This window comes from Mercenaria mercenaria, chromosome 1 (genome assembly GCF_021730395.1).
Source record: "Mercenaria mercenaria strain notata chromosome 1, MADL_Memer_1, whole genome shotgun sequence".
NCBI lineage: Eukaryota > Metazoa > Mollusca > Bivalvia > Venerida > Veneridae > Mercenaria > Mercenaria mercenaria.
Window position 1 is genome coordinate 119,258,877 of NC_069361.1, and position 72,089 is coordinate 119,330,965.

Sequence of the window (72,089 nt, forward strand, 5' to 3'; positions counted from 1 at the left end):
TAAAAAATGGCTCAATGGTGGGCGCCAAGATCACTGTGATCTCTTGTTTAAAAACTGTTACGTTTGAAACGTAAATATTTTTCCATATTGATGTTTAAATTTCATATCAGGTGTGGGACGTCATTTGTGACGTTAGTTTCATGTATGTCGTCGCTTTTAAAAATTCTTTAACGACAAATTTCCATTTTCACTCTGGCTCAGTAACAATTTTGCATCATTTATATGATGATCTGAAGTGTAGGTGCGCATTTAATAAAAATACTATTACGAATAATATTGTCCTCCAAAAGTCGCGCAATATTTCTGCTGCAGAACTCGTGCATATTTCTCGATACAAATCTAATAAGCTGTAATTGCTGCACAATGTTATGAATTTTTGATGAAAATGTTTCCTGATTGTTCATTTGAAAAATATAATTTTTGCAGCAAAGCTAACTCTCAAGGTACTGGAATTTTGATGTAAAGTTCAAGGCCCCCTTTTGCTGAAAAATGTATTTTCATTCTTTTTCAGGAAACATCGCCTTTATGACTTGTGATTTAGGGAAGCGGCAGAGAAAAATCCTAATGAAATTACAATAGGTAAATATTGAAGCTATATCGATTTTGGGCTTGGTGGTTTCATTTAGTCACCGTATTGTCAGTGTGTCCATTGAGGAATTGCAGTAGATAAGAACCATATCTGGAGCTGGCCACAGTTTTAGTTATCTCCCATTGTGTTGAACAATTTGTCCAGAGCATATCTCCTTAAATGTAATAGATACTTTAATCATACTTTAATCAACTTTAATTTTTCATAGAAAATACCTAATGCGAGTTCAGTGTTTATAAACCATAACTCTATTTCACTCTAGTTTTAGCACCTAAATGTTACTCTTGATAAGATCTGGGACAAGTTCAATATTGGGTCATCTAGGGGTAAAAATCTAGGTCACCAGGTCAAATCAAAGGCAAAGCTTGTTAACACTTTAGAGGTCACAATTTTGTTCCAATCTTGATTAAACTTGGTCAGGAACTTACTCTCAAAGAAAACATTTGATGAGTTTGATACTGGCTCATCTAGGATCAAAAACTAGGTCACCAGATCAAATCTAAGGAAAGCTTTTAGAGGCAACATTTATGACTGTATCTTCATGAAACTTTGGCAGAATGTTAATCTTGATGGTATTTAGGTCCAGTTTGAAAAAAGGTCATGTGAGGTCCAAACAATAGCTACTTAGGTCAATTTAAAGGAAAAGCTAGTTAGCACCAGAGATTACATTTATACTAATGAAACTTTGTCAGCATGTTAATCTTCATGATTTTAATGTTGAGTTCCAGTCTTGGTTAGGTAAGGTCCAAAACTAGGTAACTTTGTTATTGTGCGTAAGGCAAAACATCATGACGTCGCTTCTGGTTACGGACGCTAATTTCCTGCCTCTACTATATGAAAGAGTGCTACAAAGAAAGTATTTCTACCTGTTTTTTTGTAAAATACGGTATGCAAGAAAAATAATCTGCCAGGATAAAATGCTAATATGTAAACGATATGCAGGAAAAAATATCAGTCATGTGTTTACGAATCGGATGGAAATATCCGTTCCTTGGCCATCTGCGCATGGGCGGTAATTCTGCAAGCTTCATTACCGCCCAATGCGCAGGTGCCCTCGGGACGGATATTTCTATCCGATTTGTAAACACATGACAGATATTATTATTCTGCATAATTTTCATAATATTTTTATTTTTCTTTCAAGTTGCAATGTCTACAAATTATCCTCCTCATACTGCTCAACCATTTCTCTAATGGATTTGGGTAGGAAACCACTTGGTGTTAAATTGAAACCATAGTGCCAGATAACATTTTTCTGGACAGTGAACGTGATTTTCTGTCCTTTTGGTCGTCGTACTGCCGATTTCCATGTTGTGGTTTTCTTACCCCAGAAGGGCTGAATTACCACCCTGTCATCGTCCAGCAATTCGACCACTTGCCAAATCTGAGGCCAGTCTTCTGGCGACATAGACGTGTCTGTAAGTACAAGGTTTTGTACCTTCATGTCTTCCTTTTGAGAGATAACTCTCCTAGCCCTTCTTATAGTTACCTGTTGAAAGTAAATTGTATAAATCAGTTGAAGATGTATTATTATATCATTTTGGATCACTTCTTCGCATCTGAACTCCAAACGATGATTTATTCACCAACAAATCAAAATCAATAGCTTTATTGAAAAAAGCAACTTTCTATGTTATTAATTATGTTAATGTTTGAATAAAGATTTGATATGTTACACATTTTGCATATTGATCTTAGTACTAAGTATTAAATGTCAATTTATTCACAGGAACAATACACACCTCCGGGATTGGTTCATCAAGTTCCGGAATGTTGATTATGTTCTCTGTTGTTGTGGTCAACTCCAATGCCTCTTCAAGTTTTAACTTCTTCAGTTTGCCAATCAAATCAACTGAATCCAAGTCTCTGTCCTCTGAGTAAGCGAAATTGAAACTTGTATATATTATTCTATACTTGTGTTGTATAATGCATAGCAGGGTCGCCACTTATTTAGAAAAGTGGAAAATGATTTTTTCTAGAAAGTCTAGAGAAAAAATGAACAAATGAAATTCTGGACCTATTATTTAAGTGTTCAGTGTTTGTTAATGATGAGCCAACAATCTGATAAGCATGGAATGCACACTGGTGAAATTTAGATGAGTACCCGGTTTTAATTTTACCATAATCTTCACAAATATTGTACTTCTTATGCTGTTAACTGACATGTGTTCATGAATGATCTTTGCATACAAGACACAATATAAATAGGATATATAATCTTTGTGGTTCATTTCTTAAGTAATGATATAAAACAGATTGTGAACGTTTATAAACAAGTTAATGATGCAAGTAATATAATAGAGTGTCAAAATTTGTCTGAATAATCACAGTTGTGGGTGTGTCTAATTATGCCCATTAATTGGTAGATCTAATTTGACCATCATTAGTGTCTTTTCCCGTCTTTAAGCAGTCTTTATTAATCCCACGCCACAAGTGGTGGGGGTTATAAGAATGGTCTCCGTACATCCGTCAAAAACTAGGTCACCAGGTCAAATAAAAGGAGAAGCTTGTTAACACTCTAGAGGTTGCAATTTTGACCAAAATTGACCTAATCTTAATGAAACTTGGTCAGAATGCTACTCTCAATAAAATCTTAGACGAGTTCGATTTTGGGTCATCTGGTTCAAAAACTAAGTCTCCAGGTCAAATCAAAGGGAAAGATTGTTAACACTCTAGAGGTCACAATTTTGACCCAGACTTAATGAAACTTGGTCAATAGTGTTTCAATAAAATTTTGGAAGAGTTCGATATTGGATCATCTAGGGTCTAAAGCTAGGTCACCAGGTCAGATCAAAGGAAAAACTTGTTAACACTCCAGAGGTCACAGTTTTGACCCAATCTTAATGAAACTTTATCAGAATTTTACCCATTAATAATATCTTGGACGAATTTGATATCGAGTCATCTGGGTCAACAACTAGATCACCAGGTCAAATCAAAGGAAAAGCTTGTTAACACTGTAGAGGCCACATTTATGACTGTATGTTCATGAAACTTGCGCAGAATGTTAATCTTGATGATCTCAATTTCCAGTTTGAATCTGGGTAATGTGGGGTCAAAAACTAGGTCACCAGGTTAAATCAAAGGAAAAGCTAGTTAACACTGTAGAGGCCACATTTATGACTATATCTTAATGAAACTTGATCAGAATGTTAATCTTTATGATCTTAAGGTCAAGGTCAAATATGGGTCAGGTGGGGTTAGAAACTAGGTCACTAGGTCAAATCAAGGGAAATTTTGTTAACACATTCTAGAGGCCACATTTATGACCGTATCTTCATGAAGCATAGTCAGAAGGTTAATCTTGATGATCTTCAGGTCAATTACGAACCTGGGTCATGTGGGGTCAAAAACTAGGTCACTGGGTCAAATCAAAGGAAAAGCTAGTTAACACTTTATAGTCCACATTTATGACCATATCTTAATGAAACTTGGTCAGAATGTTAATCTTGATGATCTTTAGGTCAATAGGTCAGGTGAGCGATACAGAGCCTTCATGGCCCTCTAGTTCACTATAACGGTGTTCATTCTGGCCTGTATCTGAAATGATTTCTCTCTATCTGTTCTGGGGGCTTGATCTCACTCTGTCCCTCAGGTCAGATCGCTCTGTCTCCTAGTAGAGGATGAATTTCGCGCCCTGTGTGGCTGCGTTTGGTATATATACAGCGCCTTTGAATGTGTTTATCATGAAAACTGCGCTATATAAATCTGGTATTATAAATGTAAGAAACTTGTGTGAAGAATTTATGATAATTTGTAAGAAATCTTATGATATTGCATTGAAATTTGTAAATCTTGTCCACTGTTATTAGCCATCATTTTAAATTTTCCTGTTTTTATTTCAGATGTTATGGAATATACCAAGTTTGTCTTCCACTTGATGCTGTTACATGAAGTTGAAAGGAGAAAAATAATGATAATAGACTAACAACATAGAACGGGTTACCTTCTTCTTCCATTTCGTTAACTCCCTGAGGCCGATGTCGTAACATACCTGCTGCGGCGAGATAAGAATTACCACTTGACGTCGAAGAAGATTATCTGATCTTATCATAATCGCACTCGCTTGCAGTCAATTGAAATCATGCAGGGAAACATTAATAACGTGGGAATAAATTAAAATAAACTTAAAAAACTTAACAAATATTTTATTCTCAAATTTTGTCCGTAACTTATATCCAAATAGATTGATATTTTCACTTCGAAACGTTCACAATTTTAACACACCTAATACGTTCAATAAATACTTGAACATTTCTGATTTTCTTACCGTTTTCACATTTAAACACATTAATTTCAAAAAAATGAAAATACACTATTTAACACAGAAACTTTAAATCAGCATTACTTGAAATTTATGTTCGTTTTTAATGAATATAGACGGTTTAATTTTATGTATAATTGATTTATAAAATATTGTGTGATACAAGCTTAGAGCTTGTGTAAAGTACAGAGAAGTTGTGATATTTACATCAATTTTTTGAAGAATTATTAAATTTACAAACTTTACACAAATTGTTTTCTTTTGTGTATAGTATGAAACATGTTTTGTTAATGTTAATTTTAACCATTTGTATAGTTTGCGATGTACGTGTGCGAATATTTCAACCTTTTAAAACTTAACATTTCCACGGAACTTTTAAGTCAGAATTAGAATGGTAATGATCATTTTCTTCATTTTCAGAAAGATCACTTGCAGACGACATTATTGTATTCTATTGAAAAGTCAAACACCATGAACAAAGTATAAATGAAACACAGCGCAGTTCATCTTTTCTATTTCCTTTACATGACCGCGTAATTACAAACATTTATTTAATCAAGGGAACTAACAATTAACATAATTAATAATTAGAACATCTAACAAATAATAGCCGGTATGGAAATTAATTTTGCTTTTGTAAGGATCATCAAAAAGTACATGACGCAATCAGCATGATCTCGGTTCAGCGACTATACTCGTCAATCGCCGTCCTGGGGAGTCCTGATAATGCGCGTATAGTCGGATATCGACGCTACAGGGGTAGAAAATATAACGCCTTTAGTCGTATTTCGGCCCCAAGGAGTTAAAGAAAGAGTCCCACCAGGAAATTAATTCTCCTTCTCGTAGAACCTGCAATTAAAAATGTATGATATATTTGAGGGACCTATTAATTTTGGCTGCAATATGCCTTCAGTGTGTTATTCTGATTTCACTGTGTCTGGATGTATGCTCTTCTAGTCATTTTACAGTTATCAAATGTAGCACAGTACTTTAGTGATCTACATACAGGGCTCCTGGTAATTTGTTCTGTCTGCGAGTATTTACTCAACATAATTTTTATGAATGAGTAAAATGGTAAAATTTGAAATTGACTAGGAGTAATTATACTTCTGAAAGGTATTTATCCAATAAGTTGAGTGAAAAAAAAAATTGAATATTGAAGTAATAAGCAGTTATAAAGCATCTATGTTGCATCCTTTCAATTTATATATTTTTAAAAAAAGAAAAGGAACATACTTTGCCACCTGTTGGATGTCATGTTTGGTTTTCTCTATATCTGTTTTCTCTGTTGTTGGTGGTATCTTGTTTATGTATGTGGAAGGACTGCCCTGAATTAAATATTCCTCTGATCCACAGCAGGATAACCATTCCTGATATTTTGACATAAGAAGGTATATATGAGTTTCTTTTCAACTGTGTGTTAAGTGCATATGCTATCATGTAGCTTGCAATTCAAATACTTACCTTCAGCACTACTTGCATATATTCACAATGTTCTGAATTAAGCTTTTCCTATGAACCTGGTCTTGTGTTTCCCTTCCCTGAAGAACCTTTAAATGCTAAGTTCCAGACTGAAAATGCAAGACTTAAAATATGAACCTCATTGGTACATTGAATCGAGAAGGCATGTAATCCAAGAAAAAATGGTTTATTCTAAGACATCTGTTTTTCAAACTCTGAAAATCTTGAATACATGCAGAAAACATCAAAATTTGTTCACTTTAAAATCAAAATTATGTTTGGTCATACAGAAAACTTGTTTCTCTTCACTGGACTTTGGTTTTATGTTTGTTTGTACCAGCCAACCTTTCGGCCACAGTCATTGCTTGATGCGATATGTGACCTGGCCCCGTCTTCACAAAACATTTTTCGGACTCTGCTGAGTTTGATACTGAAATTTTAATATCAGTTTTATTAAAACTCCTACTGAGACTGAACATCAGCATTTAATAGCCACCTGAAAATAGATATTAACTTTAAATTTATGTGTTGTGCGCTGTATAACCCAAATAAATAAATTTACTAAATTTAGTTTTCAACATGCTATTTAGATGTAAATGAGGAAGTTGCATTATCAGACTCGGCTGAGACTGAAAATTGTATTTGAACACGGAAAAAGTTGTCCTTTTTGTTTGTTTTGGTTTGTTCGTTTTTGTTGTCTTTTCTTTTCTGTGTGAATATATATATAGCTATACCTTTACAGCTACTTTCTTTTCTGGTTGATAAATGAATAAACATAAAATGTAACTTTTTTTGTACAAATGATGGAACTACACTGGAAGTTTGTTCTCTTATTTTATCATAGGCATCATGAAAGGTGATTATGTCAATTTGAAAAGAAACGATACAGACATTTGGAAATTTAATGACATTGAGGGATAATATATTCATTTATTTATTTTTGCTTGGAATTGCACTAACCATGTTTAAAAACATCAGAAATAATTTGTTCCCATATGCATTATAATCTGATGGACTAATGGCGAACAACTGGCATACCCCTTAATGTTGTTGTACAGTACATATTTGCCTAAAGTTTATTACATACCTTGTCCGTTGTCCACTTCTTGTATTTTATTACTGCTTTAACATTTTCATTTCTTGTCAATTTGAATACATGTTGGTATGAGTGGTTTTTTATATTGTTTAACTTCAGCCAGTCTTGAAAATCATACACCTCACTTGTCTTTATACCTGTAATAGCATGAATTACCAAGTGATACAATTTAATTTTTTTTCTTATCAGATAATTGTATTTTTACCAAATGATATAGGAGCTTTTTAATTGAGATGTCATGGGAGTTATTGTTTTTTCAGAGGATAGTCTTATTCGGATTTTGTTATTTTGCAAATTAAGAAAGTACAAAATTAATGTTGCGGATTTGTTATTTCTCCCATCAAGGTCTAACATTTAATACATTGAGTATTTCTTCGAATTGACAAGCCAAAAAGATAATATTAACTAAAGACAAATGTTTTCAGTCATGTTGTAGTCAATTTATAAAATATTGGAGTTTGTGGGTTTAATTTTTGACATAATTCAATGCTTTATAAAATGGCTTATTTGTAACCACAGCGCTGGTTTAAATCTTGGTAAAACTAGTTCTGGAGAAAATCTATTCATTCAGAGAAATAGTCAGAGAACACAACTGCAATACTTCCTATGATGGGTTAATTATAATTAAGTCGTGCTTGTATCAAATTGTGTTTCCCCCAAAGTTGTAAACCAATGTAAAGTGACAGGTAGTGGCTGCATTAACTACTTTTTTTATGTAATTTGAATGTTTAGACATGTTGACACATCACAGTATTAAGTTTAATTTAAAGAAATTCATCTTGACAATTGAAATAACAATTTACTAGTTATTGGTCCCTTCTTTGAACATCTTTCAAACCCACCTATTAGCTCATCTAGTGTGAAAATGTTTGCACGTGCACACCATACTGAGAAGCTGTGAAAGTGAAAATAAAAGTTGGTGTAATTACAATTTTTTTTTTTTTTTTGTTGGGGGGGGGGGGGGGGGGGGGAAGGGTAAAGTTCAAAATCTGACATGTGTACCATGCCTTTCTATGTGTATAAATTGTTTAAAATAGCATAAATGACAACGTTATCATTACATGTTTGAAAAAAAGTGGTTTATTTGGCAAGAACATTAAGTTGGCCATACAGTAGCCATATGTATTAAGTTTTGATCCCACATCTTGTATTTTGTTTTTGTTGAAATTTATTTACAGTTAAAAACTAGTCATTTTCGTGCGGTATATCTTACGTTCTTATGACATAATCGTTGTATTTGTTTTTATCTTGCCTCCTACAAGTTTCTTGCATTTCTATTGGTCAATAGACGTCACGTGGAGACAGGATATATTCCATACCCTGCTAGTATATTTCAGATATGAATTTTGATTAAAACAAAATGGCTGCCACACTGCTGGCTTAATTGAATCAAGCCAGATTATTTGTTAGCTCCAGTGATAGTATCGTTTCCGAGAGTAAATTTAGTGTTTTCTTGCCGATTTCATTCTACTTAAGTTGAGGCTCATGAAGTTTGACAAAAGTTAGGCGTAAAAGCGGAATAACTATGTATGGAATAGACGGACGTTGAAATCTTGTTTTGGAAGTTAAATAGTTAAATCATCGTGAAATAAAGGAATTGACATATTTGTTGCTCAGCAGTTTGTTGTAGGATCATTTAATCTACGTGCAAGAAGAAACTTTGCCTTTGATATGTGTTTATAATATTTCTGCCTCTCTGCGCTGAAATAAAAGGTTATACTATAAATTAACGGGATGAAAGCCGTGTATCAAGACATCTGTGACATCGTGATATCCGGTAACTTTCGAAGGGATGGAACAAGAAGATTTTTAGTGTTTCTAATCTAAACCAGTTCATAACCTGTGTAAATGAGCTTTTGTGTTTTGTGATTTAACCAAAACACGGGTCATTGTGCATTTTATGACTGGTGTAAATCAACTAGTGATGACCAAACAAATAATTTGTAGGATTCCAGTCTGCACTGCAAGTAGCTTTGTTAATTTACAAAATGTGTTGATTACTGTATAGCATGTAAGTAAAGGGTAGTCGGCAAGATAAAATCGTTACACTGCTTGTTGGTGACAGAATAGATACGGGATATACGCTGTCGAGGAAATCCATATCAGGCGAGAGCGAAGCAGTGTAACTAATAATATCCTCAAGTTTGAACCTCTATAAATAAGATCATCATACCGACTAAATAGCTGATCGATGTCTTCATGCGTATGGCCCACCATCAGGAAAGATAGTTTTACTTTTTTAAATATGTTTTCTTCTACAAGTTTAGCCAGAAACCCAAGAACGTACCTGAAACAGTAAACATTGTATTTTCCTGAAATAATGTGGGGAGATATTTGATTTTTTTATATATAGATGAGGTGTTAGAAAGGGCAGTTAAATATCGGTTACTCACAAGTAGTTTTCCGGACCTTTTGTTTTTAAACTTGTAGCTTTTCAGTAAATGCTATCATTGGCAATCTTGCTTTCAAAATAAATCATGAGACTGATAATAATTTGAAAATATATATATCAAGATTTTATGAATTACTACATTTATGAAAATTGTAAATATCTCAATACAGTTTTGTCAAATTAAGTTCAAATGATGTTTGTGTCACACGAAGAAAGAAATTAAAAACTTTATATAGAAGTGACAACTTTCCAAAAAAAAAAAAAAAAAAAAAAAAAAAAAAAAAAAAATGAAACCTATTTGAACCTGGACCACAAAAGTAATTACTCTGTCTCAAAGTATTATTGTATGAAAAATTAGTCACCTGTTCTTCTTCTGACCAGGGCAGTTGTCTAGCTGTATGTACAGCGTGTCTGGAATGTTGTCCAACAACAAAAGTACTTGTACCAGGATTGAAATGGTATAAGCTGCACCATGACTCCACTGGAAACTGTCGAAGAAGCCATACAGTCCATATCCATGTACTATTGCCCCCATCAGGTTACTTTTCACTTTCCAAATGTTTCCTAATGATTTGGGTGTTTCGTACATCTTTGGAATGGATGTTTTTTCTTGATCGATTGCATCCAGTATAATACTGACGTATTTGGATGGTGTAGACTTTGCCTTCGATATGTGTTTATAATATTTCTGCCTCTCTGCGCTGAAATAAAAGGTTATACTATAAATTATGCTAAATTTAGAAGTTATTTATAAAGATGTGCCCTATTTTTTATTGAAAAAAATATTAAAAAGGAATGAAAAAAAAAATTTGGGAGGGGGTGTGACCAAGGCAAAGTGGTGACCAGGTTTGGGTACACAACTTCACATGTTTATAATAAATGTGCCTGGAAATAAATGAAAAAAGTTTAATGAAATTCTACCAATTGGCTGGTTTGTTATGTACAAATATGTGGATTCTTAAACATTAAAAGGGCAATAACTCTAAGGAAAATTTACCAATTAACGAAAAAAAAATGATGGGCGTCCTCAAAGTACGTTGGTTCATATTTATTTCAAGTTTCATGAAATTGTACCAGCTTGTTGCTGAGAAATGGCTGCAGACGTGGATTTTTCATTCAATCAAGGGCAATAACTGTAAGGAAATTTGACCAATTAAAAAAAAACTGAATGGGCATCATCGCAGTATGTTGGTTCATGTTTAGTTCAAGTTTTACGAGTTACTGGCTGCGGACGTACATTTTTAGGCAGTTTTTATTAAATCAAGGGCAATAACTCTAAGAGAAATTGACCAATCAAAAAAAAAAACTTGACGGGCATCATCGCAGTATGTTTGTTCATGTTTATTTCAAGACTCATGAAATTCTACCAGCTTGTTGCTGAGAAATGGCTGCGGAAGAACGGACACTGCCATTTAAATACCCCCCTCCCGATTTCATCGGCGGGGGATAACTAGGTGGCTATATCTCCATGAAACTTAATATTGCATGGACATACTCCGTTTTTTTTTGTTTTTTCCCCCATTTGAATTAGAAAGTAGCTGTAAGGCATAAATTGTGTTGCTGCTGCATTATTTATTGTTGAATTGAATGAGTTACTTGTAATTATTTACATGTTTTCGTATCGTTGTATACATTTAATGATTTTGAGTTTACCTTTATCAAGTTTTTTCTCATGGGTAGCCATTGGTCATAAAATAACTGACCCAACCTATGTTTGGCCTAAAAAATTTACTTGTTTCCGATATCCCTACCTGCTCAAAATTTTTGGCCTGACCTTAATTGTTTTTAAGGCTCTCGAGGTTTTGTTTAACTTTTTAGACAGAAAGTAGCAAAATTTCTGTAGACGTGGATACAGTTTAAACTTAACAAACTAAATAATTCCTTGAAAAATCCAGTCTTAACAGAAGAATGCCCTCAATCTAGAAATGTGATCGGAAACATTTTTTTTGTTAAGCTTTATTAGTTCTGTTCTTCTTGTCTACCGTTTTGTTACAGATTACAATGTTTAATATTATTTTACCCTTTTGTTCTTACTCTTGTTTATAAAGTTTATTTTTTTCTGGAACACTGTAATGTTCATGATATGACCAAAATTTAATTTTCAAGTGAGGTTTAGTTTCTAATCGGTTTCTTGCCTGTTTATAAGAATTAAAAGTTTTTCCACTGTTTTCTTGTTGCTTGTTTATAAAGTTTGTTCTTGCTTGTTTTATGAAGTTTAATAGGTTTTCTGATGTTCTCTTCTTGCTTGTTTATAAAGTTTAATAGTTTTTCTACCATTTTGTTCTTCTTTCTTTATAAAGTTTAATGGTTTTTGTACTGCTATTGTTGTTGCTTGGTTGTAAAATTTATTATCTAGATCATGGCTGATATGTTGGTGCAGTAGTATTCTTTTGAACTCCACCTTTATTGTTCTTGACTGTTTATTAATTTTAAGTTTCAGTACTGTTTTCTTCTTGCTTGTTTATGAAGTTTAATAGTTTTTCTGCCGTTTTGTTCATATTTTTTTCTGCCGTTTTGTTCTTACTTGTTTAAAAAGTTTAATAGTTTTTGCGCCCTGTGTGGCTGCATTTGAACTATGTAAAGCGCCTTTGAACGTGAAATTGATCATGAAAAGGGCGCTATATAAATCTGGTATAATAATAATAATAATAATAATTTTTCTGCCGTGTAGTTCTTGCTTGTTTAAAAAGTTTAATAGTTTTTCTACCGTGTAGTTCTTACTTGTTGAAAAAGTTTAATAGTTTTTCTACCGTGTAGTTCTTGCTTATTTAAAAAGTTTAATAGTTTTTCTACCGTGTAGTTCTTGCTTGTTGAAAAAGTTTAATAGTTTTTCAACCTTTGTGTTCTTGCTTGTTTATAAAGTTTTAATAATTTTTCTACTGTATAGTTCTTGCTTGTTTATTAAGTTTAATAGTTTTTCTACCATTTGTTCTGGAATGTTGAAAAAGTTTAATAGTTTTTCCACCATTTTGTTCATGCCTGGTTGTAAAGTTTTATATCCAGATCATGGCTTAAAAGTTTTTTGAATTTATAAAATTGAATTTTGCGGTGGAGTATTACATGGCATTTTGGTTGAGTGTATAAGTTATGTCAAAGGTTCTTACTTCTGGTGCTCTAAATGCTTCTTTCTCTTCTGTATGAGTTCCTCTCTCTGTGTTTTGTCTTGACAGGTGGCAAGTTTGTCTTTTAATTTCATGCAGACATCACACTGACTGAATCTTGATTTCTATGCAATAGGGAACAAACTTGTTCTAAGATTGTAAGTAAGTATTCCTTAGTACAAAATCACAATTGATTTCCGATAAGAGTTCTAATATTAAAAACAATTTTATTTTGGCAAATAGTTAATGAAAACATCCCCTATTTTGTCCTTTTTCTTTTACTAAAGCTAGTTTGTATTTTATATTTCATTACTCTTAAGTGTCACCAACCTTGGGGATTTTAATTTGTGTTAACTGTTTTCTCCATATTAACATCATGTGGCTGTAACTAATTGTTGTTACTTTCTCATTTTGTGCATCCAAACACAGCATTTCATAAACTGCTCTCTTTGTTAAACAACATGGAAGATGAAACCTGGAATGAAAGTTCTTTTTGTATCCAATTTGTAATGGCCCATAAGTACATGTATTTTCCTTTCATAATTTCCATATTTATTATTTTTCTTGAATTTGTAAATAAGCTGTAGATATATATACATATATGGGTCGTTCCAGGTGAAATCCATGAAAAACCTTGTGTATGCAACATGGGCTGCATTTTATACCACTCTTCATGAAATTAGATCAGAGGTTTTGTCTCTGGATGAAAATTAGGTAGAGTTTTAATGAGTCGTGTAGTGTCAAAAACTAGGTAAAACAGTCAAAGAAAACCCTTGTGTACATAATAGGGGCTGCATTTTACACTGGAAGGGGCTGCATTTTACACCAGATATTCATAAGATTTAGGCGGAAAGATTGCCTTGATGAAATCTAGGTCAAGTTAGAATATGGGGCATCTGAGTTAAAAAAAAAGACGCTTTATCATCTTTTGTTAAGAAACTAGGCCACCATCAAAGAAAAACCTCATGTATGCAATACAGACTGTTTTTAATTGATCTTCATGAAATTTGGTAAGAATGATAATTATCCTTGATGAAATTAAGGTCAAGTTTGAATATGGGTCATCTGAGGTTAAAAAAAGCTTGGTTGCTAGGACAAATCAAAACAACAATGTTAAGTATGTAATAGAGGCGGTATTTTTCAATTGAGGTTCATGAAATTTGGTCAGAATGATTGCCTTGATCAAATCTATGTCAAGTTGGAATTTTGGTAATCTTGGCTCAAAAGCTAGGTCACTAGGTTAAATGGAAATAAGTACTTGTTGACTCTTTAAGAGACCACATTTTTGGTCAAATATAGATGAAAATTGGTCAAAACAATTGTTTCCGTGAAATCACTAGGTCAAACATGTTTACACTGTAATGGTGTTTCTCATGTGAGCGACCTAGGGCCATCTTGGCCCTCTGGTTTTACATAGACTTCTTTGCATCAGTGGCATAGAATTTTGGACCACAAATGTAATGTTTGATACAGATTTAAATGGCTTAATCATGACCTACTTTCTTGCTTTTCAAGGTGCTCCATGTGGTTCTGTATCTGTATATGAAAAGAATTGGAACCACTGCCGTACCCTTGCTGATCGCAAGAGGCGACTAATAGGGTCTTGACACTTGGTTTTGCTGTAACTCTGTGATTCCAGCAGGTTTGCAAATTTTGATTCCATACCTCATGTTTTTATTTCGATGTAAATGAGATGTGAAACCAAAATTTATAGTCCTGTTTCTGCGCCATATAACCTATACTGTGTTGGTGTGCCGTAAAACCCAGATAAATAAATAAATAGTTTTTCAAGGTACAACATGACCTTCTTTCTTGTATTTCTCGCAAAATTAATTATTCATTTTTTACTTTTTGCCAAATGTGTGGAAAACAACGCGACATTTCCCAATTCAAAGGGTAGAGCTGTAAAAAAATCCCTGTTTAAAATAAGATCATATTAATACAATCTGTAGGTTGTAGCCTATACTGAACACTTTGTTAATTACTTTGAAGTTAATATTCTAATTTCTTGGTACCTGTTGCATGAGAGTTGACTGCATTAAAATTATTGAAACTGAATAGGGCTAGGAACCTTTCTGCCTGATTCAGTCAAGACAGGAAATCATTTCAACATGGTGCATATTTGAGTGGTCCAACACATATGTTGCAGTATGATAAACTAATACTGAACAAAATAAATTGTGCATGCACAGAATCCGGCTATTAAATAGTTTACGCCTTTTATTAATCAGACTTCCATATAATCATTATAATTAGGAACTATAGATCAATGCTGCAAAAGTGAAATAAAACAGCAATTTAAATTTGTCTAGTAATTGTGCCACCTTTTTATGTTTGTCTATTCCAATGTTATGAATTCATGAGAAGAATTGAGCCATTTTTGTAGACATCAGTAAAATTTTGCTTACTTTACACTGTCTGGCAGTTTGTCAGTATGTTTAGCGCAGAACCAATTTATCCACATTATAAAGTAATTTGCTGATGCCCCCATTGTTCCGGTCATTCGACCTGGTGCTTGCAGTGTGGTTTTTTCCTCTGCAACAAAAATTTTCAAGATGTAAAATTAATGCTGTTTTAAGCCTTTCGGTGGAAATGAAAAATTTCTTTTCTTGCAAATATACCTTCACAGAAGTTAGATACAAAACTGTGGTTTGCTTATAACAAAGTATCATTCGGCCTAACAGTGTTTTATTAACATATGAACAGAACCCAAAATCTGCTAAATTAACATAACCTTAGAGATTATCACAAAATAATCCTGCATGTTTTACCTCTACAATGTGCTCTGCACAGTTCGATTAAAAAAAAAAATATGCTGTTTATAATTTGCTTAAAAGTTCATGCAGTACTACCCAGACATTCATATGAATGACCTATTTAAGTTGTAAGGGTGTAACAATGTATCGTGATACAATATTCTGGCAATATGCATATAATATCGTATCATTGCAGTTTTTACAAGATGCAGTGTAAAGTAGAAACGTTGAATGAAAAATTTTATAATCATTTTTAAAGATAGTAACTTAAACAAACGTATCATTTAAATCAGTTTCTTGAATTTTAAAGCAAAATTTCAATTACTACCTAAGTCCAGGAATGCACCCCTATTAATTTGTATGTAGGGTAAACTTCACTTTGATTTCTATTTAACAATGGTACCTACCTATGTACATTTTCCGGATTGCATAAAATGAACTTCTTGGATAGTTCAATATGCTTACAAAGGCATTTAAGCAAACTTTTTGTCCCCCTATCATAAACGCAGTAACATATTTCGATTCTTGCATGCTGAAATGTTGATTTAGAGGGATTGAAATGTCTGTAATCTTGTCATAAATGTTATAAATAGAAAATCTTTTAAGGTGCAATATATAAATATCTCTATTTTTTTTTATTATTTAGTTTATATGCCAAGGAATGTTAGTGCTGAAGGTTGGTTTAGTGATCCTAGTAATAAATGGTGTACATGAAAAATGTGTAAAGAAATATGAGAACAGGCACTAATCAATAGAAACAAGTCTTATGTCTTCTTACATAAAGTACTGTTTTTGCATACCTAAAATTATTTTCCATTGAGTTCAATGGACAGCGATCGTGCAATAATTTTCCATATCTTATGCGGCACGCTTTCTTAAAGTTGTTATGGAAAGAATCGCTTGACTCATTCTTTCGCAGATAATATTGTGCTCCTAAAGTCGCGCAATATTACCGCTGCATAACTCGTGTATATATCCACATACAAAGTTAAAAACCTATAATTATGTACTTTATTTAAGAAGACATACATTTCATCTGCTAGTTTTTGTATGTACAATGTGTTTGCATTGTGTTATACTGTATTATCTTCACCCTTCCAAAAACAATCAAATGAATCCATTTTGTTACTTATTTTGAATATGTATAGCAGTTTCTTTTGTGATGATGAATGTATTTGTTGTTTTTACATGGAAATGCTTGTAAAAATGAATAGGTTTATGTTTTTTTTTTTCAACAGAGATCATTTATTTTAATAAATCTGGTTGGAATACTAAATTACTAATGTTCAAATAATTACAGCACTACATGCTGGTTTTATGAGCACAATCCTCCAAGTGGAATGTATAATAAATCAATGTCATGAAATTGCCATGTTTATTGTAAACTTGTTACAAACAACCAAGAATACAGATATATAGGTTTTCAATAAAGTCCGAAATTAATGAAAACGCAAAATATTAAAATTGTTGTTATATAACTTATATTGTAACTTTTTGCAATCTTTTTTTATTTGGCATAAATGTTTGCCTCAATGAGACAGAGTGTCGTGTGCAATTCCCAGTCCATTTGACAGCTGACGGGCTCGACATGTTGCCCGTGGGCATCTAGTTTTATTAATACCTTGAATGATCTCGTATCCAGTCAAGGATGTACTGTGACCTTTCTGTAATTCTAAGTGAGTGGAATGTTTTCCTTGCCTTCTCCACAACAAGTAGGGACAGTGACAATGCACACAGTTTGATGCAGCACATGTAAGTGGACACGTCTTCCACACTTAAGTAACTTCTTTTTGCTGCAAGTATATTAAAGTGAGTTGAAATATGTATTTAGGGCCAAATTGTTTTTTTTAGGCCTAGAGCAAAACAGAGTGCGACAGGTTTTGTGTTTAGGTCAGCTTTTCTCTTTAACAGTCAAACCTATTGCTTTAAAACTTAGATGTTCACAGTTAAAAGCTGACTCTGCACAGCGAATGCCATAACTCGTGTTTTTGCAGGAATTATGGCCCTGTTTGAACTTGGAAAATCTTGTTTTGTCTTTGGTGAAAATATTATTAGTCCCCTACTGCTTGAAAAACAATTTCGTGTCTGGTCCATAACTCATCCATGAAAGGATTTTAATATTACTTTGGACAAATGTTCCCCAAGACGACACGGCATGTCATGCGCAAACCCCGGACCCTTAGCTTAAAGGCCAATGTCACAATTGGAGGTAAAAGGTCAACAGGGCTTTTTTTCCTGTCCGGTCTATAACTCTATAAGCCATCCATGAAGGGATTTTAATATTATTGGCACAAATGTACTTCATAATAATGTGGACATACAGATATTTATAGATATACCTCTTTTCCTAGGGATGTAGCTTTCATCTTCATTCCTCTCTTTACGCCACCCAACAGGTCTTCCTCGTTTTGCTAGAGTTGATAATGCAAATGAGTAAGTGTGTTGTTTTTAGAGGTATTGCATCCCCAACTGTTGGCAAGGTATTAATCTATGTTGATATCTTAAATTATTTGAAATTCTTATATGCAGGTCTCTGTAAAGCATGCTTACGCCAGAATGATGTCATGTAAATGTGCTTTAAAACTGATGTTTTTGTTGCGACCAAGACAGAGCGCTGCAATATTTTTTCTACGGTTGTAGATTAAGGGCTGTTTATAATCGAAATAATTTATAGCAAAAAAAAACAAAGACAAATATCAAACAGGGAATGCCACGCACCAAAAACGCAGCCTCCTCAAAACGAAACCCACAGCACGCAGACGCGTGCACCACACACACACACACACACACACACACACACACACACAACACATTAGGACAAAACGAACAAACAAAGGAACACACACACACACACAAAGCCAACACATGAGGACAAAACGAACAAACAAAGGAACAGCCGTGTTTAACACTATACGCTCCAGCGGTTATATGTAGTACAAATAATATATTTTTTACCTTTTGATAGAACATCTTGATTTTCATTGCTGTCACTTTCATAATCTGTAATATATATATATATATATATATATATATATAATATATATATATATATATATATATATATCAATTTAAAGACTTTAGTTACGCAAAAACAAAATAAGAATATATAAGTAAACTAAACAAATGGGCTGCAAAGCAACAATTCTGTGACAGTCCTGTCTTGTCAAATTTGAGAATATTACAGGAGTGCCTTTTCATACTGAATTTATTAAATAAGGTAAAAAAATATTCTAATATGACTAATCATCACAACAGTATGATGTTGACGTAACGTCGACATGATATTCATCACCATGTATATATCTGGAATTATGCATTCAAATTTGATAATGTTTTACTTAATAGCATGTTTAAAACAAAATTGAAACTGTTGCTGTTGATTAAAAGTTAAAAGCAGTTTTAGAATGTAAGAAAATCATGAAATACAATCGTTACCAGTCTCCTCTTCTGACATTTCTGGTGTTTCTGAGTTCTGCTCTGCAATGAGAAAATTTTGAAATTGTCATCAATTTTTAATTCTTTTGTTGTTCAGAAAAAGTGTGCAACAATTACTGTTTTAATTAATGTATGATTAAGATCCCATATGTTGATAAGGTTAAAGCAGTTAATTGTTTCTGTAGTAATTAAGAAATAATTTTTAGCTTACCTGAGCACGAAGTGCTCAAGGTGAGCTTTTGTGATCGCCCTGTGTCTGTCGTCCGTCGGCGTCAACAATTTGACTGTTAACACTCTAGAGGTCACAATTTTGGCGCAATGTTAATGAAACTTGGTCAGAATGTTACCCTCAATAAAATCTTGGACGAATTGGATATTGGGTCATCTGGGGTCAAAAACTAGGTCATCAGGTCAAATGAAAGGAAAAGCTAGTTAACATTCTAGAGGTCACATTTATGACCATATCTTAATAAAACTTGGTCAGAATGTTAATCTTGATGATCTTTAGGTCAAGATCAAATCTGGGTAAGGTGGGGTCAAAAACTAGGTAACTTGGTCAAATCAAAGGAAAAGCTTGTTAACACTCTAGAGGCCACATTTATGACTTTATTTTCATGAAACTTAGAATGTTAATCTTGATGATCTTTAGGTCAGGTTTGAATCTGGGTCTTGTGGGGTCAAAAACTAGGTCACCGGGTCAAATCGAAGAAAAAGTGAGTTAGCACTTTAGAGGCCATATTTTTGACTGATTCTTGGGGTCAATCAGATGGGGTCAAAAACTAGGTCATGAGTCAGCCATGTCAAATCAAAGGTCAAAAGTTTGAGCTCTGTATCTCCTAAATCCCCTTAAAGGATTTTCATGAAACTTGGGTCAAATGATCACCTCATGAAGACATTGTGCAGAGTCATTGAGTCAGCCATGTCAGTTCAAGGTCAAGGTCACAGTTTAAGGTCAAAGGCTTATCCTTTCACTATCTTTCAGACTGCCTTGTTCAAAATAAGGTCAAAGGTTTACCCTTTCACTATCCATAGCAGTGGCGTGGGATTTAGCTGTCTTTCAGACTGCCTTGTTCAAAAAGTGTTTTAACAATATTTATGAACAATTGGCAATGATACGTCGGGCGTTATAATTTCATAATCTGGCAGCCCGAAGGAAATTATTTGTAAGACTTGTTTGTGCCCGAGTGTATAGTGTTAAAACACGGTTTTACTATTAATTATTTTGATTCTAATATTTAATCTGAAACAGTAGGTAAAACACAGCAGTGCTCTTTCTTGGTTGCAACAAAAACTTTGACGTCACTACACGTAGTCATGTCATTCTAGCAGAAGCATCTCTGAATAATATATATAGTTTACATTACCTTTCTGTTCTTCCCTTGACACACTTGTGGTTGCTTCTTGATCATCTGTAAAGAAGAGGGAAAGAAAATCTCTACAGTATGTCTATGTCAATGTATGGAATTTATCTAGTTCTGTATTAAAAGGTATTATGAACAAGCATCAATAACAAAGTGTATTTAAACACAGTGTTAAATGAGGAGGATGACCTTAATCTGTTTGTGAACCTATTGTAGTTTTTATTTCATTTATTGACATTAATATTTTAGATGTAGTGACAGTGTGTAACTTTAAATCTTGGTTAACATAATTGCTTAATTATGGGAAAGGAAGCAATTAATTACTCTGCTGATTGCTATTATAAAGGATACCTGTAAAAATGTTGTGGTCCTGTTCTTCATCTAGCTCATCTAGTTCCATGTAATAGTCTGTAAAAGAAAGATAATTGACATCGGTCCTAAAATCAATACTGGTTCTTCTTATCTAGATACATGTAAAATTAGCAAAACTATCTTAAAACTTAATAATCATTTGGGAACTCAAAATTCAAATTTTCAGTAATTGCTTAAAGGAAATCCACATAGAATGACAATTGTTTTTGAAAGCTGATGATATTTCCTGAAACAGAAAAAAAAAACACTTACCAAGTATATCTGAGAAATCCTCGTCCATCTTGCTGAATTACCACTGAAATGAAATATTGTAGTAATTGAAAAGTGTGTTATACCTAATGCTTCTGTCTTATCAGAAACAATAGTAAAACTTGAAAATGCACGAGATATACCTATTTAGTATAGCACAAAAGCTGTCCATTATATTGCATTGCCGTAATTGTTTAAAGTGAATTCTAACAAGACCATTTGATTTCCAGTTAGACAAAGGAGGAAATCAAGCTCTTTATTATGCCCCCCTTTGAAGTAGGGGTGGTGTATTGTTTTGCACATGTCGGTAGGTTGGTCGGTATGCAGACCAATCCATTTCCGGATGATAACTCAAGAACGCTTGGGCCTAGGATTATGAAATATGATGGGAAGACTGGTAATCACCAGCAGATGACCCATATTGGTTTTAAAATCAGTATGTCAAAGGTCAAAGCCTAGGACCATAAAAGTTGATAGGGAGGTTGATCATGACCAGCAAATGATCCCTATTGATTTTGAGGTCAGTAGGTTAAAGATCAAGGTCACAGTAACCCAGAACAGTCACTGTTCTAGGATATTTTTAGAATGCTTGGGCCTAGGATCAGGAAAATTGATAGGGAGATTGGTCTTGACGAGCAGATGACCCCTTTTGATTTTGAGGTCATTGGGTCAAAGTTCAAAGTCAAATTGGCCAGGAACAGTTGAACATTTTCCGGACAGTAACTCAAAAACGCTTGGGTCAAGGATCATGAAAGTTGATAGAGAGATTAATCATAACCAGCAGATGACCCCTATTGATTTTGAGGTCAGTAAGTCAAAGGTACAGTGACCTGGAACAGTTTAACCGTTTTGCAGACGATTACTTGAAAACGCTTTGGCCTAGAAACTTGATAGGGAGATTGGTCTTGACCAGTAGATGACCCCATTAGATTTTGAGGTCAGTAGGCCGAAGGGCAAGGTCACATTTACCCAGAACAGTTAAACCCTTTCCGAACAATAACTTGAGAACGCTTGGGCCTAGGATCATGAAACTTAATAGGGAGGTTGATCATGACCCGCAGATGACCACTGTTGATTTTAAGGTCAAAGGTCAAGATTACATTGAACCAGAACAGTAGAACAGTAGAAATTTTGTTTACAGTGAGGAGATAACTTTTGTTTCTTGTGCAATTACTGAATGCATCGAGGGGGCATTTCGTAGGCGGGTAGGAATGTTTTTTTTCCAAGGTCTGAATTATCTGGGAAATCTTGATAATGGTCAATGAAAAATGGACTTTTAGAATAGTCAGGGGAAAAATAAAACTCTGAGTAGATGTTTAAAATGTTCAGTGGCTATGGCAATCTTCAAGCAATATTTATAAGTATTTCAAAAACATTTTGGTATAATTGTATATACACCTAATTTAAATGTATTTGAATCAGTTTCGTATTTATGTTAACTTTCATTATAATGTTTACACTCGTACATTTTTAGCTCACCTGTAGATATTTCTAAAATTGTGAACTCAAAATTGAGTTATTTATAGGTTTACTGGGGACACATTGAAAATCAGTGTTGCACTATAATTCATTCATTAATAGTATTCTGTTCATAAAACGAGTATAGGTGATCCACTTAAGACAAATTTATCCTAGCAAGCAATAAGTGTATTTCACAAAATACATGTAGGTAAAAAAATGTTAAAAATAAAAAAGAAACAACAGCATGTTATGCCCTAATTGTAAAATAAGTAGCTTTAAACATAACTAATACATTGAAGGGAGCTAAGATAAGTACAGTTGCAACATAAGTGTCCGCCTATTCCTCATTGTCTGCCTTCATTTTTGTCGAGCCCGCTTGCGGAAGCGAAGACATAATTGTCCAAATGGCTGTTTGGTGTATGTGCGTGCGTCCGTCCGGATTTGTTTGTCCGGACCATAACTTTGACATGCATGGAGCAATCTTTTTTTTATTATTTGGCATGAATGTTAACCTCAGTGAGACGGAGTGTCATGCGCAAACCCCAGGTTCCTATCTCAAAGGTCAAGGTCACACTTAGAGGTCAAAGGTCAAATTCAGTAACGACTTTGTCCGGAGCATTGCTTCTTCATGCATGGAGGGATTTTGATGTAACTTGGCACAATTGTTCACCATCATGAGACGGAGTGTCAGGCACAAGAATCGGTTCCCTAGGTCTAAGGTCAAGGTCACACTTAGAGGTCAAAGTATATAAGAATGACAACTTTGTCCGGAGCATTTCTTCTTCATGCATGGAGGGATTTTGATGTAACTTGGCATAAATGTTCACCGTCATGAGACAGAGTGTCATGCACAAGAACCAGGTCCTTAGGTCTAAGGTCAAGGTCACATTTAGAGGTCAAAGGTCAGATACAAGAATGACTTTGTCCGGAGCATTTCTTTTTCACGCATAGAGGGATTTTGATGTAACCTGGCACAATTGTTCACAATCATGAGACGGAGTGTCATGCGCAAGAACCTAGAATTACTTCCCTTTTGTGTGGACTTACAATCTTTTTTTTATTTTTTTTTATAAAGATTTACTTCCGTTTGTTGTAACTACAAATAACTTATATTGTAACTTTTTGCAATTTTTTTTTTATATGGCATAAATGTTTGCCTCAATGCGACAGAGTGTCGTGTGCAACTCCCAGTCTTTTTGGCAGCTGACGGGCTCGCCATGTTGCCCGTGGGCATCTAGTTTTTTATGCCCCCGAAGGGACGCATATTAGTTTTCAACTGTCCGTCCGTTCATTAGTTAGTTCGTCACAACGTTAACTTTTTGCATGAAGGCACTTTACTCGCGACCCACTGCATCCAGGACCTTCAACCTTCACATGCTGATAGTACTTATTGAGTACAACACCCCTACTGACTTTGGGGTCACCAGGTCAAAGGTCAAGGTCACAGGGGCCAACGTTAACTTTTTGCATGAAGGCACTTTACTCGTGAACCAATGCACCCAGGACCTTCAAACTTCACAAGCTGATAGTACTTACTGAGAACACCAACCCTACTGACTTTGGGGTCAAAGGTCAAGGTCACAGGGGCCAACGTTAACTTTTTGCATGAAGGCACTTGCGAACCACTTCACCCAGGACCTTCAAACTTTACATGCTGATAGTACTTCACGAGTACACCAACCCTACTGACTTTGGGGTCACCAGGTCAAAGTCACATCAACGTTAACTTTTTGCATGAAGGCACTTTACATGCGAACCACTTCACCCAGGACCTTCAAACTTCACATGTTGATAGACACCACCCCTGCTGACTTTGGGGCACCAGGTCAAAGGTCAAGGTGCTGCATGGGCATTTATCACCATTTGTGACAGCTCTTGTTTACCAGTTTGTTTATCTTTTTTGTCATTGATTTCTTTATCAAATTGACCCTTTCTCCTGCAAGCTCATTTCCATCAATTTTAATAGTTATGGAAATTTCAATATTTTTTATTATCCTCAACGAGGAAGTCTAGGACACACCTTGGAATCCTGGTCTTAGTAACACTTCAGTGTCACTATTCCTCACTTTGTCGAGGAAGTCAAGGTCACAACTTGGGGTCAAAGTTTTGACTGTTAACACACTAGAGGTCACAACTTTGATCCAATCCTAATGCAACTTGGTCAGAAAGTTACTCTCAATAAAATCTTGGAGGAGTTTGATATTGGGTCATCTGGGGTCAAAAACTAGGTCACCAGGTCAAATCGAAGGAAAAGCTTGCTAACACTCTAGAGGTCACAATTTTGGCCCAATCTTAATGAAACTTGGTCAGAATGTTACCCTCAATAAAATCTGGGACAAGTTTGATATTGGGTCATCTGGGTTTAAAAACTAGTTCACCAGGTCAAATCGATGGAAAAGCTTGTTAACACTCCAGAGGTCACAATTTTGTCGCAATCTTAATGAAATTTAGTCAGAATGTTACCCTCAATAAAATCTTGGGCGAGTTTGATATTGGGTCATCTGGGGTCAAAAACTAGGTCACCAGGTCAAATCCCAGGAAAAGCTTAACACTGTAGAGGCCACATTTATGACTGTATCTTCAAGAAACTTGGTCAGAATGTTTATCTTGATTATCTCAAGGTCCAGTTTGAATCAGGGTCATGTAGGATTTAAAACTAGGCCACGGGTGTGTAATAAAACCGTTCCATAAAAATGATAATACACTGGTGTAGTAAAGATCTGATGTCGGCTTCGTTTTTGGTATAGGAAACTTTCCGGGTTTAATAGACTTGTTGTAAATTTATAACTAAATAAAGTAAAAGAAAGTAGAATTACTGATGTTTCGAAAGGAAAATGTAACGCGTGATAAAAAGAATATTACTTCGCACAATGAATTTATTAAACTTGATGAATTAAATTGATAAATTATTTAAATCGTTAAGAAATTCAGTGTGAAAAGACACTTGTAATATCCTCTGTAGAACTCTGACACGCAGTTTCATCTAATTTTGCCCATTTTTAGACCTTGAGTTCATTATGTATTTCATGAAAGTTTCTACATCAACTAATACAGATACTGGATTGAAACTAGCGATATTTATGCTCCCCCCCCCCCCCCCCACACACACACACAGAAGGAGGGGTATATTGTTTGGCAGTTAACGGTCGGTATGTAGACAAATTGATCCGTTTCCTGAAGGTAACTCTTGAAAGCTAGGGCCTAGATTGAAATTTGATAGTGAGGTTGGTCAAAACCAGCAAAGATGGCCCCTATTGATTTTGAGATCCGTAGGTCAAAGGTCATGGTATAAGTGACCCAGACCAGTAATATGGTTTCCGGAGGATAACTCTGGAATGCATGGGCCTAGGATCATGAAAGTTGGAAGGAAGGTTGGTCCTGAACAGCAGAAGATCAGTATTGATTATTAGATCAGTAGGTAGAAGGTCAAGGTCATTCATCCAGAACAGTTAAATGGTTTTGCATGATAACTCAGAACTTTGGCTTAGCATCATGAAAGTTGATGGGGAGGTTGACAGATGACACTTTATAAGAATTTCAGGTTTAAGTTGTGATGCACTTTCACTCTGTGTTATTTCTGAATGGATTTTATTCAAAATTAAAATAGTTGTTCCTCGTTATCATCCACACCATATTCTATCTGCAACCAAGCGGATCCATTTGAATAGCTTTAGTAGAAGACCATCCAAGGAACATTCACGCCAAGTTTTATCGAAATCCATTCAGTGGTTTTAGAAGAGATAACTTTAAACACAATTGCTGATGATGGACGGACCAAGAACAGAGCGTGATCACAATACCTCACCGTGAGCTAAAAACGGTTTAATGCATTCATTTTTAGCTCCATTATCTGGAGAATAGGTGGGCTATTTCACTCGCCCGGGCGTCTATGTAAGTTTTCTTGGTTCAAGTTCTTTGCCAACCTTTGTTTTTCTGTCATTTTCTTTGTAACTATTGCTTTTATCTTACTGTAACTTCACACAGCATACAAACAATATATATACAGGGGCTTATACAGGGGTCAAGGTGTAACAATCCCAATAACTATAGTTTGTGTTCTTGACAGATTTATGCCCCTTAGGGAATGGACAACCGTAAGTTAATTAGTTTTCTGTCCCATTCCGTGAACACATTTGTTGTACAGTATTCATGTAATGGCTTATCAATAAAATATTGGTGTATCTTCCTTTTAAAGTAGAGGTCTCTTATTGAGACATAAGATTCAATTTAATGTCAAATTGCCAAATAGTGGAGCGTGCTGTCTTACGGACAGCTCTTGTTGACTGATATAATGAATTGAGAGAATTGGTAACAGCGCCATCTGACTGGATAAAAAATTCGAAGGGCAATCATAAAAGGTACTAGGTAAATTTCTTGGAAGCACAGAGCACTAAAAATTCAGCCTTGCAAAGTAGGTCCACAACCAAAAAAAGCTGTAATGGAAAAGTATAGACTGGTTGCTTCAAAAAACTAACAAGTACATATAAATTTATGCCAAATAAAGATAGATTAAATGGCAAGGAGTAGAAAGGGCGATCGAGGCGGTTTGAAGGGGAAAGTAACAAGGCTGAATGAACAAACGGTATGCCACATTCCTTAATCAGAATAAGATAACAGTAAAATATTCAGCACATACAACACAATAGAATCAATTCAGCTCTTTACATACTATTAAAACAATAACAGTTTTTTTGTCATATAATGATTTATTAATGTTACTATAAAATTTCATTGAAGTTGATGACATTACATATCTATTTATGTCACGCCTGTTTTTTACTGTTATAGTCCAAAACAAAATCTCCAGAACGTAATAAATTATGAGGAGTATTCTGTATTTTAAGTCTGCTTTCAACACTATGTTGAACTTTATAAATAATATTCTTGTAATTTGCTTACTTTTGGTAACATCTTGTAAATAAAGCTTCAAAAAAAAATTATTGGTTACTTATGAGTAGCACTCGATTGATTTTAAAGACTGTAATGACTGTACAAAAATAAGGAACTGCCAATTTGGACATTTTATGAACTTTAATTTTTAACTATTTTTTTTCTTTTCACTTCATTTGCCATTTATTTTGAAACAGCCCACTGAGGAAATGCTGAAGCTTTATTCTTTTCAACAACTTCTATTTCTTTTCATAACTTTCTATCTCTTAAATGTCAAAATCACATCTGATGGCAATACTGAGAGGGATGGGGGGGGGGGAGTTCTCTTCATCCAGTGTTCCATTTAAATTATTATTAGCTTCTGACCCTTCAAATTATAATTTGTAGTTTCCGTTCTCATTTTCAAGTTCTCTATAAATTCCAAATTCGTAGTCTGATTACTTCTCTTGTTCCAGCTGTACTCTGAATGGGTTGTTCTTGTAGATTTCTAACAATAATGAATTGTTCTGAATGAGCTGATATCTGTAAACAGACAATAAACTTCAATGTTATCTGACATTTCCTTGAATACTGGACTGCATGCAGAGGTTGAACAGGAATGAAAATCAACAATAAATGTTCATTGTATTAAGTATTTGTTATGTAATTGATGTTAAGTGATGTGTTCTTGGTGAAATATTGCAATACTACTTTCAATAGTTATGACTTCATAAATGAGTTCTTAGAACTCAACCAGAGCTGCTTTTGAGAAAAGCGCCTGCCTCTCACCACTACCTTATCATCTGAAGGGTGTAAAGATAGTTTGTTCCAGTTTAACAGATCATTATATTATTTTAGTGTGATGTAACAGACATCATGAAAGGTACATACTATTCACTAAAAGACTACCCATAATCAAGTTTTGGATTTTTCTACTGTGTCTGTTCAGACAAATGTCAACATTCTATGAAAATTTGCCTTTATTCATATATATTTTTTGTAGGAAATGGAATTTTTCACATAATTAATAGGGGTAGTCTACTTGTAGACTTAATAGCATGTGTATGTTGCAATATATTTAGAAGTTGTTTGCTTCTTTTTACATTACAGTTTTCGAGTTTGCATTCTACAAATAATGATTAAAGATTTTGACATAGATTCATTAAAAGCAGAAATGCCTGTTTATTTTTTAAAGTTGAAAATTCAATACAATAAATAGTATTCAGCTGAAAGTCCTCAACATATCAGTATTAAATGACTAAACAAATCTTACTTTACACATTTTTATCATGCTGATTTACTTTTCCAGCTGTAGCAAACTTTACTTACACACTTTATATGTACAATGGAATTAGTGTTTTGATTTCATTTTTGTTCAACTTTCCATTTTTAATTGTTTTTCTATGATGCCAAATAAGTCCTAATATCCACCCTAGGTATGCATTTTGTTTGCATCTTTTCTACATCTCTAAATATTAATCTTTCAGTCTTTCTATGTTAGCTGAATTCTAAAATATTACACGGTAAAATTAAGATGCTGCAAAGGATTCTGTTAAAATAGTCTTTTACTTTTAACAAAATCCACCACTCATAACTATTCAAACTTATTTAACACTAAACTTCCATAAACACTTTTGCTCTTGAAAACTAGTTGTGATCTTTACTAAGAAGAGTTGACCAGAAGACTATAAGGTCTATTCAAATATATAATAAATCAAAATAGCAATGTTTTGCACATTACAATCTGTAAGCAGTAATTTGAGTAAAGAAAATGTTAAACATGTAAGAATGGTATGTAATAAGTTTTCTTCTAAAGATAACTTTTCCATACAAACAAAAATAACAGAAAAGCTTTATTATGGCATATATGGTAAAATGATGAAATAGATTTGCAGCTATGCAGGACTAGACAGTTCATAGCATTCAAACAGTCTTAATTCTGTTAAAAGTTAAAAATAATTTTGTTTAGCCCAAAAAAAGTGAAACTGCCTATGCCTTTTATTTTCACTCTTTTTACTTTTTCACTTTTTTCTCCTGCTTTTTACTTCTGGTTCCAAATTTTCCTGACTTTTCCCTGACTTTTGCTAAATTTCCAAATTTCTCTGACCAATTTCAAACTTCCCTGACTTTTCCCTGACCTTGAAAAATTACTTTTTTCCCTGACCGTGGGAACCCTGACATAGGCATACACATTAAATATCATCAGGATAAACATTTTCTTGTAACAGTCCCTTTTGACCTAGTCAGGGCCAATTTCCATACCAAGTTGTTACCTGCTTGTTACTGAGAGATGGCTGCAGACGTGGATATTTCATTAAATCAAGGGCAATATCTCTAATGGAAATTGACCACATCCAAAAAAAACTTGACGGGCATCATCGCAGTAAGTTGTTTCATGTTTATGTCAAGCTTTATGAAATTCTACCTGCTAGTTACTGAGAAATGGCTGCAGATGGACGGATAGACAACGCCATTCCAATACCCCTCTCCCGATTTCATCAGAGGGGGATAAAAAATTCTATTTAAGAAATAATATATATCTCATTTAGTTTCATGGTTTGTTTGAAATACATTACACATTTACTGTAAGGCTTACCAGTCAATTGTCACATATATTGCCAGAGGTATGAAGAAGATAAACAGAATTATATATTTTTATAATGATTTTTTTGTATTTTAGAAGATAAAATTTTGTTCTTTAACTAACTACACTGATCAACAGCACCAACTGAAGCTGATTTAAGAAACCATGTTATAATGATGTTTATGATTTTACCTTTTCACTGACCAACTGCAGAATTTCAGCGAAATGGTGGTCTTTCTGTGCAATTCAACCAAAACATACATCTTCAGAAAACAGACTAACAGTGTCAATTTTGCTGTGTTTCCCACACAGCCAAATGGTATTAGGAACCTTTCTTCTTGTGAACTTCTTCAGCTAGATATCCTGAAACACATTACATGGTTTGATTTACTTTACACATTTTACAATGATCTTAAAAAGCGTAAACTAAAACATATCAAGAGTCATGATAACCCAAAACGTGGCCCACCATCTCCTGTATATATCTTACTAACCCAGGTATGCACAGTATTAGCAGAAGAAAAAGAATGTTTCCGCTATGCACCTATATTTCTTTTGCATAATCTGTTCATATTATTTAAAAACATGTATTTAATAAGAAGAATGATTGATTCATGTGCTGTATTTATAAAGGGAGGTAATAAAAACTGAAACCAACTGCAGTTAAATACCAACATTTAGGAGTATTAAAAATATAGTGCCAATAAGCTTTGTATAAGTAATATTTTAAACATTTACCTAAAGTTTTTATTTAAATCATGATAACTATGAAATAGTTGTCTTTTTTAAAGTCATGATGTAAAATTAACAAGCGGGTCATCCTCCCTAAAGCATTCACCCCTGTACTGAGGGCTTCAAGTGTGTTTGTGTAAGTACAGACTTGGGTTTCTTCTATGTTAGCCTATATTATATTAATGTCACACACACTTTTGAACCTGGTCCAAATTTAAACAATTATGGTAGACATTACAAATCTGATATCACAAACCAAATATCAAGGCTTTAGCTATTATCGATTCAGAGAAGAAAAGTGACCACGTCACATGGCAGCCAAGGTTTTTGACAAATTGGAATAATTTTAACAATCTTGGTAGAGGATCACACAATAACCATTACTTAAAAATATGTAAGGTCGAATTTCAATTCAGAACACAAAACTATGCATGTGGTTCAAATTTAAAGCCTGCAGCTTGAGAAATGTGACGGTAGGTCACGAGGTCAATCTCAAGAGCAAATTTCTATTCGGTACACAAAAGTACGCTTGTGGTCCAAATTCGAAGACTGTTGCTTGATAAATGTGAAAGTAGGTCACTACGTCAAAATCAAGGTCAAAGTTTATTCTAGAACACAAAACTATGTGGTCAAAATTTGAAGCCTGTACCCTAAAAAAATGTAAAAGTAGATTACTAGGACAATGTCAATGTCAAAGTTTATTTTTCCGACCCACCTACCTACCCTAATATTTTAGCATGTTACCGGAAACAAAGGTTTTTTAAGGCGTTTAAGGCCTTAGCAGAGGAGCTATGTTACATTATAATATTATTATTATTTACAATCAGGTTCTGCAGTACAAATACCAGAGAACAATTTGATTTATAGTATAAACAAATGGAACTTTAGACCACCATTTAACAATAAAACAATCACATAAAACAAAGCCTTTAATCTGCAAGATTTTCAGTATGTTGTACAAATTACCTCCCTTTAATAATGAAAAAGTTTGATAACTTTTTAAGGGGTAGAGCAAATAAGGTCTGGATTAGTGAAGCCAAGTTTGAAATTGACTGGTCAGTTCTTTCCCCCCTAGCCAGTATTTGACCTGTCAGGTGAGGGAACAAATTGACCAATCATTTCTTTCCGTCTAGCCAGTACTTTTACTTGACCTGTCCGCTGGGGGAAGAAATTGACTGGTCAGTTCTTTCCCCCAAGCCAGTAGGGGGAGGAAATTGACTGGTCAGTCCCCACCCCCCCCCCCCACCCCTCCCCGCTAACCAGTACTTGCTCTGTTAGGTGGAGGAAGAATTGATCAGTCAGTTCTTTCCCCCTAGACAGTACTTGACCTGTTGTGTGGGGAGAAAAAATTGACCAGTCAGTTATTTCCCACCCCACCCACTCCCCTCCACACTAGCATATACTTGACATACCGTCACTTTGGTGCAGTAACGGGTTAACTCTAATTTTCAAACTTTTCAGGAGAAGCAAAAAACTGATTTTTTGGTTGAAATTTCTTAGTCATTTTATTAATTTTTTTGTGTACACTGAATAGTGTTTGTTTATAATTTTTTAATTGACATTTATTAAATACTGTGTGGAAAAAAAAGAGTTATTTAGAAAAAACGTACTTAACAGAATCTGTCGCTGAATTGCGTTGTACAAAAATGGGTTAACAGCCCTTCTCCACTTTTTGCACAAAATTACTTTTGTCTTATAATAGATTAATGGTCTTTATATGGTTTCTGCACAAATGTTTTTGATACTTCCAGTATTTGTTTTTCATAGTAAGATTCTTGACACATTTAATGCTGCTTTTCAAAGTAATTTCTGGAGTTTTTTTCAAATAAAATGTAAAATATGTGTTTCGTCAATGATTGAGACTTTTTAAAACATTTAAAAAATAATTTATAAGTAAAATGACCATGTACTGTTTGGATTGTGCTCATACATAAACTTTTATCATTAAACACACCCTTTGACCCTCAGAATTTTACCTTCAATAATTACAACCTCTCATCAACTTTATTGTAATATAAATAGCTAATTTGAGGAATTCAGTATTTTGTATAGATCTAGTATACTCTGTTGGATATAATACCCGGTGATGTGTTAATTACACAGCTAGGAGTAAACTTTTAAAAGTCAGTTATTAATGATTTTCTGAGAAGGAATGAGATGAAAAATAATTCTCTCATTGTAAATAGACAAATTTTGTAAAATTTAACCTTAAAGCCTAAACGAAACTACTTTCTTTCCGGTAACATGCTCCAAAATTAGGGTAGGTAGGTCTGATTTTTTAAAATTTATTTTAATGTTTTTGTTATGTGAGACTTACAGGAAATTATTTTTGTGTCAAGAAATGAATACAAATAAGAAGTTTATTCCTTTACAGCATTAGTAAGTTGATTTTTAACATGTTTCAAAGACCATGATTGTATAATGCATAGAAAGTGCAGTTTCAGAACTTTTTGTTAAAAAGATGAAAAAAATATTCTCCAAACATTTAGGGTCGGGCCAACAATTTTGGGTAGGTTGGAATACCGGAAACAAACGATTTTTTTTACGCCTAAGTACCTTTATCTGAGATACTTAAATACATCAAAATGCTAAGTGACAGTCAATGAAAACATGCAGTTTTACTGCATTTAATAGCAACTGAAGTTTCCAACAGACATTGAGGCAGTTAAATTGAATTTTTCAGGTAGCTGAAGTTTTGTGAAATGTTAAACTTTAGATTATGCTAACTGATGAAATACTGTGTTTCATCATTAAGATATAATCCAAAGTTTCACATGTACATCCCAGGGACCTATCTACAATGCATGTTTTATTTATTTTACATGTTTTTGTTATTATGGCCGATATTTAAATTGATTTTTAGAGCTGTATATTTATCAGTCTGATTTCAATAAAAGTCCTTCCGTAACAGTCTTAAACACTGCGAAAAAAGAGTTAATATACGGGAGTGTACGGGATCCCGTATATTACCCGTATACGGGAAGAAATACGGGAAAACTAAAATACGGGCGTGTACGGGGCTTGTATATTTAAAAGTCCGTATACTAATAAAATACGGATTTCCGTATACTATGAAATACGGAATTCTTAGTATACGATACCCCGTATATTATTGAAATACGGGAAATTCTAAAAAGGGTTATTCTGATCGTATACAACACCGTATATTCCCGTATATGTCTGGTGTACGGGAATACATAAATCCGTATATTACGAGAATACGGGACGTATATTTCCCGTATATGTTTCATATACAACCCCGTATATTTCCCGTATATTCTGGATATACGGGATATGTATAGTATGTATATTTCGAAAATACGGGGATTAAATTTCCCGTATATTCTTCGTATACAACTCCGTATATTTCCCGTATATGCCAGAAATACAGGATTTAAATAATTTGTATATTTCGAAAATACGGGGCGTATATGTCCCGTATATGCTTGGTATACAACTCCGTATATTTTCCGTATATGCTAGAAATACGGGATTTAAATAATTTGTATATTTTGAAAATACGGGACTTATATTTCCCGTATATTCTTTGTATACAACTCCGTATATTTCCCGTATATTCTGGATATACGGGGTATGTATAGTTTGTATATTTCGAAAATACAGGTTTTAAATTTCCCGTATATTCTTCGTATACAACTCCGTATATTTCCCGTATATGCCGGAAATACGGGGTTTAAATAATTTATATATTTCAAAAATACGGTATGCAATCAATATGTGTAGTGAAAATTATATTCTCCGGCCATTTCAAAGGTCAAACGTTTTGCATGTTTTCGAACTTGTACGTGTATGTAGAATGAATGCCAATATTGAAAGAAAGAAATGTTTAATACTAATATGACATGAACTGAAAAAAGCATTCACGGACCAAAACAGGTATAAATTTAAAATCAAACATGAATGAATCCATCATTTCATCTAGCGCGTTCCCGATTTATTTTAACATTTAATCTAAATAGCCGATTGAGAAAAGAAAAGATTAATCAATTCATCCCTATTTATTTGTAGTGATAAATACGTCCGTGGATCATCGCCATTGTAAAAAACTAATGCAAGCATAAATTAACTCTTTTTTCTGCACATTTCCAACGCTTGTGCATACAATGCAAATATTTATAGAAAAAGGTGGAACTAATCTATTTATATTTTGTACTGAAAAAGTATATAAGACATGTATTTATACTTTACTTATGAAATCAATTCTAATATTTTTACAAACGAAAAATAATCGATATAATGTGTCTGCGTCCAAAGATTCGAACAAACGCCTTTCGTTCGATTTAATACAGTATCGTCTGCTACCGACCGAGTAGGTCGTTTTTTTTGTGTTTTTTGTTGGGATTAACGTTGCGCTGACACACTTATTGGTCCTTTAGCGACTTTCCTGTTTTCTTGGTGGAGGAATACCCCAGGTGCCCTAACGTGCATTATTTCATCGTGACGAGCGAGCACCTGCTTAATGTCTTCCTCACATGGAGAATTTTAACACTCTGAGTGAGGCTTGAACCCGCATCGGTGATGGGCAACTGGTCTGAAGTCATCGATCTAAACCACTCGACCACGGAAACCCACTCCAGGTGGGTCGAATCTTTAAACCAACATGTAGATAACATAGCATGTTTGTAATAAAGAAAGCACATAATCTACCGAAGTCATTCAGTTTAATATAATTCAAAGAGCTATAAAATATGTATTTTATACCTTTTTGTTCAATGTTCACTTTCAACTGTTACTTAATTATAAATCATTAAGCGAAAAATATTTTCATATCCGTTGACTTTTGTTTCGAAGTAATTCTGCTGTTGTTCTATGTATAGTACGGTGGCATAGCGAGGACATAGGAAATATTCTATTTTTTCTGTGCGCACGTGTTAGCTACCACGTGCGTATGTGGTAATTCACATGTGCGCGGGTGATAACTATCACGTGCGCAAGTGACAGCACGTTATACTACCATGTGCCCATGTGATAACTAACACGTGCGCACGTGTTAGCTGATCAATGAAAAAGCATGAAAAATCTGCAATTTTTCTAAATGGATGTCTTTCATAAGGAAGTATTATTTATAGTTAGCTGTAATTTACGAAGTAAGTGTTCCTTGTTTTTGAAAAAAGGCTGATATCTCGATTAGTTTCGTTGGTAATATTTCACGTTCGCACGTGTCAACTAACAACTGCGAACGTGATAGCTATCACATGCGAACGTATTAGCTAAGATAGTTATTACGTGCGCACGTGTTAATCAACACATTCGCACGTGGTATCTAACATGTGCGAATGTGGTGCTAACACGTGTGCACGTGATAAATAAAATGTTTCCTATGTCCCCTCTATTCCACTGTAGTATACACTGTGGCAGACTATTTTATTTCTCGTGGATGTAGGGTCCTTTAGTATTGACCTAGCACATGTGAATATTTCGTATATTTCCATAAATTCATTTTCAATGTCCAAACATAAATAGCGGTACAAATATTACATATATAATTCATAGTTGATATTATACTATCGCATGTGCAGGTAGCTGGGCGGGCAAAAAGCGTTCAGCTGCCAATATCAGGGTAGTGGGTTCGAGTTTTGGCCATACCTTTCCCTCTAAATTTATTTGCGAACTTTCCACTTATTTGTCAAACGCACGTGATATTTATGGTCCATTTATTAAAAGTTATCATATTCACCCGTTGTAAAAAAGTCAATTATTTAATAATATTCTAGACAAAAAAAGACACATTACCAGTCACATATCGTACTAAAAAAATAAATACTTTAAGAGAATAAATAAAATTTATAAAGATAAAAAGGTAGCGATAACATCACATTACTTTACTTTAAAGCAATGATAACCGTGGTAACGTGGATGGCCGTGACACTGATTGACTGTATAAAAAATACAATATTGCTTAAAATTAACGAAAACGCTCGAAAATATGGCAAGATAATGGTGTCTTTTCATTAAATCAAATGATATAAGCATTTACACTGATTTACACCATCTCCACGAAATATAACATGTTACATATAATTTCTGCCGAACATGTTTTACTGCAACATTTAATTGATAATAATTGTACGCATATATTAACTAAATCAGATAGATAGCCCATGTTACCCTAAGCCTGGTTAGTCCAGTCTGACAATTTTCTAACATTTTTTCTACCGCAAATTGACAATATCAGAAAACTCGATGAATGCCAATTAACACAAATAGCGCAAATTAATTGGGATCTTTAATGCATAGATATTAGGTATCCAATCAGTTGGGAACACGCTTCGTCACGCTTCGCGCGTTCATTACTCGAAGCGATTAACATCTGCTCAAGTGACCGCACGCGATAATCTGTACATTGCATATTTCAGAGGGAAAGGAAGTCACAGTAAGTATTATTTGATTTATATATGTTTTAATTTTTAATAATACGACTGATTTTTTTGGTGACAAAACCAGACCATGGAGTTATATTTCAATTTATTCGGAAACATGGGTTGCTTTTTATTGCTTTAACACAAATTCAGAAGCAGTCAAAAAGGTCAGTGTTAATTTGTAATCTTAATATAAAAAAGAAATTCAGGAATAGCCGTTTAAATAGTTCATTCATTCATTCATTTCGATTGTCATTTCTTCACAACTAATATTTAAACTATTATTTCATTCATTCTTTCATCCGATAGTCTACAAGGATGTCAGTCACCAAATGTTGATGTTGCAAGTGTTTGAAATAAAAAAAAGAAATATCGTGCAAAAATCATTTGATGAATACCATTGGGGTTAAACGAGATTAAAGTTGAAAGGACAAAAACAACTCCAGATAGAAGTTTTATTTCGTAGAAGCTAGGTAGCCGAGGCTAGCTTTAAGAATGAATAAGGCGGCACGCACGTTCATTCATTCGATTAAAACTGGAATCTCGGAAAAGCATTAATAAAGTTAATAATTACAATCTTTTATTTTTAGAAAATGGGTACCGGTAATCTGATAAAATAACGCTTTTTTCTAGATGACACTTTTGCAAAAAATTACAACATCTCTTGCCTCTATCTAGAGAGAAAATGTTTTTCTCTGCGAAAATATCAGTGTCAGTATGAAGAAATTAATACTATTACAGATTATTTTATCTCTACAGACTTTGTAAGTCTATGTAAGCGGTTGTGATGCGTATTTTTTTTTTCAAAGTCTTATATATAAAAAGGTTGGTAATAATAAAAATTTATATTATGTAGAATTTGATTATTAATCTGAAAGTTATAAGAATTTTATAGTGACCTAAAATACATACATACTATAGATCTTTTGCATTACCAATTTTTAGTAACATCTTTAAAACCGATAAAGCGGGAGAACAAATAATCCAATTTGTCGATTTCCGTACAAAGTGTTGTTGTTGTAACACGGGGGTGGGGGTGGGGTGAATCGATAACTAATAGCTTTGGTCATTATAATTTTTTATCTGATGCATTTACAGGCAAACGGTTTACTAACGATGTACATGTACTTGAATGAAGTTTAAATTAATATTAAAGTGAAATGCGGAACAAGTCGAATATGTATATAATACTTTATTTATTGTCAAATAAAAGTAATATTTAGTAATATGAATATGGTATCTAACATATTTAAAATCGTTACATATTATACATCTAAAACAAACATTTACTTTCAGGACCATACATGTACAAACAATAAGTAATTGCTCAGCTTAGTCTGTTATTTTAAATCGATTTTCAACGGACCATTGTGACATCTTAACAAATTAAAGTTGACGATATTTCCGATTGACTGGTATTTTTTCAGTTCTCTGTTTTACTCCATTTTACAGCTGTAAATCTTCAAATATGACCACAAACGTCTTTTTTTTCAGCAGGGCGTAAACCCATAAAATTTAAAGTACCTATCGCTTGTAGTAAGTAGGTTAACATATTTTTATGACCCTACTTGAAACAACACTGACCGGATATTTCTTATCCCCAGGCAATATTGTAATACACAATGAAATTTAAAGGGTGATTAAACATTTGACACAATTAAATTATCTTCTTTTTAGTGTAACTGTATGCAATCTTGGGGTTAAAATAACTTTAAGAAATAACGCAATGTTTAAACGAATACTAAAAAAAGGCACTGGCCCCCAGATCGTCCGACAAGAACAGAAAAAAAAATATAATTGAGCCGTGCCATGAGAAAACCAACATAGTCTTAGTTTTCGACCAGCATGGATCGAGACCAACCTGCGCATCCGCGCAGTCTGCTCAGGATCCATGCTGTTCGCTAACAGTTTTTCTAATTCCAATAGGCTTTGAAAGCGAACAGCATGGATCCTGACCAGACTGCACGGATGCGCAGGCTGGTCCCGATCCATGCTAGTCGCAAACCAACTATGTTGGTTTTCTCATGGCAAGGCATTATATTTTTTTAGATATATGGATATTAATGGTGTATAATTATGCTACGTATACTGACAGACTATAATGTTGCGGAAACACATGCGAATTAGATGTTTTAACTAAATTTTACGATAAAAATTGTATATTTAACGCGCATTAAACACTTAACCCTCCCTTGCGTTATAATTGGTAACGACAGTGGAAAACTTCTTTATTGCCGCTGCGGTCAGTGTTCGTTTCCCGGCGCGACCATCTTTTTTTCTATATATGACTTTTTTTAATAATTTATAGAAACAAAATGATTCCTATTTTAAGTTTCATAATGTGACAACTTCAGTTTAAAAGGTATCGTTGATGAACTGATAATTGTGCTTTTTAATCGAACCTCCTTTCAATATTTTACTCCGTAGATGTTATTTGTAGAATTTTATCGTCAAGCATATCCTGTGCATTTAAGGAATATTGATTAAGGAATATTAAAGCCTGTTTGCCTGGGGTCTATATATTTCGAAACAAAACTGTGAGAACAATAAAGATTTCGCGGGAAGGTCTATCTTTGCATGTCTACCGTTTTTCTGTTACTCTAGCCAGGCCTGTTCACGTGCACGAATAGACATGCGCTCGTGCAAAACAAATCATTCTGAAAACAAAGTGGTCATTTTTTTTTAGGAATGAAATCGAGTATGTCTGTTAATTCGATCTTCAAACATTCAATCAAACTAGTACCATTTCTTTCATTTTACCACAGATTAGACATGTATACACTGTTACATAATTATTTTCGAATATTCAGCAACTCTAATATGAAATAATGTAAATTATATTGATACCCTGATATTATTTATTATATTTTAGTTAGGTTAATCTATGAGATTTGGTTAATTTTAAATCCAGATTTACAGATGCATTATATTTATTTGACCATGATAAAGAGATGAGACGTTTATGATGAATATTGTACTTGTCTAAGAATATTATACTGACCACGAGACTGGAAATTCTGGTAACTCTTCAGATTGTTTAACCAAATATTAAAACGTTTAGAGGCAAATATATCGTTCAGAACTTGTTCAGTCACAAAGTTTAAAGAGATGTTTGAAATATTAAATTAAATTAAAAAAAAGCTTAACAACGCGACTGTTATGCATTCTCATCAGTCAGATGTTCGTCAAAATCCCGGGGAACCACGGTAGACCTCTGGTATGCGAGAATGCTGTTATGTCACTCTGATACATTTTATCCAAACTGTACAAAAGATTTATTGTGCATTTTGAATAAGTTCTAACACGGAGGATTGCGTAATGGCGGACAGGTTAAGGAACACTAATTTAGCATAGTTTACGTTAACACTAGCGTTGGTTTAAATTATACCGTGGCTGTAGTTTTGACATTTTGGTAGGAATAAAATGGGGAAGTGTTATTTAGATCCCATTACCGCATTTTATGTGCTTTTGAAGTTTTGTGACAGGTAAAATCTCTCTTGAAAAAAGTCTCTCCCGTATTTATGTTATTACTGTATGTCAGTTTGAAGACAATCCATCAAAATGAGGTGAGGATTGACCGGACAACGTGTGACGGCACTATGAACACCATGCATTTTATATTAAATATAATTTGGGAGATAGTTTTTAACGTAATTTAACCATAAAATGCAAATAAAACACTACATAGATAACTTATATTAAATATCAACAGGCACGTTTAATGATATCTAATTTCTTTTCGCGACGAAATGAGTATGGGCGTTCTGACACTTAATGATGTCGTCATCCCACATGTCATTTTATTCGTCATAATTTTCACATCATTTAATAGATATAATTATCAGTATCTATGAATTGCAAGAGTCCATTTTTTATAACTTTTAATGCGTGCATTTTTTTTTTATTCCAGGTTGACACAAGAGTTGTTTACTGGAATCAGAAAACGGGACACGACTATTTATTTTCACGATAGAGAATATACTTTAGTTTGAAGTTTCTACTAGTTTGATCAACAGATGCAGACAGACAGCCCGGATGAGCGTTCGTTCTCAGTGACATTCGTAACAACAAATAAAAGCTTTACTTATTGAGATCAGGAAACTGAATATTTCATGTGGTTCATCATTTGTAACCTGCTTACATATCGTGTTCCAGTCCAGAACCAACATGCGTCTTTTTAAAGTACACCTTCGGACATTAGGAGGGATGTACTGCTCTTTTTAGAAGACGGCAAATCGAAAAGCCTATAGCGGTAATCAGCATTCATGGGAATAACGAAAACATGTACAGACAATAGTAAAAGAAGTGATACTCAAATGATTTGTTGAGTCAACCGCGCAGAATTAAATGTGCGAATTGCTAGCTTTTCAATTAGAAATGAACATAATAATATTAAGAAATGCTTGATGTTATTGATTACTCACATTTTAATTCTGCTTATTTCATTTGGACAAGAAATGAAAATGATTCAAAACCGTTTGAAAAACTGATTTAAAATGTATTTAAGTTGAATAAAATGTTAGTTTAATCTGACATGTCTCCAATTAATAACAATATGATTTTTTTCTCATATCCTGTCTTTGTCTTGCTTTTTTCTAACATACCGTATTCTGCTGTAGGTATCACCGACATTCATATTGTCATCTTTCAGTGTGTGCCCATATACAAAATCAGTTCACATAAAAGAAAAATACGGGATTTGTATACTACACATGCATATACGGGAAAAGTCTGGTAAATGTATCTTTTAGAAATACTGGTCCGTGAATTCCCCGAATACGAAAACCAAATTCAGTCTAAATGTGACACAAATGTGGAATCTGTATACTCTGCATATCATGCATAAACGGGGAAAAACCTGGCCCGTATATCAAAAACTACAGGTTCGTATATCCCCGTATATCAGATGCAAATACATTCCGTATATGACACAAGTATGGGATCCGTTTATTGCGTATACCATGCATATACGGGACTAGTCCGTAGCCCATATAGTAAAAAATACAGTTTCGTATTTTCCCCCGTATATGACACAAGTACGGGATCCGTATATTGCGTATTACCATGCATATACGGGATAGTCCGTAGCCCGTATATCAAAAAGTACAGTTTCGTATATGCCCCGTATATGACAAAAGTACGGGATCCGTATACTTAGTATATCATGCGTAAACGGAAAAAATCCGAAGGCCGTATATTAGAAAATACAAGTCCGTATATGCCCCGTATATTAGATGCAATCACAGTCCGTATATGACAAAAATACGGGATCCGTATACTACGTATATCATGCGTATACGGAAAAAATTCCGAAGCCCGTTATATTAGAAAATACAAGTCCGTATATGCCCCGTATATTAGATGCAATCACAGTCCGTATATGACAAAAATACGGGATCCGTATACTTAGTATATCATGCGTATACGGAAAAAATCCGAAGCCCGTATATTAGAAAATACAAGTCCGTATATGCCCCGTATATTAGATGCAATTACAGTCCGTATATGACAAAAATACGGGATCCGTATACTACGTATATTCGGAATATACAGGCTCGTATACGTGTTCCGTTTATTCTAAAATACGGAAAGTATACGGGAAAAAAGTCTCAAGACCCTTCGAATACATGAAAATGAAACTTATGTTAAAGCAGCACACGAATAAACACCATTTCTAGGGATTTTTTTTAAAGTTCGTATATTGCATATATACGGGAAATATACATTTATGTATATTCGGCGTATACGGGATCCCGTACATGCATGACAAATATACGGACTTCCCGTATACTAGATGTTCCGAATACGGGATCGTATATTAGGTCCGTATATTTGTAATATACATCCCGTATACTCCCGTATTTTCGAAATATACGGGACCGTACACTCCCGTATATTGACCCTTTTTTCGCAGTGAAATTTTATCATTTCAACATTCCGAACCATTTCATGAGACAGATAATTATATATTTAGGAATATAGACTGGTGCGTTACATTTATGATTTAATTTTAAAAGCAAATCTGTGTCAATCTTGAAATAATTGTTTTTATATTCCTATACTTGTACAAATGGTCAGTGATAACAGGTTCCACACAACACAAATCAAATTGACTGTATTAAAGAAAACAACGACAAAACCCCACCTTTTGGGCCTCAGCAATCAAAGGGAGTTAATCAAGAGAGTACTTCCTTTGACAGTTCATAAAAAAATGGAAGAATAACAGAGTGCTTGGATTATATCTTTGATATAACTCAAGTTACAGAATTATATCTAAATGTGGATGTATTACAAATAACTAGGAAATATTGGGTATATGGCGTAGATAAACTATGGAAAAAACAAAATAGAAGGTATCGAAAACTTGTGACAAAAACATGAATTGGAATGAAAACTGGCACTTTACATGGTGTTGACTTGTTGATTTGTATTTTGCACTGAAACAACAATCAACTAAATGTGCTGTCGTCAGTAAAGTCTACAAATGCAAGTGACATTGCTAGTGAAGAAAGAGGTACTGCATACAAATTGTATGCATGCAGCCAGAAAAAAGGAATATGGACAACATATGACATGCTACACAACAGGTATTGAGATACAATTTCTGGTAAAGAAGCATTTTTTTCAATGCTTTAAGATAAAGTGTAAAAAAATGGTGTATTATGGGATTTGATGTCCTCGATAAAGTTTTAGCTAATGAAAATTTCAACAATTTTTTCAACAACTTAAAAATTAACAATTTGTTAGATAAAAATTTACTGACCATTAACGATTTGTTTTTCAGTAACCTAACCAGTGTTCCTGGATTCTGTACTAGTAAAAACCTGTTCTCCGCAAGTAACTGCCAACTTCCCCACATGAATTATCAGAGATGGAGGACGAATGATTTCTGAGACACAATGTCTTTGGTTAGATTTAACAAAAGTTTTGAACAACAGCCATTATATTTAATCATCTTTTGGAGAATGATTTGTGAACAAGAGTCCTGATCTCTAGTAACTTCATATTGATGAACATATGAACATGATACCTGATTCAGGTGCATACAGTATTTGAGAATGATGCCAAATAAAATATAACAATTAGATATGCCATATGTTTATTAATAAATCTGAACGTTAGGTTAAATGGATGTAAAGACATTTATGATAAAATTAATTCTGCTACAATATACTAAATAACCCTGCGGCAGGTAATATGGTACAGTTTAAATTTTGATTTGCTAAATTTTATGTATTAAAACGCCTACTTTTCACAAAAATATGAATTCATCATAAAAGCAAACAACACTTGATCTACCATATTGTTTCTCAAGCAAGTATGATATTGAACATTACTTGTTTTCATGTCTATAACAACTCAACCCTTCGTGCTCTCTGTTTAAACTACCAGTAATAAGGCACATAAGGACATAGCCGCGTGCAATGTGTAACATAAGTCGAATAAAACAGTTTTTAGCTACTGGCATGTACACGCACAATATGTGTATTTTGAGGTGTTTTTTAGTAATTATTGAAGGATCAGTAGTACAGGATTGAATAGTCAGTCAAAAATAATGCAACATGGTCATTATGGTGTCTATAATTACACAATAACACAACTTGACAATAACATCTTAACCCTTGCCATGCTGGACATGACTGGTTTTGCCTTTGCCACCAGTGTAGATCATGATCAGACTGCACATCCATGCAGTCTGATTACGATCTGCACTGTTCGCCATTCAGTATCTTTTTTGTAAGTACCCCTTTTAATTAACAATTAATGGTACTGTCCAAATTGAAAGATGGACAAGTTCGTTGGATAAATTTAGCATGTTAACATTATTTCGCATATTTTTGCAGTATTAACTTATTAAGATTGTTCCTCATATTTTACTTCACTGTTTTGCACCTCCCTAAACTAGTCAAAATAATTTGCTTGTTTTTATATTTGACAGGCAATCTGAACGTCAAAACTTGGAAGGACCAAAATAATGGAAGATAAATCAATGTACACAGTTATTGGTTTTATTGCTTGTGCATATGGGCGAGTACACACGGTAAACTTCAATTGTGTACATAGATTTAAATCACCAGAAAATCTTAATTTGAAATTTTCAGATATTATTTTATAATTTTAACATAAATCAATCTCCTTTCGATACATGTGAGTTTTATTTGAATTTAAGGCCAATTCGTGAATAATCGACATTTATACCTATAGAAATTGTAAAGCGTCGGCAGCGATGAAAATTTCATCGGAAATTGCTTCCAACTATTTTGGTCTTTCGAGTGTTTGTCGCGAGTGGGGATTATTGGCCATATGAAGTTTATTTCAATATTTCCTAGGATTGCACCATATTAGTTGGACTACTCCCTGAAACTGTTTTTATTCAACAAATTTGCTACAAAAACCTATTTTACATGTGTTTTCAATGGCGACGTCATTTGAGCCATATTACCGGCTTTTGTGATAGTTTAAAACTAGCAGATGAACAAACCTGAATAGCTGGATCTTGGACCATGATACAGCTGCTGAGAAACAAACTATGTAGTATTTCATGGCCTTCGCAGGTACCGGATCTGGGAGACGTTCTGTTGGACTGTCATTACAGCATACTTTATTTATGCCTTCATTTATCCATTAGGCCTAGTGGTCAAATATCAAACTTTTTCTCAAATTTCAAAAGCGTATAAAAATATCCGTCGGTTTCCGTTGACTTTGCGTCTCACGACATTCGGCCATCACGAAAACCACTGTTGACTGCGCATTGCTTTCTTGTCACTAATTTTCTTTTCCTACATCTTGAATCCATCACGTTATTCAGTTAAATTTCAAAGATATAAGATTTATTTAGACACTTAGTTTACTTCCGCTAAATGGCTTCGTGCAATGCCTTGTGGTATACGCTATTGATATGTCCTATTTTAAGACTCTGGGGACACCAGCATTTCTCTCTTCTTCTTTTTTAAATTCGTTGCTGACAAATAAAAATGTTACTGATAATATTGATTTAATTACTACCACAAACAAACCGTCCCTTAACACCAACAGCATAAAATAAAGAATAAAGTACATTTTTGCCAGACACAGGTACAGACGATTATCTGGGACTGTTGAGATCATACCATTTTTGTCTCCCTTTATTATAGGCTTTAAAGCAAATTTTATGCCTCCCTATCTGATAAATATCTATCACACAAAGCAGCATCTGTAAAATTCCTTCCACCAACTTGACCAAGTCAGCAGCCTTCTCTGAACTGTTTCAAAGCAGTAGATCTAGATCTACTTCTAACTAGATCTACACGTTTTTCACCATTTGTTTAAAGAAAACAATTGTTAACAAAATGAAGCTTACCGTTTAAAGCCATTACACACACAAGTTTGAAGTGGCTCGAGATTTGTGTCCGTGAAATTTAGTGAAATCTCTGACAACTCGCTTCTTCTGAAGCTGGCTGGCCGTTGCTACTGGATATGCGTGCATTGGGAGACACGCTTACTGACCGTTGCTACCGGATCTGCGCGACCGGCAGCCGAACTGTCATCCATAACCACCGACAATGGGCTGGACTTTGATGGTAGAAAATCAGAGCCTTTATCTGGCAACAGAAGATTGCCAAAGGCTACGGAGTGAAAAGAGCATCCAATACGGACCACTTTCAGCCGTGGGCTGTGGAAGGACGTGTGGTGAAGTGTGGGTAAGAAATGCTCCCCACATTTAGACCAAATCGTGTTGAACTTGTAGATATTCGTTATAAATTACAAAATTACTAGATCTAATTTTCATGTACTTATTAAATATAATAACAGTTTTGCATGCACAGTACGTGGCACGCGTTTTGTGTTGAAAGCCGGCCACTAGATTCCAGTAGCTAGTTGCCAGTCCAATAAAGGTGATTAAGGGGGCACTCCCCCTGCAAAATTTGTGCTAAGTGGTGGGATCTGGTGCATTTCTTTGTTTAAATTATGAGGTACTGGTGAGGGTATTTTTTAAGGGGTCAGGAGGCCGTACCTCTGGAAAATTTTTAAAAATATGTAAAAAACTATTAGTCTCTGGTCTATTTGTCTAAATTTGGAGGTCGGGGAGGGATATCCAAAATATTTTAGTTGGTCAGGGGGCACTCCCCCAGGAAAAACCAGTACAAAATGGTGAGCTATGATGCATTTTTGGTGTAAACCTAGGTACTGGTAGGGCCGACTAGGGTTTACATTTCGCAAGAGGGGGTGGGGACTGGGGTGTCATCCCCACTTGAAAATTTTGAAAAGGAGGTATGTCTAAATTTTAAGAATATATTAATTCTTTGCCAAAATAGTTGGGTGCAACTTTGACAAGTACACGTGGGGGGTGGGGGGGGGGGGATGACACGGTCACCCATGGAACTGGACATGAAAATTTCCCGAATATTGTACATTTACTCACCATTAACATTAGGATGAATTAACTGAAAATATAACATAAGGTCCATCTTTTTTCATGATGCTTTGAGGTCTTCACTGTACATATCTGTCTGGAACCTCTTATGCTACAATATCTGGGTTAGTATTAACTAGGAACTGTCAGAATGTTTCTGCATGTATCAGAGGTCACCTGCAGCATTTCAAAGGTCTCTACAGCTTCACCATCAGTCCTTATGTATGTAACAAAATTCACTATACAAATAGACAAACATTTGTTCACATATCTCTTGTTCTTCAGATAAAAATAGTAGTAACAAGAGCTTGTAGAACAAGGTAATGACCAACCTCTCTATCAAATTTCCTGATCCTAAGCCCAAGCTTCTTGAAATAGCATCTGGAAACCATTTTACTATTCCTGGTCATTGTGACCATGACCTTTGACATACTGATCTCAAAATAGATAGGGGTCATTTGCTGATGATGACCAACCTCCCTATCAACTGCAAAGATCCTAGTCCCAAGTATTCTTGAGATATCATCCGGATATTGTTTTAATGTTCCGGGTCCCTGTGACCTTCATCTTTGACCTACTGACTTTAAAATCAATAGCGGTCATCTGCTGGTCATGACCAACCTTCCTATGAACTTTGATGATCATAGGCCCAAGCATTCTCGAGTTTTCAGGAAACCGGTTCACTGTAACCTTGACCTTTGACATACTGATCTCAAAGTCAGTAAGGGTCATCTGCTGGTGATGACCAACCTACCAATCAACTTTCATGATCCTAGGCCCAGGAAAGTAGTAGGAACAGACCTAAAAAGTCGGACTACTCGAAAGTCTGTTGAATGTATACCTGGTAGGCATAGTCCAATCTAATTTTACAATTACAGGATAAAACAAAGAGCCGTGTTCAATAAACGCTTTGTCAAAGCAACCTAATTCCAAAAAAAGGTCAAGTTGAGGTCAGGTGATGTCTGAAGATGAGGAATGGTCACAGGTTACATCTGCATTAGTATAAAGTCATTCTAGCTTGGGGTATTGATGCAAGACGAAACGGTCCCATTTGGTTAACCTCGTACGGACGGACAGGACAATCAATATATGCATCCCGCATCAGTAGATGCCGGGGGCATAAAAATGAAGTATAATTCTATAAAATATCTTTCAGAAATTTATTTATAACAGCTACATATATGACATTATAAAGACATGACCAGTACTTCATATCTAAGTGCAGTTTTACAGAGGCACTTTTATTATCTTTCGAAAATAAGACTTTAATCATGCCCAAATAACTCAAAATAAAGCACACATACCTATACATTTAAATTCACCTTATCGATCATATCTGTCATGTCATACTGTTTACGAATTAGATAGAAATATTCGTCCCTGTGAAGTTTCATCAAAATTTGCCTGATCACACTATGTACCCGGATAATCCTAACTCTGTTCAGCGACCCTAACTCAGTGCCAACATGGCTGACAGAAAGACGATATATGTAGTTAATTTCCATGTCTTTTTTCATGTTTTTATGTTAGTATGCAATGTTAGTGTAAAACATTTGACAGCCATAATATCCTGTATCGATAACATGTTTTGTGTACTAAATATTTCAATCGACAAGTCACATAATGTGGCTGGAATTCATTACAATGTACTCAAAGAAGTCTTCAAAATGAACATGTTTTATGTTTCTAACTGTTTTAAAGTACCAGAAATTTCAAATAAGTCCTATGAGTACTAACTGATATAAATTCATTTTGATTACAATCAGGGGAGGTAATCAGATATAAAATAACCCTGGAACCTACGATTGGATCTGATTTGTCATGGAATCCAAGATTTATTGTTGTTGAAGATAGTTTGTATAAAATAAAAGCATAAATGAAGTCTCTATATGGCTGCAAAAACCAAAATAGTCAATTTTGAACCTTTAAGGGGCCATAACTCTGGAACCCATTACGAAATCTGGCCGGTTCGACAAAAGAACCAAGATCTTATGGTGACACAAGTTTTGTGCAAGTTTGATTAAATTCAAATCATAAATTAAGCTGCTATTGTGCAGACAAGGTCAAAATAGCTAATTCTGGCCCTTTCAGGGGCCATAACTCTGGAACCCATAATGGAATCTGGCCAGTTCAAGAAAGGAACCAAGACCTTATGGTGATACAAGTTGTGTGCCAGTTTGGTAAAAATAAAATCATAAATGAAGCTGCTATTGTGCAGACAAGGTCAAAATAGCAAATTTTGGCCCTTTCAGGGGCCATAACTCTGGAACACATAATGGAATCTGACCAGTTGAAGAAAGAAACCAAGATCTTATGGTGATACAAGTTGTGTGCAAGTTTGGTAAAAATCAAATCATAAATAAAGCTGCTATTGTGCAGACAAGGTCAAAATAGCTAAGTTTGGCCCTTTCAGGGGCCATAACTCTGGAACTCATAATGGGATCTGGCCAGTTCAAGAAAGGAACCGAGATCTTATGGTGATACAAGTTGTGTGCAAGTTTGGTTAAAATAAAATCATAAATGAAACCACTGTCATGCAGACAAGAAATTGTTGACGCACGGACGGACTGACAACGGGTGATCACAAAAGCTCACCTTGTCACTATGTGACAGGTGAGCTAAAAAGTATTTCGACAAGTTTGTTAGTAGATTTCCAACTGCTGAGACAATAAGTCACTGTCAAAGGATAAGTAAGAAAACATTTTGTAAAATTAATGACAAAGTTTGAAAACAATACCGCTTATAAAGTAAAGTAATGTTTACAATAATCAGACCATGTACATGTCAACTCATTCATTTCTAATGAATATTGTACTATTTAATTGACCTGTCAAAACATGTTCCCGGCTTTCACGTTAATCTTATATAGGCTCGAACAGAATATAATGAAAGCCGGGTCCATTTTTTGACATGTCAAATAAATTGGACAGTCCTAGTCAGTTAGGTGTTTATCTTCCCTCGATTTTGTATAAGTTAGTTTTTTATCCATTCCTCATGTAAACCGAGTTCGGTTTTTATCAACTCGAAGTTAGGTTTTTATCCCTTTTCTCGCTGTCAGTACATTTGAACATGTACTGTGTCAACATGTAGTGGGTTAACAACATAGTGTAAACGGGCCTATAAAGCAGTATATTTTTGCTTTCAAACAATGAAATAGTAGAGGCATCAAAAGCATAAAAGTATTTTTTAAGATTTTTTGTAAATTTTTTAAGTGAAAAGTTTGCCTTGTTCGTCGGTATTTCACCTGAAAACACAAGGGTTGATATATTTAACATGATACATTTTGAAATAAATATACACTTGATCAATGAAGACAGATATTACAACCGAAACATTCCTTTATACATCGAAATTACACAGAAAACAAAGCTGTATCGGTTTTACATCCGCAATGTTGGCACTGAGTTAGGGTCGCTGAACAGAATTAAGATTATCTGGGTACATAGTGTGCTGATGGTTAAAATGTTGTTGTTTAAAGGAAAGTGAGGACAAACGGACGGTGAGCGGCCACAATAGCTCATCCTGAGCCTTTCGCTCAGATGAGCTACAAAACAAGCTTTTTTTTAATTTTAGATATATCAATAGGAATACAATACTTTTACATATAATATAGCAAATTCTAACATGATCTGCAGCAATTGCTGTATAAACATATAGCGAAATCGCATATACATGAATCTACGACAAAATATGGTTGGCTGTCACATTTCACCCCCTATGATTGTGGCATAAGAGATTCTACTTCAGTTCCACTACATACAAATTATTTCAGGACTATATATTGAGGGCAACATTCTAAGTTTCATTAAGATTGGGCCAAAATTGTGACATCTAGGGTGTTAACAAGCTTTTCTTTGATTTGACCTGGTAACCTAAGTTTTAACCCCAGATGACCCAATATCAAATTTGTCCAAAATTTAATTGAGTGTAACATTCTGACCAAGTTTCATTAAGATTGGGCCAAAATTGTGACCTCTAGAGTCAGGGAGGGAAACTAAAGTTGAATTTATCATATTTGCAATAAATCACTGTACCTCATGTCTGTCAACAAGAACAGGAATCCTTGTTACTGGTGTTGTCGGTTGGCTTATCAAAATTTCTTTTTTTTCTTTCACCCAATCCAATGACCGGTCACAATAGCTCACCTTGAGCACTTTGTGCTCTGGTGAGCTAAACAAGAGCGCCATGAAGGCCCTGTATCTTTCACCTGACCTATTGACCTAAAGATCATCAAGATTAACATTCTGACCAAGTTTCATAAAGATATGGTCATAAATGTTGTCTCAAAAGTGTCTAGTTACTAAACTAGCTTTCCCTCAGACTGGACACGGTGACCTAGTTTTTGACCCAACATGACCCAGATTCGAACTCAAGATCATCAAGATTAATATTCTGACTAAGTTTCATGAAGATAAAGTTTAAAAATTTTGAGGCCTCTAGAGTGTTAAGTTTTCCTTTGATTTGATCTAGTAACCTAGTTCTTGACCTCACCTGACCCAGATTAAACTTGACCTATATATCATCAAGATTAACATTCTGACCAAGTTTCATTAAGATAAGGTCATAAATGTGGCCTCTACAGTTTTAAATAACTTTTCCTTTGACTTGACCTGGTACCTAATTTTTGACCTCACCTGACCCAGATTAAACTTGACCTATAGATCATTAAGATAAAGATTCTGACCAATATTCATGAAGATACAGTCATAAATGTGGCCTCTACAGTGTTAAAAAGCTTTTCCTTTGATTTGATCTGGTGACCTAGTTTTTAACCCCAGATGACCCAATATCAAACTTATCCCAGATTTTATTGAGGGTAATATCCTGACCAAGTTTCATTAAAATTGGGCCAAAATTGTGACCTCTAGAGTGTTAACAAGCTTTTCCTTTGACTTGACCTAGTGACCTAGTTTTTGACCTCACCTGACCCAGATTAAAACTTAGACCTATAGATCATCAAGATAAACATTCAGGAAGATACATCATAAATGTGGCCTCTACAGTGTTAAGAAGCTTTTCCTTTGATTTGACCTGGTGACCTCGATTTTTACCCAAGATGACCCAACTTCGAATTCTTCCGAGATTTTGTTGAGGGTAACATTCTGATCAAGTTTCTTTAAGATTGGGCCAAAACTGTGACCTCTAGATTTTTAACAAGCTTTTCCTTTGATTTGACCTGGTGACCTAGTTTTTGACCCCAGATGACCCATATTCGAACCTCACGTAGAGGTCATCAAAATAAACATTCTGATCAATTCCTATGAGTTTCAAACTTAAAATTAGGTCTCTACAGTGTTAACAAGCTTTACCTTTGATTTGACCTGGTGACCAAGTTTTTCACCCTACCAGACACAGATTGAAACTTCACCTAAGAAGAGGGCCACGGAGGTCCTGTATTGCTCACCTGACCTATTGACCTTAAGATCATCAAGATTAACATTCTGACCAAGTTTCATTAAGATATGGTCATAAATGTGGCCTCTTAAGTGTTAACAAGCTTTTCCTTTGATTTGACCTTGTGACCTAGTTTTTGGTTCTACATAACCCAGATTCAAACTGGACCTTGAGATCATGAAGATTAACATTCTGACCAAGTTCCATGAAGATACAGTCATAAGTGAGGCCTCTAGAGTGTTAACAAGCTTTCCCTTTGATTTGACCTAGTGACCTATTTTTTGATCCAATCTAACCCAGATTTAAACTGTACCTATAGATCACCAAGATTGACATTTTGACTAAGTTTCATGAAGATACAGTCATAAATCTGGCCTCTACAGTGTTAACAAGCTTTTCCTTTAATTTGACCTGTTGACCTAATTTTTAAACCCAGATGACCCAATATCAAACTTGTCCAAGATTTTAATGATGGTAACATTCTGACCAAGTTTCATTAGGATTGGGCCAAAATTGTGAATTCTGAGTGTTAACAAGCTTTTCCTTTGATTTGACCTGGTGTCCTAGTTTTTAGTTGTGTGCAAGTCAATTCAAATCATAAATGAAGCTGCTATTGGGCCGACAAGGTCAAAATAGCTAATTTTGGGCCTTTCAGGGGCCATAATTCTGGAACCCATATAGGAATCTGGCCAGTTCCAGAAAGGAACCAAGATCTTATCGTGATAGAAGATGTGTGCAAGTTTGGTAAAAATCAAATCATATATAAAGCTGCTATTGTGCAGACAAGCTCAAAATGAATAATTTTGGCCCTTTCAGGGGCCATAACTCTTGAACCCATAATGGGATCTGGCCAGTTCAAGAAAGGAACCGAGATCTTACGGTGATACAAGTTGTGTGCAAGTTTGGTTAAAACTAGAGCTATCACTAAAGGTGATGAATGTACCCCCCGCATGCACTGACACAGTACATTGCAATTTGATGCACACAAGATTGCATAATTATGTGGACTGTATGTATATAGACTGTATGTATACAGTATAGTAACAAAAAACAAAAAGTTCCATAACTATGCAGAATAGTTATCTAAAAGAATGTAACATGCACCCTGCACAATTAGGGTTGGTACTGATCGCTTGTGTGAAGTTTCATTAAATTGTGTGTAAGGGTTTGGTAGATTAGGCACGCAAAAGATTGCATATGCAGACTGTATGTACATAATATGTTAACAAGAAACAAAGTCCTATAACTCTGCATTTTTTGACGCTGAAAGAACCTAACATGCCCCATGCACAAATACTGTTGTTACTGATCACTTGTGTGAAGTTTCATTAAATTGTGTCAAGGGGATGAGGAGAGATGGTGCGCACAAGATTGTGTCTATGTATATAGTATAGTAACAAAAAAACAAAGTCCCATAACTCTGCAAATTTTTTTTCTGAAAGAACCTAACATGCCCCATGCACAACTACTGTTGTTACTGATCACTTGTGTGAAGTTTCATTATATTGTGTCATGGGGATGAGGAGAGATGGTGCGCACAAGATTGTGTCTATGTATATAGTATAGTAACAAAAAACAAAGTCCCATAACTCTGCAAATTTGTTTTCTAAAAGAACCTAACATGCCCCATGCAAAAAAAAAGTTGGTACTGATCACTTGTGTGAAGTTTCATTAAATTGTGTCAAGTGGATGAGGAGAGATGGTGCGCACAAGATTGTGTCTATGTATATAGTATAGTAACAACAAAAAGACAAAGTCCCATAACTCTGCAATTTTTTTTTTCTAAAAGAACCTAACATGCCCCATGCACAACTACTGTTGGTACTGATCACTTGTGTGAAGTTTCATTAAATTCTGTCAACGGGATAAGGAGAGATGGTGCGCACAAGATTGCGTCTACGGACAGATGGACGGACGGACGGACGGACGGACAGATAGACAGACAGACAACCTGAAACCAGTATACCCCACTTACAACTTTGTTGTCGGGGGTACAATAATATACCATTTAACTAAAAAGAATCTACTTTTTGCGAAAAAAAAAGTTTCACCCTTATTTTTGGCTGACATTTGCCTACAATTGACGTAAGATTTACAATGGGGTAGGGGTAGGCAATTTCAAATATCTATGAAAGTAGATTATTTTTGACTTTGATATTTTCCTGACTGATACATATAAAGATAAGCTATAATTGAAATAAAAGTTTTCAAGATAAAATAGTACTATCTAGAAAATATAGTTTAAAACAAAAAGAAGAAAAAATATCAAAATTCACCAGATTTTAACAGTTTTTTCTTAATAAATTTCTTAGATGAACGGTGACCCCAATCTTTTTTCTTTCCGTTTTGAAGCATTTTTGTGTGTCATTAAAACTGCAAAATATTTTGAAAATCTTACCGTGATTTTTTTTTTGTAGCTCTAAATACATTTTTTCCATTGAAAATAAAGTGGGTGGGGGTAAATATGTCAACATGTAAAAATGAAAGAGATTTGTTTGTGACATTTATGTCTATATGATACTGATATCACCTTGTATTCATATTAACCTGTAAGACATGAAATCCCTATAACATTAAATGGGATATTGTATGTTTTTTATCCTGTCACTTGCAGTATTTTCGACCCGATATCAGGGTGCCGTATATCTTTTTTTATATACCGTCAGTTGACACGTGACCAGTGATATACGGTCAGTTGGTCATGTGACCTTATGATCGATATTGTTATAAGAAATTTTGCGTTGAAACCATCGCCATTGTGTTGGAAATGTCCGAACTAAGAAAATGAGTGGTCAAATAATGAGTTTTCATTCAAAAACGAAGAAGTTATTGCGATTTTGTCGATGATTACGTTATTCTATAAGTGACGTCATTACGAATATGACGTCAATAAAACGGTTGTCGCACACTTATTTTTGTAAAATAAATTGCCAAATATCGGAAAATGAAGTAACGACAAGATAAATAGAATAATAGGTTAGTGCCTAAGATGGAGAAAGTTTATCTGGCTCGGCTCCGGACGTTATCAGGTTCGCCTTCGGCTCACCCGATATCCTCCTCCACCTTGCCAGATAAACTTTCTCATCTACGGCACTAACCTATTATTCTCTATATAAAGTACCACCATTTTTTCAATTTTACAAAATTTCAGAAATGCTTAAACAGTGGGTGAAGAAAATGCCCTATAAAAATAAATCGAGTTCGGTGACCTGTGTTTTTTCTTCTCTTGTTTGTCTTAGAAACTAATGTTCTTCAAGCTCACATAGTATGAAAAAATTCTTAACGTTAGAAAAAAATTCGCTCCTACATCCTTAAATGAAAAATATTCTTTTTTTACATTCAACATCTTCAAAAAATGTAAGACTACGGGTATAACTTCAGGCAGGTTAAATTAAGAAAAATCATAATCAATGGTACACATAAATATGATGTTTTTTTTTCATATGGGAGACATGTAATTCAGTTTAAGCAAGTCTTATTTCAAAGTAATGCTGTTTCTGAAACATGTACAAGAGATTCTCGGTCATTCAAGTAGCCAGCTGTAGGAACTAGTTTCACAGTTGAGGAGAGTCAGCAGTCTTTTAACATAAAACTTTGAGACTTGAAAGCTGTTTCATTCAGTTTATTTCAATTACCATCTTATACTCTCCAAAGACTCACTCAATGCATAGTTCTGACAGAAGAAAAATTATATACTTCCAATTTCCAGAGCAAAAGCAATAGGCTTGATAAATATATTATCTAGTAGAAACTTTAGAGCTCCACAAACCTGATCACAACTCCATAGATTGCATCCCTTAAATGCACTGTTAGAAAGAATGCTCTAATTTCATTGCAAGCCAGATAATTAACGTTTTCTCTTGCAAATGTTTTCTCAATTAAAGCTACTAGTTTGTCTTTAAAAAGATTATGTGGTAAATTAGTATAAAGAGTAGAAAAATCATAAGTACTTATCATCGAACATTTGAAAAGTTTGCTTTTTAGCTTTTTAAATAACATCTCAAGAGTTCTTGATGGACCAAAACAGATTAACACCCGAGTTCTCATAAACCTTGGAGCAATATTTCTGTACGTTGTCTTGAATTGTAGTAAGACAGGAAGTCAAAAGTACAGAAATTATTTTTTGTAGTGCATAAGGTTGTATTTGCAATGAATCGAGCTTTATATGGAGTTTTGTGAAGTTTAGGGATCCAATAAAGAGTAGGGAGCTTCATTTGACAGTCAAGTGCGGCATTAAAATTTATACAATGAATTGCATGAATTTTTGCAATAGTTTCCTCATCTTGTTGTGATACTTGGTAAGTTTTTGTATGTTTCAGTTCATTTTGTAATACTTCCGAGTAATAAATGCGTCATATAATAATAATAATATTAGAAGCTTTGTCTGCAGGAGTGAAAACAAAATTCGTATGTACCTTGGATAAAGCGTTCTTTAAACTTCGAAGTGAAAACTTTGGTTTAGGAGGTAATAAGGAAGGATTTGATTCAAAAAATTTAACTCGAGTTTTAATGATTTTAAATATATTCTTTTTCCATTCAGTGAGAGCGTTCTGATCTGCATTTTCCTTCCGACACCATTTTTTAATATAGTCATCAATAGTTATTTCAGAGAGACATTTTCAAAGCTAATGTACGAGAGAATTCTATATTTTGGACCTTTAGAAAAAATATTTCTGATTCTTTTATCATTAAAAATCTTAAAATTACCCGTTATGATATGACCAGCTGGTTGGTAACAGTATTTAGATTCTTTACAGTTACTATTTGGAACATTAAGTTCTATATCTAAATCAGACAATTTGATTGTAATTAAATATAACGTTTCTAACTGGTTTATTATATTTGAAACAGATAATAGGTGTTTCTGAATTCTTGAAATACTTAGGAACAGAGTTAACTACAGATTGGTCTCTCAAAATACTAGGTAAATCAATAAACTCGATTCCATTATTTATGAAAGATAGTTTTAGAAAGTTTCGTTTATGATCGGATTCAGAATCAATATGAGGTCTAAGAAAATGTTGTGTATAAGTTTGTATCAATGAAGCAGTGTCGTAAAATGGATGTGTACGCATATAAATATTATCAGCTTCTTGATCAATTTGCCTCAACAAAAAAACACGTAAAGAGGTTAAACACGATAGCATAGCATGTCTACCAGAACGTTTTAGTATCAAATGGCAACCTGTAACACTCATTCTTTTGCGAAGTTTACGTTTGATATTCCCATTTCGTCGGACACCATGAGAACGAGTATTGCGTCTTCTTGGGGAATAGATAGAGAATATATCAATTCCGGAATCTTTCGAACTATTTCCCTTTTGTTAAATGTTATCATTTAAACCAAATGGAAAGGGTATTTGTAGAAATTTAATCCATTTAAGTTCAGAGACATTTCTGAGTTTTGACTTGAAGCTAGAAGTCATGTTAACATCATACTTTAATTGTTCAACAGCTTGAACAGAAACATCTTTAACCGAATGTCCAGTTTTACAAAAATGATTATATAAGAAGTTTCGAAATTTATTATTGTTACGAATTTTGTAACAGTGTTCCTGAAATCTGGTTTTAAGAGGTCTTTTCGTTTGCCCGACATACTGTATACCACAATTATGGGCATTTCATAGAAGAATATAGATAACATCAGAGGAATTTCATGAAATGTTTGAATGAATATTTATACTGAAATTTCTGTTATTAACAGTAGCGCGTATTGTCGAGTTAGTATAAAGATGAGGACAGCACATGTACCTATTAGAATGGCACTTAGAGATTGAGTGAAATCTAACGTGCTCAGTAGCAGATGTTTTTATGTTGTATTTCCTAAGAATAGGTGATTTAATTGGTGAAATCAGTACTTTTTAAATTATTGTTGTAAAGTGCAGTGTTTTTAATAGTTCTCTTAGAATTATCTAAATGTAAAGGTAAATGACCACCGGCCGCCACATTATAGCTAGTAGATACGGATGATAAGTATCTACTGGACACGTTTTAACACGTTTTAACATTCAAATTAACACTAATTTGATTCAATTTCTGAAGACGAACACATTTGTACTAAGCCATTTTACTGTTGAACAAATAGTTTGTTTCATGGCAGAGGAAACTGTTTAAAAATCGAACTATAAATTGTTATCTTACAAAGACCTTTCATTGGAAAAGTGTTGTTTAGTGATTATACTAGTATATCATTTCGTAACAAGAAATATAGCTTCTTCTTTTAAACGCTCGTGAAAACCATGCTAAACGTGTTTGTACTATTAACTTCTTTATGCGAATGTTGTAACTAAACACTTTATATGATTTCAGGGAACATTTACAAGTTTATTAAATATTCACTGAACTTCAGGCAAATGCAATTGTCTAACAAAATAAAATAAGGAACAATTCTGCCTGTAGAAAGTAATTAGTTCAAAATTTCACTTTAGCCTTCTTATCAATAAACGTTCAACCACGCTTCTACATCTTTTTTGAAATATGGAACATAGTCAAATCGTTTAACATGATAAACACCCCTTTGCAGAAAATTATCATTTTGTTCCCGAAAAAGTCTTCTAATTATGATGCCAATTACAGACTGGTCAAATCTGTGGCAACGTCCATCGTAATCTTTTGAAAAATCACATCTGTGTTTTAATAGGCTTCCATATGGTGCTATACAACGTTCATTTAATGCACATTTTACCCATGCTTGGACAGCAATGAGTGATATACGATCTACATGAAACAGCAATGCGGTAGCAAATACTTCTCTTAATTGTTTAAATTTGCAACTGTTCTCTCTGAGAAACTCAAAAGTCTCCATCATTGTGTTTCTTGTTAGGGTTCGCTCGTGTGCCGAGACTTTATAAAGAAGACTGTGTAAGATAGCTTGTTCTACCACTGAATCGATGTCATCTGTTATAAAGCGTACTGAAGTATCAACCCACCATACAAAATCAAATTCCATTAAAAGGAGCTGAAAGTAACAATATATTAAATGAAATATAGTATTGTGCAATTACCAGATGAATTCGTGTTTGTTAACGTATTATTTTTGTTTCGAAAGTTCTTAGAAAGTTGTTTGCCTAAAATAATTTTAGATGTACCATTATATTCAAAGCAAGAGCGTGTGGTCGCCTTAGAAACAATTACAAAATGGACGTTTATATATACGCCTCAAAAGGGGTTGTAATTGTTAAATGTTAAAACATGGTTTGTACTATTTTTCGAGAAGAAGAAACATACGTGTGTCCTTAGACATTGACCAATTAATGCGATCAAACGATTCATAGTTGTTACTTATTGTTCTTCATATAGTGTATGTAAACATCAAATCAGCACGTTAATGTGTATTAACAATAAAATGCAAGTTTTAAAACAGTTCCCACTCTATATGTGTATAGGAAACACAGTATAAATGCCATTAAAACACCTTCTTTTTCCCAAACAATCACCTGTTACTGCATGACATTTATCAATGAATGTATTTGTGTATGAAAACTTTATCTATACATTTAGTAAAGTTAAATACACGAAAGGAGTAAATTATATGTTATAAGCAAATGTCCAAAGACAATTATTTTATTGTAAAATTGCCATTGGATATCTTTAAATGAATATAGAATTTCAGTTTTTTATGCCCCCGGAGGGAGGCATATTAGTTTTTTTGTTGTCCGTCCGTTCGTTAGTTCGTCACAACGTTAACGTTTTGCATGAAAGCACTTTACTCGCGAACCGCTGCACCCAGGACCTTCAAACTTCTCATGCTGATAGTACTTATCGAGTACACGACACCGACTGACTTTGGGGTCACCAGGTCAAAGGTCAAGGCGCTGCGGGGGCATTTTTCACCATTAGTGACATCTCTTGTTTCTAATTCAAGTGCTGCAGCAATTTTAGATCATCTTTGGGGTCATATTTCAGATCATCTTTGGGGTAAGTTTATAAGCTTAAAAAAGATTCCCTATATATTCTATAAAAATGATATCTGTTAAACGATGGTTATCTTTAAATCAGATTAGTATTTGTCTTGTACTTTTTGGGTCACTTAAGCCTATCAGCTTAAAATGGATTCCTTATATATAATATAAAAACTGACTTCTTTTAAAAGGTTTAACATAGATAGGCTCATTTCACAGAACGTTAACCCAACCTCACCAGATTTATGATAAAACCTGACTTAAAAGAGAAGATTTAAAGTCATATTCCGTCTAAGAGATATTTGTCTTATCTTATTTGTTTACAGTTACATTCACATCAAAATCACACTGCTTCGACCGCTAGTACCAGTCTTACTAAAATTGACTTTTTCTAAACGAAAAACAACATTCCCTCCTATTTTCGTTCTACCAAAATTAAAATTAATTTGCAGTGACATTACTCGCTTTAATTTAGATTTATGTGGCCAAGTTCAAAGCCAAATTGATGCGGGTCAAGTAATTTTAAGCCAGCGGCCTTAAACACTCGGCCACGGAATCTCCATATGCTAAAAATAGTAAAATTCAATGCATCTATTATATTTTTAACGAATTAATGAAATTAAAAGATCAAGATTTTAAAGTTGCACAAACGATTGGTTAACAATTAGTCAGTAAAACTGATATTGTATTTATCATATCATTCGTATTAAATGCATTCAGCAACTTAAGAGTATTTATGTTTTAGCCTATTCTAAAATGTACACACATTCATTATTTTCTATATACCGTTTAATATCTCAGTGAAAACATAAATTAATGAATTAATCATATCCATCCATAGTAAAGGTATAATCGAACAAAATATACACGAATACTGACAAATAATGTTCATATATATTTATGGACCATAAAAAGACAGTAATGATGTCCTCACTGTCGAACATAGCCTTAAATAAATCTAGTACAACCCAGAAAACCAACAGTCTGCACACGAACTGTTCCAATTGTTTTTGCATAAAGTGTCACTATAAGTTTTGTTACCATTTTTTAATTTTCAATTTGTTCTCAATCGTATAATTTAAATCGATTTTTTTTGGGACGGGCTAATATTTATGTATTTATATGGACATAATTGTTTTGATGTTTTCATCAGGTAGCAACTGTGAAAATAATATATATCTGTGTTGACATCGATTTGACATCACTTGCATTTGATTTGTTTAAATGCATGTAAAAAGTATTTAATTAAAGACAGGTCGTGATCGAATATTACAAAACAAAACATATTCTCCCTATTACAGTTGACACGTTAGTTTCAATTATGCATATCGCAGTACTTTATGAGAACAGTTCGCAGATGCCATTCAATCCTGTTTAATAACATTATTAGGTCTAAACGTACCTCATATCTTGGGTAAGAATCTGAGGTTATTATACACACGGTATCACCCGGAAACTAAAACCTCTTATCCGATATAATGAATTTGCCACTGACAATTCATTTGAAAAAAAAAAGAAAAAAAAAGAAAAGAAAGTGAAGCAAAAAGGAGTAGAACTGACACATTTACCACTATATCACCGTCCGACTCTTTACAATTAGATTAAGTTTGATTTAGGTCATGTCTATATAAATATCCGAATTTCTGACAAGGGAATTATTGTTCAAATCTTAATACACATAACAGTTCTGTAAAAATTTTGATCGTTAAACTTTTGTAGGCTATTTACGTATAACATTTATAGGACACTCACATTTACAATGATTGGCTTAAAGGCGTAAGTAGACAGTGTGTTCACGTGCGACGGATAATCTTCGAAGGGAAACCGTCGAATCTCACATTTGCAGTTACTTTGTACCTAGAGATACAAAAATGACAATCGTTCTTGTTCAAATAAGCATTTTAAAACTTCTCTAAATATGCCATTTTTTTATTTGTTTTTAAAGAAGTTTCGACATCGGTATATGATTAGTTAAAAGTTTATAAACGCCTTTTCACTCTTCCAAGCGTGTTATATCTAGTTTTTTAAAGAATAAAGGGAACAAGCGGTATATTTTACAAAACGTCATACAGTTAGTGCCAGCGTGTATGGCAAAGGGTATTGTCATAGCAATTCATAAATATATAATAACATATTTATATAATTCAACGACTGAACATATACAATAATAAAATGATATGTACCCAGCAGTTAATTTTGTTTGAAACAAGATTTCTTATTTTCATTTAAACACCATCCTTGAATATAAAAGGTGAGTAATGGCAGAGTGGGTTGTCTCTCCTTGTTTTGTTTTTTTGGACAGAAAATTCAAAACTTTAAAGAAAATACCGATCAGAATTACTTAGACAATTTTTTGCTTATAAATGTCTATCATACAAAACCTATTATGTATAAATTGTGTAAATTGCTACAACATTTGGGATATGATATTTTAGTAAATATTTGGAAATATTTTTTAATTTGAATTTGTTTGAGGAGCTATATATGTATGATATCACATGACTCGTTGTTTATAAAAAATGTTTCATTCATGCACTTGGTAAACGAGTGGATGCAAACGCCGATTCAAGATGTAAAATTTATGAGCATCATGAATGTACAAAAATAACTATCAAGAAAGCTGAGAAGTTGTCAAATGGTGCCTTACTAAGAACACAAATTTACAGAAAAGCAGAATTATTGCATGGATACCTTTTCATAAAGATTTTAACAATGCCTTGCTACAGTACCGTGACAAAAGTATCTCGCAATATTTTTCGATTGGAATAAATATGTCAAGAGGCATGCAACCTCCGTAAAAGAATACTCTGATGTGTGTGACAGGAAACGAAAAGCTACAAATGTTTTAGGAAAAACAAATTTGGGTGATTGAGTGAAATAAGGTTGAATTACATTGAAAAAGTCTTTGAATAAAGTAAAACATGGTGTACTGTTGTTGGTAATAGAGCTATTTCATTTTCAAGGACTTTATATATATATATAATCTTGACATGTTCATTCCAATCAAAAAATATTGCGAGATTTTTTCTACAGACAAGGCATATGTATCATCTGTACAGATTATACGTTTGTCACGGTATATATATATATATATATATATACTAGACTTCAATTAGAAGAGTGCTATTTATCGAATAAATCTGGTATATCCTGTCGGGGAAATGCATGTAGAGAACAGTTTATGCTGCTGAAACAATGTATTCTGTTTCAGCTCTATTGTTTATGCAATTTCTTCTATCAACAAAAATGTCTATTATCAAATTAAACCCTCCCAATTTATCCGACACTGTTAGATTGGAATTTGCTGGTGATTTACCTGGCTTTTATTTACATTGTTCTTTGAATAGTTGATACTTAATGATAATTAAACTTTTACTGAAACCAGTATTTGTAATAATGTGATTACGGAATTTACCATTTTTATTTGAGATGGGGTAAGTCCAAGATCATAAACAATGGTAAGCATATCTTTTCTATACTTGGGATTTGACATGAAGTGTTCATGTAGAGATTTAAAAAGGCCTTGACATTCTCTGTAGTGCGTGTAGTCAAATGCCGTTACAAAAACAGGTATTTTGCGTTTTATCCGATGTCTAGATTTGTTCATACTGGATATCATTAGATATTTATTTGCATCTCCAGATGGGTAGTTTTGTATGACTTTTAAGTTATCTTCCAATGTTTTGTTGAACATCTCTGAGCAAAGTTTAAAGTCCTCTATAAAGACAAAATAAATGTTACTTCCAATATTTTATGTCGATTTGTCGCTATCAAGAGAACAAAGAATTGGCCAACGTAAGGCAAGACTGTAAAAAAATACGACATACATGTGCATTTTTCTACTCTTCAAAGTAAGAAATTTACATTTAGACGCCGACAAAACGCTTTGTTTTACTAGTAGGACTATATTATGGTACGACGCAGATAGTTTTCTAATTAGATTTTTTTCTAAACATTTAAAACTAATTCTTTACTTAAAATTTGAAATAAAATAATATTTCATAAGTTTCACAAGTTTCTGGAAAAAACATTTAATATTAAATTTACTCACTTGAACTGAACTTTTTCAAGATATCACGAAATAAAATAGCGTATAATATGATTGCTACCAGAATGAAATTGAATTTGATCCCTGAAATAAAAATAATATTTAATATTACAGCAGGTAATGGTATTCTGAAATTGACATGCAACTTTTCTGAATGTCAATGAAAAACACAAAGACAAATATCAAACAGGGAATGCCACGTACCAAAAACGCAGCCTCCCCAAAACGAAACCCACAGCACGCAGACGCGCACACCACAAACACACACACACATACACACACAAAGTCAACACATTAGGACAAAACGAACAAACAAAGGAACACAGTGGGGCACCGCCTTGGAACGGTCAGTGGCAAAAACACCACTGGGGAGCTTAAACCGGTTTATGGTGCGCACCCAACCTCATTCTTACCCCCACCATGTTCCAAAGACACGGGACAGTGTAAATAAAAGTAATCCTCTCCAGGTGAATCTCTAACACACGTAATGGAAACAAAAAGGCACGGCATGTAAAACACAAAATTGCTCGTGTATAAATATATAAAAAGCAAACCTTAAGAACCAAAAACGTATGTACTCAATGCCTTTTCAGAAGACAGAGCAACAAGAGAAACACCCTTAAGGGCCCGACGAAACAGGCCAGAAGACAGATATCAAAACAGTTCAGTCCTGGTAGGATTTAAAAACTGCTTATCATAGAGTCCTCCCCCTCTTCCGTCAGATACAATCAAAGAGGGAAGCGTAGTGTCCAACTGTAAACGGGTTGAACACTAAACATGCGGTATGTCTCAAAACAGTTGGGTCGTAACCTCTTTTAATAAAACGTTTTATAATTTTACCAAATACATTTGGAAAATTACTATGTCCCAAGATCTTACGAAGTTTGTAAACCACATACCCAAGTTCGCATGAAGGAAACTACTATCCTATCTATCATCTTGTTTGATATAAGTCTGGAAGAAAGTTTTATTTTCTATAATAATTGGAATCTGGATTGAAAGAATTAAGAATAATCAAAACTTACATCATATTATCAAAATGTGTGTACAATGTTCTTTAAACATAGAACTTTTACGTTATGTCGATACTTTGTTAAGCGCCATTGAAGCATAAGAAAAAGTGCTACTACATTTGATCTACAACTCTGCATAAATTCATTTCAGAACAGAAATAATATAACAAAATGCAACCTGAAACAACTGCTTAAATTACTATAAGCTAAAAGAAATCTTTATACCTTTTCCTAGGTTAGTCATCGGGACTTGATTCTGTCTGTATTTTAACACTATTAAAATACTCTTACGCGATGACGCCACACCGAAACACTATATGTAGCGCTATACATACGCCATGATATAAAGCTTCCTTATTTCGTCTACTTCTTTACATAAACGACATATTATAATCTAAATAGCATATAGGAGAACAATTTTGTAATCCGCCATGCATATAACTCCCCCGGGATACGCCCTCATGAATGTTTTACTCAGGCTTATAACCTCGTATTATTTCGCAATATTGAAATATGGTTCTTATATATCTTACACGTAATAAATACATTTTAACCAGAATGCTTACATTATAAGGACATCGGACATTATGTTAGGAATTTTGCCCAAAGTTCAATGCTATATTGACTTCAATAGCTGATTTTATATAATGCCTTTAAATACTGATAAATAAGTTGCATTCCTATCAATCACAAAAGAAATGATTTTACTTCATGTTCGTTTTTCTTGAAATTCGAACAGTTTTGTAGTTAAGGGTAACATTTTTGAAAAAATTAAAGTGTGTATTTTTACTTAAAGTAAGCATTGGCATTTAAGGTATGTCTATTATGAAATATTTCAACACAATAAATAAACTTATACCATACAGATTATCAGTTTTATTGACATTTATGAAAATAAACGAAAAGGAAAAAATTAAAGTGGAAAATAACTTTTGGTCCCATAACTGTATTTCAGTTCTTTCCATTCGAGTGCCTATGATAACTGATGCATTAATCATAGCCTGTTGTTTGTTTTCTATACATCTGTTGTTTTACTGTATTTACACATGTACAATACTGACCGGGCATTATGTGGAGGATTATATATTGAATGCATGCAGTGGTGTAGCTGACCATACATAGGCGTAGTTGTCCTTTTTCAGTTGAAGCAGAGTGAAGCAGGATATTGCATATGCCACTGTGGGATCAGGGGTGTCTTACTTTTAGCATTTTATGACACATTTGGGCACGTTCTAGATGCACCGTTAGCTCTTTTCAAGGTCCCTTAACATTGATTTTTTGGTGTGTTTAGTTTTTTCAGTTTCCTATATAATCTGTAGGCAGAGTCCTGTTGTGCTGAAATAAAATTGGCTGCGCCACTGAGTCATGCATATTTAGCTTATATTTTTAATGCCTAGCAAACATTTAAAAGTGATTCCTTTTACTTAAATACACGCACAAAAAAAATAAAACAACATAAAAATACATTATAGTAAAAAAATACCGACTGCTCCAGTATATCACTGGAACAGAACTTCACTAGCTGAAGTATCAACATTTATATAGATATTCTTGGGGTGTCTGTGTTAGTTCTTTGAGGTCCTTACTAGTATTTCGGTCGGCTCCGGAATATGTTTCAGAAGTATGAGCAAATTGGTGTTAATTCTGGGGGTGTCAGTGTTAGTTCTGGGCGCGTCAGTATTAGTTCTATAGGCGTCAGTGTTAGTTCTGGAAGCAACAGGGTCAGTTCAGGAGTTGGTGTCTGGTGTAACGTAATCAGTTTATTTATCAGTAGTACGTGAAAAGTAAAAACAAAAGAAAGTCTTGGAAATGATCTTTGCAGTAGCATTTGCATTATCAATAATGTCACTGCGCTTTACACACACCATAACCATGATTGTGCCCAAGAAACTGAACGTCGTAGCGTTCTTACGTCGAAGTCATAGAACGGAGCAAAAGATTTTGATGGATTTTAATATTGGGCTATCATTCAATCGAAATATCTTATAAAAATAATATAGTGAGTAGACGAACATTATTTTCCATCAAGCCGAATTGACACAAAAGGTTCATTATAAAGACTACATTGCCTCATTAGCCTCATACAATTTGTTTGAAAAAAATGTTAAACTTATCATTGAATTCCAATCATTGCATATTAGTTTATTTCAGTTGGGACAATACCCTTTATCGCATTTATCGTAGAAAAAGCCTTGGTTATCTCCTTGTATTTTTCATAATTATCGGATATCAATACTTTGTTTGTGGGCGGCATTGCATGCCTTATAGCACTGATAAATCATACAAATAATTATTAGAATTTACACACACGGGCCAATAAGATAGCATTTTTGGTTGCATTATGATTCAGATCTTTAAGAATATGGCCTTCTCGCAGCATATTTCGCCCTATTGAATTGTCTAAGACAATCCCGGTCACAGGCATGTTTAATCGGATTGCAGTCCGGTGAGCAAACAGATCAAGACGAAACGTAAATGTTGCTTGCATATTTATTTCTTTTCTTTACTTGTGAAACGTACAACCTGAGGTCGCGCGTTTTTATGCTTAAAGACCAAGCCTTGAGTTAATCAGAAGCAGAAAGCTTAAGAAAAAGTATATCTATACAGTTAAGTAATAAGTAACACTCGTTACACGTGACTCTATGTTACACTTTCACGTCATTATTAAATTGTTTTTATGTCATCTCGTTCAGTCTTTTGCACTTCAAAGCAATAGCGATACTATGTTTCTTTGTTTTGTTTCACTGGCTCGTTCTGACCGTCCTACAACGTTTGCGCCGCTACAGAAGTTACGGTTAAGAAAGACACTTAGGAATTGATATATAACCTAGTGAATCAGTCAATGATAAGATATGTTTTAACAACGAAAGAATGGCATAAAAGTAGCGTAACTATTAAAATCACACTGGCGCATGCGTGGTTGTTCTCTGTTTATGCGTTTTAACCGTTTATCTTGCGGGAGACTCGCGTTTACACTTTTCACGCAGAATCGAAATTATGCTATAGCTGTAGCGTGAACGGATCAATCGTGTGACCAATAAAACATTACCTAGTTGTGAAACATGTATCGTGTATCAATCAAAAGTTCAATGGGCGTTTCCAATCAATTACCTGGCAATAATTAAAGCAAACTTTTTCCTCGGAACTCAACATCATATTTTTCGTTCTGACGTCACTTAATGCGCCCCAATTTTTTGGACGAATTTCGTCCTGAAATGTATACTGCACAAAATTCAGGATATATGCGATTAAGTTCCGATTTTCCTTTGTCACCATATTGTTCGAGTTTTTTGCTATCGTGTCAGAAACATAGCCCCTGACGTCACTTTTCGTGCAACGCCTAGTTCCGAATCCTGAGTTGTGAGTTGTGTAAGTTGAAAACACATTCTTTTTTATTTATGTTTCTGCTAGACGTAGACATACTGTGAAACAACATACCAACGTTAAACGTTGTTTTTTTATCGAGCCGATTTTTTAAAAACTGGATTTTATGGCAAAATTTATAGCAAAACTCGATGTGAGCTTTTCCGTTCTGACGTCACAATATCATCTCTGACGTCTTAAGCGTCAATCTTATTTCGCTGAATTTTGTACCTTTGAGTAGCATTTTCGCAATGCAAAGTGATACTTTTTTTGTATTTTTCATTCATATGACATTGACAGCGCAGGAAAGGAAAAATGCCAAGAGCATTCGGAACTAGGCGTTGCACGAAAAGTGACGTCAGGGGCTAAGTTTCTGACACAACAACAAAAAAACTTGAACAATGTAGCGAGAAAATAAAATCGGAACTCAATCGCATATATCCTGAATTTTGTACAGTATAAATTTCAGGACGAAATTCAGCAAAAATATTTAGGGCGCATCCCACCTTAAGCGTTAATATCGACTTTTACGTTAAAATGATCTCCATAAAGTATACACCAATTTATTAATGAAGACAATTTCAATGAAAATATGATTAGTAAAAAGCAAACTGATTTATTTAGAATGAACAGAACTATTTACAAAAATCGTCTGATGGGCGTGAAATCGCAATTCATCAGAAATGGACGTCAATGGTCCTTTTTTGAAGGTTTACAGAGGAAACAGTTACAGAAATATCAAAAAGAGTCTATGAAACACAAGATACAGAATCAGGCCTAAGCTGTTTATTTCACTCACAAAAAAGTTCGTGCACCTAATAACATATTGACTTGACATTATATGTTGTACAGAAAAGGTGCTGACATACGCGTTCTTGACAAAATACTGATTTTCATAAATATCTAGTACTTATATACGTTTAATGCGCTCTATATAAAGCGACACTCGTGTTACAATTCTTTGATTTTTCTAAGTCACACAATCTTTGCTTCAGTAGCTGTTTTCATGTATGAACTTAATAGCTGTATGCAACCTACAAAATGCAAAACCAAGTCGATGCATTTATGCCAAGACAAAATCATTGAAATAACTGTTTTTCAAATATTCACCAAACGGAAATGTTACTTCCCTCATCGGAAAGGTCATGATATAGATTCATATTTAATTATTTGTTTTTCAAAGAGTTAAGCAAGTAACGAAACATAAACAAATAAAATAACAACACCAAAAAAAATAAAAACTGAGTGGGAAGGGGTCATAATTATGACTGAATACAAACTCACATAAGTTATCTGTTTCCCGATTGGGAAGTTAAGTTTCCGGTTCGACCAAAGAAAAAAAGTCGAGATACCGAAAAATCGAGATTACTGAAGTAAGGTCAACATAGGCAGGTAGGTGGGGTAAGGAATTTCGAGTTGATAACAATCGTTGTTTTTTTTTTATTTGTGCAAACACATGTTTTACATATTAAATGGTCATTATTTTCTGATATAAATCATAAATAAAGTCTTTTTCTGTTTGTTTTGTGTTAATTTTAACATTTGTTCAGCAAACTTTCTGGTTTCTAATTACCTCTTTTCATCATATTGTGATATGTTCAATGCACATGATGTGAAACTTGATCATAAGTTAAAACCAACTTATTGTTTTCTCCTTTGACCGGTGCATCGAGTATGATTCATGTTAGAGATAAAAACGAAGATTCTATTTTATTCCTTTTATTTGAAAATAACATGTTAAAAGAAACAATAAAAAGTCAATCCGCGTGTTAAACAGCAACAATTAATGACACATGAGCGCCGGTTTCGGGTCTTAATCAGGATTCTTGTGTGAATGGCCGCGCTTGTTGTTTTTCGCAACTCCGGCGCCAGACGACAATTTAGCGAATACAAGCGCGTGCAGTTTTTTGCAAACATTTGGCTGACGATTAATGTCTACTCCAGATAACCGATGTCAAAACAGAGTAAATTTTAAAGTTGGGGACTGAAAATTAGTCGGGATACCGAAAAAATCGAAAAAAAAAATCGAGATATCCGTACTTGATTTATATAAAATAAGAAGGAAAAGAATCGGGACCGGGAAATTCCACTCGAGATATCGAAATATCGAATTAACCGAAGTCGACATATCGAGATTTGTATATACACACCAGGGGGGAAGAACCAGCCAGTCAGTTTCTTCCCCCTTCACCGCCCATTATTCACACACGTAGACACATATATATTAGGGGAAAGAACCAACCAGTCAGTTTCTTCCCGCGTCGCCGCCTGTTATTCACACATGTAGATACATACATTTCCTTTAAAAATTGTTGACCGACGCAGGACACACGACACAGGAGAGCTAAAAACAACCAGCTGGGAGAAAAAAACTAGCTGGTTGTTTTTTTTTCTCCCTTGTATATGCACAAAAAATAGTTATTAGAGGAGAAAAAATACAACCCTTTTTTCTGCCTTGTTTATGCACAAAAACTAGGGAGAAAACAACCAGGGGGAAGAAAAATACAGCAAGTTGTTTCTTCTCTCTTTTAATTCACAAAAAACTAGGGTGGAAAAATAATTAGTCGGGAGAAAAAACCAACAGGTGTTTTTTCCTTTCTTCTTTATGCACAAAAGCTAGGGGGAGGGGGGAACAACCAAGGGGTAGAAAAAAACAACCGTGGGGGAGAAAAAACCAACCGGATTTTTTTTCTCTCTTATTTATACACAAAACTAGTTGGCTTTTTTCCCAGGTAAAAAACACCGGGCCATGTTATGGAAGCAAGTCAAAAATGAAGACGGGAAACAAGTAACTCTATTCAGTAACAAGTAAATAAATATAGCACGATTGCATTTTTAAAAGATTAACAAACTCCAGCTCCCCTGAAATTTAGCA

At 34.2% G+C, this 72,089-nt stretch overlaps 2 protein-coding genes and 2 long non-coding RNA genes across 4 annotated transcripts; all 4 read right to left on the reverse strand.

Annotated features, from left to right (window-relative positions):
* Positions 1-8,515: 8,515 nt before the first annotated feature.
* On the reverse strand, positions 8,516-10,493 carry LOC128555383 (uncharacterized). The gene is made up of 2 exons (XM_053537621.1): positions 10,165-10,493; positions 8,516-9,697 (listed from the first exon to the last, which is right to left on the reverse strand). Exons 1-2 carry the CDS (start codon positions 10,389-10,391, stop codon positions 9,454-9,456), a joined length of 471 nt encoding a protein of 156 aa, XP_053393596.1. The 5' UTR covers positions 10,392-10,493; the 3' UTR covers positions 8,516-9,453.
* An 8,122-nt stretch (positions 10,494-18,615) lies between these two features.
* LOC123545265 (uncharacterized) lies at positions 18,616-21,129 on the reverse strand. Its single transcript, XR_008366822.1, has 5 exons — positions 21,080-21,129; positions 20,807-20,863; positions 20,459-20,503; positions 19,095-19,136; positions 18,616-18,659 (listed from the first exon to the last, which is right to left on the reverse strand). It is a non-coding gene; the product is annotated as an uncharacterized LOC123545265 (long non-coding RNA).
* A 6,456-nt stretch (positions 21,130-27,585) lies between these two features.
* On the reverse strand, positions 27,586-45,670 carry LOC123545264 (uncharacterized). Its single transcript, XR_006685297.2, has 3 exons — positions 45,585-45,670; positions 30,183-30,353; positions 27,586-27,949 (listed from the first exon to the last, which is right to left on the reverse strand). It is a non-coding gene; the product is annotated as an uncharacterized LOC123545264 (long non-coding RNA).
* Positions 45,671-56,415: 10,745 nt separating this feature from the next.
* LOC123545263 (uncharacterized) lies at positions 56,416-66,323 on the reverse strand. Its single transcript, XM_045331605.2, has 4 exons — positions 64,842-66,323; positions 64,206-64,507; positions 62,543-62,647; positions 56,416-59,847 (listed from the first exon to the last, which is right to left on the reverse strand). Exons 2-4 carry the CDS (start codon positions 64,482-64,484, stop codon positions 59,326-59,328), a joined length of 906 nt encoding a protein of 301 aa, XP_045187540.1. The 5' UTR covers positions 64,485-64,507; positions 64,842-66,323; the 3' UTR covers positions 56,416-59,325.
* Positions 66,324-72,089: the final 5,766 nt, after the last annotated feature.

Coding starts and splice junctions, on each gene's coding strand:
- LOC128555383 (XM_053537621.1), bottom strand. CDS start 10,391: ATGTACGAAACACCCAAATCATTAGGAAACATTTGGAAAGTGAAAAGT. Junction 9,698..10,164: donor CCTGGTCAGAAGAAGAACAG/GTGACTAATTTT, acceptor TTACTGTTTCAG/GTACGTTCTTGGGTTTCTGG.
- LOC123545263 (XM_045331605.2), bottom strand. CDS start 64,484: ATGTTCAACAAAACATTGGAAGATAACTTAAAAGTCATACAAAACTAC. Junction 62,648..64,205: donor CCCCATCTCAAATAAAAATG/GTAAATTCCGTA, acceptor TTGTATCTCTAG/GTACAAAGTAACTGCAAATG. Junction 59,848..62,542: donor TTAAGCCAATCATTGTAAAT/GTGAGTGTCCTA, acceptor TGTTACTTTCAG/CTCCTTTTAATGGAATTTGA.